The sequence below is a fragment of the Salvelinus namaycush genome, unplaced genomic scaffold (assembly GCF_016432855.1).
Source record: "Salvelinus namaycush isolate Seneca unplaced genomic scaffold, SaNama_1.0 Scaffold103, whole genome shotgun sequence".
Taxonomy (NCBI): domain Eukaryota; kingdom Metazoa; phylum Chordata; class Actinopteri; order Salmoniformes; family Salmonidae; genus Salvelinus; species Salvelinus namaycush.
In genome coordinates, this window is record NW_024057709.1 from 232,463 (window position 1) to 285,434 (window position 52,972).

A 52,972-nucleotide genomic window follows, 5' to 3' on the forward strand; every position below is an offset into this window, starting at 1 on the left:
ATGTGATGTTCTGTAATAGCGGGGTACTTGCGTGCGTGTGTGCCGGACACGTTTTGGTGGCGTGATAGATAAACCAATCACAGTCGCAAAAAAAAAATGATATCAACCAATGACTGCCTGAACAGTCCTCCCTTGGCATGTGAGATTGTCCAATAGGAAACGCTGACTGTGTTTTTTGGATGCGGTCCGCGGATCTGCTACATGATGAACAGAGAGAGGAGCTAGAGGCACAGTTGCGTAATCGGCATCACTGGGAATCTGATTTGGACCGAGCAGGAAGCAACAGCCACTTTACAGAAGGAACACAATCACGTTAAACATGGAAAAAAAAGTGACCATTAACTTCGGTGCTGGACCTGCAAAGCTACCACAGTCTGTAAGTTGACTTTTTACTGCGCGTTGAAAACCGAAAAAGTAATGATTGTAGCCTGTAACACGAAGAGAAACCGAAATGAATTCTATGGATGCTATCTTTTCCGTAATGCAATTTGCAAAAGTGCAAAGTTTCATACAAAATATTTGATACAAAATCAAGCGTTTTATTTGATGAGAGAAGGCTAGCGAGTGCGCGGTTGCATCTCTTCGTCGTTGAAACAGCATGATAGATGTATCTTTTGTAAACTGGCCATTTGACTGTGAACAGAAACAACGTGTTAAAACATGAGGACATATCTTTTATCATGCAAGAAGAGTAGGCTGGCAGGCCTTTGATGAAACTAGATAGTTGAGTTGCATCAGCCGCTTAAACATCCATGCGGAAAATGCTCCGGTGCCAAGCGACGGTATACACCTCTAGACGGCGCTAGAACCACTGTCAAGTCGGGTAGGGCTTATCCAAAAGTTGTTAATTTATCCGGGTGGCACCGGTCTGACCTTGGTTTTTAGAATGACCTGTATTCAAGACATGTAAGGGTTTTGATTGACGTGAATGTGCTGTATTTTCAGGTGCTGTTCCAGGCGCAGAAAGAACTGCTCGACTATAATGGCAGCGGCATCAGTGTCCTGGGTGAGTCTCTCTCTCAGCCAGTGAGGCACACACTGGTTGAATCAACGTTGTTTCCACGTATTTATTATATAAATATATATATATCACACACACACAGTACCAGTCAAAAGTTTGGACACACCTACTCATTCAAAGGGTTTTCTTTATTTTTACTATTTTCTACATTGTAGAATAATAGTGAAGACATCAACACTATGAAATAACACATATGGAATCATGTAGTAACCAAAAAAGTGTTAAACAAATCAAAATATATGTTTGATATTCTTCAAAGTAGCCACCCTTTGCCTTGACAGCTTTGCACACTCTTGGCATTCTCAGGGTGTCTTAATAGCTAGCTATTTTACTGTATTTTATTCTGTCCTTGCAGAGATGAGCCATCGGTCGTCAGACTTCACCAAGATCATGAACACCACAGAAAACCTGTTACGGGAGCTACTGTGAGTATAAACACACACTCACACCATCCGACTGGTCATGAGCTTATCATTCTAGAACACCCCACATCGTTGGCTAGGCAACAGTGTATCATTCTAGAACACCCCACGTCGTTGGCTAGGCAACAGTGTATCATTCTAGAACACCCCACATCGTTGGCTAGGCAACAGTGTATCATTCTAGAACACCCCACATCGTTGGCTAGGCAACAGTGTATCATTCTAGAACACCCCACATCGTTGGCTAGGCAACAGTGTATCATTCAAGAATACCCCACATCGTTGGCTAGGCAACAGTGTATCATTCTAGAACAGTGGTTCCCAAACGTTTTATAGTCCCGTACCCCTTCAAACATTCAACCTCCAGCTGTACCCCCTTCTAGCACCAGGGTCAGCACACTCTCAAATGTTGTTTTTATTTTATTTTATTTTAGATACATTTTTATCCCATTTTCGTGGTATCCAATCGCTAGTAATTACTAAATTGTCTCATCGCTACAACTCCCGTACGGGCTCGGGAGAGACGAAGGTCGAAAGCCATGCGTCCTCCGAAGCACAACCCAACCAAGCCGCACTGCTTCTTTAACACAGCGCGCCTCCAACCCGGAAGCCAGCCGCACCAATGTGTCGGAGGAAACACCGTGCACCTGGCCCCCTCGGTTAGCGCGCACTGCGACCGGCCCGCCACAGGAGTCGCTGGAGCGCGATGAGACAAGGATATCCCTACCGGCCAAACCCTCCCTAACCCGGACGACGCTATGCCAATTGTGCGTCGCCCCACGGACCTCCCGGTCTCGGCCGGCTGCGAAGCCTGGGCGCGAACCCAGAGACTCTGGTGGCGCAGCTAGCACTGCGATGCAGTGCCCTAGACCACTGCGCCACCCGGGAGGCCCCAAAATGTTGTTTTTTAACATCATTGTAAGCCTGCCACACACACTATACATTTATTACATTTATACATTTACATTTATTACATTTATTAAACATAAGAATGAGTGTGAGTTTTTGTCACAACCCGGCTCGTGGGAAGTGACAAAGAGCTCTTATAGGACCAGGGCACAAATAATAATAATCAATAATTTTGCTCTTTATTTTACATATAAAACCTGATTTGTTAATTGAAAATGGTGAATAACTCACCACGGGTTAAAGACAAGGGTGTGCATGAAAGGATGCACATAACTCTGCAATGTTGGGTTGTATTGGAGAGAGTCTCAGTCTTAAATCATTTTTCACACACTGTGCCTGTATTTAGTTTCCATGCTAGTGAGGGCCGAGAATCCACTCCCACATAGGTATGTGGTGGCAAAGGCCATCATTGTCTTAACAGCACGATTTGCCAAGGCAGGATACTCTGATTGCAGCCCAATCCAGAAATCTGGCAGCAGCTTATGATTAAATTACATTATCACAGAACCGCTTGTTGCAATTTCGATGAGGCTCTCTTGTTCAGATATCGGTAAGTGGACTGGAGGCAGGGCATGAAAGGGATAACAAATCCAGTTGTTTGTGTCATCCGTTTTCGGGAAAGTACCTGCGTAATTGCGCACCCAACTCACTCAGGTGCTTCGCTATATCACAGTTGACGTTGTCCGTAAGGTTGAGTTCATTTGCACACAAAAAAACCATACAATGATAGAAAGACCTGTGTGTTGTCCTTGTTAATGCAGACAGAGAAGAGCTCCAACTTCTTAATCATAGCATTAATTTTGTCCCCCACATTGAATATAGTTGCATAGTCCCTGTAATCCTAGGTTCAGATCATTCAAGTGAGAAAAAACATCACCCAGAGAGGCCAGTCGTGTGAGAAACTGGGCACCATGCAAGCGGTCAGACAAGTGACAATGATGGTCAGTAAAGAAAACTTTAAGCTCGTCTCTCAATTCAAAATTCCAAAAAACGTGTCAATACTTTTCCCCTTGATAACCAGCGCACTTCTGTATGCTGTAAAAACGTTACATGGTCGCTGCCCATATCATTGCATAGTGCATAAAATACACGAGAGTTCAGGGGCCTTGCTTTAACAAAGTGAACCATTTTCACTGTAGTGTCCAAAACGTCTTTCAAGCTGTCAGGCATTCCCTGGGCAGCGAGAGCCTCTCGGTGGATACTACAGTGTACCCAAGTGGCGTTGGGAGCAACAGCTTGCGCGCGCATTACCACTCCACTATGTCTCCCTACGTTTGGCTACATACGGACCGTTAGTGGAATTCCCGCGAGAGAGTAACGGTTAATGTGATTGGATGTCAATTATTTGACAAGGCTTCCTGTATTTGACATTGTGTTGTTATTTCGCTGAACACTAGATGGTTTCATTTTATTTTTGGCGGTGAAACGAGGAGACTCAGGCGAGGAAAAAACCTCACCCAAATGTATAGCCCCGTTGGACAATATAAATGGACTGTTTGAAAATGTGAAGAAGAAACAAAATGTGACTCATATTTTGATTTGGCGTACCCATGGGGGTCCCCCAGTTTGAGAATACCCGTTCTAGAACACTCCACATTGTTGCCTAGCCAACAGTGGTGTCATTCTAGGGCCAAAAAGATTGGAGGTTTATCCACACATCTCCGTTTTGGATAGGTACATCTTTGTGTTTGTTTAGTGTGTTCCAATTTTTTTCAAGAGTGGTTACATTCTCTGGATTCTTCAGTTGCATCGAGCTGATTTCTGACGTGCTGTTCCTTCTTATCCCGATTAGTGTATTTCTGTATTGTTTTAGTGATTCACCATAGTGAAGGTGTAGGCTCAGGTTTTCTGGGTCTCTGTGTTTTTGGTTGGACAGATTCCTCAATTCCTTTTTTTTATGGATTTGCATTCTTAGGCTGTCTAGTTCAATTTGTTTTATTAGATTCTCCCTCTCTCTCGCTGTCTCTCTCTCTCTCTCGCTGTCTCTCTCTCTCGCTGTCTCTCGCTGTCTCTCTCTGTCTCTCTCTCTCTCTCTCTCTCTCTCTCTCTCTCTCTCTCTCCAGGAGTATCCCAGACAACTACAAAGTCATGTTCCTCCAGGGGGGCGGGACGGGCCAGTTTAGTGCCGTCCCCCTCAATCTGATTCGTCTAAAGGAGGACAGGTGTGCTGATTACCTAGTGACGGGCACCTGGTCGTCCAATGCTGCCAAGGAAGCTGAGAAATACGGCAAGGTCAATGTGGTTCACCCCAAACTGGACACCTACACCAGTAAGTGTGTGTGTGTGTGTGTGTGTGTGTGTGTGTGTGTGGTCTGTCTGTCTGTCTGTCTGTCTGTCTGTCTGTCTGTCTGTCTGTCTGTCTGTCTGTCTGTCTGGAGCCAGTGGTTGCTACGAGTGATAACAGGAGACACGGTGTTCTGTGTTAACAGTTTAATGTAGCAGAATGACTCCTCATGTCTCCTGTTGACACTATCTATCCGCCTCACACCATTAACCCACACTAACTACACGTGACTGATTCCCACACTAACTACACGTGACTGATTCCACACTAACTACACGTGACCGGTTACCACACTAACTACACGTGACCGATTCCCACACTAACTACACGTGACCGATTCCCACACTAACTACACGTGACCGATTCCCACACTAACTACACGTGACCGGTTACCACACTAACTACACGTGACCGATTCCCACACTAACTACACGTGACCGATTCCCACACTAACTACACGTGACTGATTCCACACTAACTACACGTGACTGAATCCCACACTAACTACACGTGACTGATTCCCACACTAACTACACGTGACTGATTCCCACACTAACTACACGTGACTGATTCCCACACTAACTACACGTGACTGATTCCCACACTAACTACACGTGACCGATTCCCACACTAACTACACGTGACCGGTTACCACACTAACTACACGTGACCGGTTACCACACTAACTACACGTGACCGGTTACCACACTAACTACACGTGACCGGTTACCACACTAACTACACGTGACTGATTCCACACTAACTACACGTGACTGATTCCCACACTAACTACACGTGACTGATTCCACACTAACTACACGTGACTGATTCCACACTAACTACACGTGACTGATTCCACACTAACTACACGTGACTGATTCCCACACTAACTACACGTGACTGGTTACCACACTAACTACACGTGACTGGTTACCACACTAACTACACGTGACTGGTTACCACACTAACTACACGTGACTGATTCCCACACTAACTACACGTGACTGATTCCCACACTAACTACACGTGACTGATTCCCACACTAACTACACGTGACTGATTCCCACACTAACTACACGTGACTGATTCCCACACTAACTACACGTGACTGATTCCCACACTAACTACACGTGACTGATTCCACACTAACTACACGTGACTGATTCCCACACTAACTACACGTGACTGATTCCACACTAAGGCCTGACAAAATTGATTTACTGTTTAACAAATTTTCCCCCCAGAAAAGTGAAGCGGGCGAGATTTTTTTTTGTTTTATAATAAAATAATCATCATAATAATTAATTAAATATGTGTATATATATATATATATACACTAACATTCAAAAGTTTGAGGTACTTAGAAATGTCCTTGTTTTTGAACAAAAAGCACTTTTTTTGTCCATTAAAATAACATCAAATTGATCAGAAATACAGTGTAGACATTGTTAATGTTGTAAATGTCTATTGTAGCTGGAAACGGCTGATTTTAAATGGAATATCTACATAGGTGTACAGAGGCCCATTATCAGCAACCATCACTCCTGTGTTCCAATGGCACGTTGTGTTAGCTAGTCCAAGTTTATCATTTTAAAAGGCTAATTGATCATTAAAAAACCCTTTTGCAATTATGTTAGCACTGCTGAAAACTGTTGTTCTGATTAAAGAAGCAATAAAACTTATTAATTTAGCTTTTCTTGTGTTTTAAGCACTCTAAAACGGCAGTTACACCGCAAACTGCATTAAAGAAAGTTGTGTTATTTTGGATGCAGTATTTGCAGCATACTGCACTTATACTGCGGTTATACTGCACTCTTGACTATAATCTTTTTTCGTCTTAACAAACTACGAAGCTACATAAACTTAACATGAACTGCCAAAAGGGCCAGATAAACAGGGTATGCTACATGCTATTACAACACGGACATGTAAACTCCCGAAGAAGCGTGTGTAAGCACATTTACATGTAGAGGTACTATTGAATATGCTATGCAATACTTTTATGGACATAGTAACAATGCACCTATAGGAAGATTGAATATACAGATGAACCCTAACAAAGTCCACGTACATAGTTAGTCACGCACCAACACCAGTTTGGAAGTCCATAGTGGTGGAGAATAGGGTCCATGGGTGAGAGGTCCAGTTGAATCCTTTTGTTGTCGGTGCAGCCAGGGGGGGTTTGTCAACTTGCTGTGTACTCCTGGGGCTGTAGTGAGAGACTAGTTTAGAACTAGGTCTAGTTCACTTGCTTTGGCAATGTTAACATATGTTTCCCATGCCAATAAATCCCCTTGAATTGAAATGACTGAAGAGTTTTCAGCGCTAGTGTGAGGGTTCTATGAGCCCAGATTAGATCTCTGATTTGCTGACCAGGTTACATGACGCATGTTATGAGAGGGTTGCCCTCAGCAACAGAGTGTTCCAGAAGCAGAGGTGTGACCGTTGAGGGGGCAGAGTGCCCTGTAAACACTAGCTCTTCTCTCTGCAGGTTAATACGTGTTTTATGGCACATTCACATACAGGATTTATCCCAGTGTTTTTTTTTTTTTTTACCAAAAAGGCTTAGACTTTTCTGTTACCGTCTACTCAAGCCCGGGACCAATGTTCCCTCGCGCGGCTCCACAGGGACCAATGTTCCCTCGCGCGGCTCCACAGGGACCAATGTTCCCTCGCGCGGCTCCACAGGGACCAATGTTCCCTCGCGCGGCTCCACAGGGACCAATGTTCCCTCGCGCGGCTCCACAGGGACCAATGTTCCCTCGCGCGGCTCCACAGGGACCAATGTTCCCTCGCGCGGCTCCACAGGGACCAATGTTCCCTCGCGCGGCTCCACAGGGACCAATGTTCCCTCGCGCGGCTCCACAGGGACTGCCGCACACAAGAAATATTAGCGCACGCAGAGAAGCACGAGATTGAACTTTACTCAACTTTCTAGAGTTTTTTTTTGTTTTTTTTGTAGGCTGAATGCATCGGATTCTATTGCATTGACAGGCACGACTCAGGCACGTACTCTACACAGACCGGTGCGCCATAACCAATCAGAGCTGCACTAGGCCTATATGCAAATAGACCATTGCCATATATGGATCTGATTCATTCACTTTGAACTGGACTGTGTTTACAGCATGAGCGGTCGTGAGTAAATGAGCTTGTTTTGAGATCAAAGCGAAAGCTACATGTAGCGATGTGTGTACATTTGTTCATATCCTTTGCTAGTTAGTGAGTTATCAGCCCAGTTATATAGATCATTTGTTGATATCCTTTGCTAGTTAGTGAGTTATTACCCCAGTTATAGATAATGTGTAGTCAGCAATGGGGGAGTGGTTGCTTCCTCGAAGAGCGCAAAACGTCTACATTTCTAGACATCTTTGAAAAGCCAGTCAGGAAAATAACTTTATTTTCTTGTCTTAAAGGGGCAGTGTTGTATTTTGAGAGAGGCTCGAATACGCTAAGTAGCCAATAGGCAGAGGGTAGCATAATTTGTCTGATTCTCTGTAATAATGGAATGGGAATAATGATGCATTTTATTTTGTAAAGGGGTTTCTTGCATCAAACAACACACAGACATTTTCAGTCACCTCCTTGTCTGAAGGACAAGTGGATAAACAGGTTAATGTCAAAAGTCTCATGGGATGTAGGCCTACATTGAACACCACACATTGTCTGCTACTGTAGGCTGAATGATAGAACAGCTATTTCCATGTTAAAATGTTATGGGATGCATTTTCTCCACAGGCCTACATTATGATCAAATAGCCACAGTAGCCTACTTGACCGCTGTTCCTTAAAAGCGGATACGGCCTCAGTGTTCACAGTAACGTCGGGCGTTGCGCTCAGCAGACCTGAAATTTGCTCAGTGATGGAAAAAAATAGTAGAGGTGACATTGGCTTGCAGTCTTGTCTCACTGGGTCATGGTTCTGGTGGACCTACTCTCACTTTGGGCCAAAGACGGGCCACTTTTCAGCCAGCATTTACATAACAATGGCTAACAGTGAACTTTAACACCTCACAAAGCAACTGTTTTGATTATACATACGTTGTTGATTCTGTTCTTCACAAGTCCTCACTGTCAGCCCTAGATTTAACCAGGTAACCTTTATTTAACCAGGTAACCTTTATTTAACCAGCAGTCATTTCAGTTGCTGTAGTAGGTGACGTGTATAGTGTTGAGTCATCCTCATTTTTTACTTCACCTTTATTTAACCAGGTAGGCCAGTTGAGAACAAGTTGTCATTTACAACTGCGACCTGGTCAAGATAAAGCAAAGCAGTGCGACAAAAACACAGAGTTACACATGGAATAAACAAACATACAGTCAATAATACAGTAGAAAAATCTGTATACAGTGTGTGCAGATGTATTAAGGAAGTAAGGCAATAAGTAGGCCAATAGTAGCGAAGTAACTACAATTTAGCAAATTAACACTGGAGTGATAGATGTGCAGATGAGGATGTGCAAGTAGAAATACTGGTGTGCAAAAGAGCAAAAAAGTAAATAAAAACAATATGGGGATGAGGTAGTTGGGTGTGCTATTTACAGATGGGCTGTGTACAGGTACAGTGATCGATTAGCTGTTCTGACAGCTGATGCTTAAAGTTAGAGAGGGAGATATAAGTCTCCAACTTCAGCGATTTTTGCAATTCGTTCCAGTCATTGGCAGCGGAGAACTGGAAGGAAAGGCGGCCAAAGGAGGTGTTGGCTTTGGGGATGACCAGTGAGATGTAGCACGCGCTCCAGCAGGTATGAGTGGGTGTTGTTATGGTGACCAGTGAGCTAAGATAAGGCGGAGCTTTACCTAGCAAAGACTTATAGACATTTTATACTTCTAACATGAGGGTGTATACACTAGTGGAACACGGGTATTAGTCGAAAAGCAGCGTTAGTGTTTGAGAGAAAGTGTTCAAGAGCAACTGAAAGGGTTTTCTACAGTTACAGAATTTTAGAAAGTTCTCTGGTGCAGTGGATAATTACACTAACACAATGCATGGTGTCCAAACCAGCTATAAAACTCAATCTGAGCCAATACTCACCAGTCGCCGTTCTAAAGCGTTACACCAAATACAATAGAGCTCGTCATTCTCTGAGAGACCGTCTGGCATGCAGGCTATGTTTCCATGTGGTTGGGCATCAGTTCAGGGCAGGCTATGTTTCCATGTGGTTGGGCATCAGTTCAGGGCAGGATATGTTTCCATGTGGTTGGGCATCAGTTCAGGGCAGGATATGTTTCCATGTGGTTGGGCATCAGTTCAGGGCAGGATATGTTTCCATGTGGTTGGGCATCAGTTCAGGGCAGGATATGTTTCCACGTGGTTGGGCATCAGTTCAGGGCAGGCTATGTTTCCACGTGGTTGGGCATCAGTTCAGGGCAGGATATGTTTCCATGTGGTTGGGCATCAGTTCAGGGCAGGATATGTTTCCACGTGGTTGGGCATCAGTTCAGGGCAGGATATGTTTCCACGTGGTTGGGCATCAGTTCAGGGCAGGATATGTTTCCATGTGGTTGGGCATCAGTTCAGGGCAGGCTATGTTTCCATGTGGTTGGGCATCAGTTCAGGGCAGGATATGTTTCCATGTGGTTGGGCATCAGTTCAGGGTAGGATATGTTTCCATGTGGTTGGGCATCAGTTCAGGGCAGGATATGTTTCCATGTGGTTGGGCATCAGTTCAGGGCAGGATATGTTTCCATGTGGTTGGGCATCAGTTCAGGGCAGGATATGTTTCCACGTGGTTGGGCATCAGTTCAGGGCAGGCTATGTTTCCACGTGGTTGGGAATCAGTTCAGGGCAGGATATGTTTCCATGTGGTTGGGCATCAGTTCAGGGCAGGATATGTTTCCACGTGGTTGGGCATCAGTTCAGGGCAGGATATGTTTCCACGTGGTTGGGCATCAGTTCAGGGCAGGATATGTTTCCACGTGGTTGGGCATCAGTTCAGGGCAGGATATGTTTCCACGTGGTTGGGAATCAGTTCAGGGCAGGTTATGTTTCCACGTGGTTGGGCATCAGTTCAGGGCAGGATATGTTTCCACGTGGTTGGGCATCAGTTCAGGGCAGGATATGTTTCCACGTGGTTGGGAATCAGTTCAGGGCAGGTTATGTTTCCACGTGGTTGGGCATCAGTTCAGGGCAGGATATGTTTCCACGTGGTTGGGCATCAGTTCAGGGCAGGATATGTTTCCACGTGGTTGGGCATCAGTTCAGGGCAGGATATGTTTTCACGTGGTTGGGCATCAGTTCAGGGCAGGCTATGTTTCCACGTGGTTGGGAATCAGTTCAGGGCAGGTTATGTTTCCACGTGGTTGGGCATCAGTTCAGGGCAGGATATGTTTCCACGTGGTTGGGCATCAGTTCAGGGCAGGATATGTTTCCACGTGGTTGGGCATCAGTTCAGGGCAGGATATGTTTCCACGTGGTTGGGCATCAGTTCAGGGCAGGTTATGTTTCCACGTGGTTGGGCATCAGTTCAGGGCAGGCTATGTTTCCACGTGGTTGGGAATCAGTTCAGGGCAGGTTATGTTTCCACGTGGTTGGGCATCAGTTCAGGGCAGGATATGTTTCCACGTGGTTGGGCATCAGTTCAGGGCAGGATATGTTTCCACGTGGTTGGGCATCAGTTCAGGGCAGGATATGTTTCCACGTGGTTGGGCATCAGTTCAGGGCAGGATATGTTTCCACGTGGTTGGGCATCAGTTCAGGGCAGGCTATGCTTCCACGTGGTTGGGCATCAGTTCAGGGCAGGCTATGTTTCCACGTGGTTGGGCATCAGTTCAGGGCAGGATATGTTTCCACGTGGTTGGGCATCAGTTCAGGGCAGGATATGTTTCCACGTGGTTGGGCATCAGTTCAGGGCAGGATATGTTTCCACGTGGTTGGGCATCAGTCCAGGGCAGGTTGTGTGTTTGGACTGTATAGTTGTCTGCATTGTTATCTTCACACTCATCAGTGTAGAATGAGCAGGTTTTGACAATGTCCTCATCTATAACTGGACGTTATCCTGATCAGTCTCAGACTAGGTAGACCCTGTGTCCTCATCCAAAACTTTATCCTGATCAGTCTCAGACTAGGTAGACCCTGTGTCCTCATCTATAACTGGACTTTATCCTGATCAGTCTCAGACTAGGTAGACCCTGTGTCCTCATCCAAAACTTTATCCTGATCAGTCTCAGACTAGGTAGACCCTGTGTCCTCATCCAAAACGTTATCCTGATCAGTCTCAGACTAGGTAGACCCTGTGTCCTCATCCAAAACTTTATCCTGATCAGTCTCAGACTAGGTAGACCCTGTGTCCTCATCCAAAACTTTATCCTGATCAGTCTCAGACTAGGTAGACCCTGTGTCCTCATCCAAAACGTTATCCTGATCAGTCTCAGACTAGGTAGACCCTGTGTCCTCATCCAAAACTTTATCCTGATCAGTCTCAGACTAGGTAGACCCTGTGTCCTCATCCAAAACTTTATCCTGATCAGTCTCAGACTAGGTAGACCCTGTGTCCTCATCCAAAACTTTATCCTGATCAGTCTCAGACTAGGTAGACCCTGTGTCCTCATCCAAAACGTTATCCTGATCAGTCTCAGACTAGCCCAGTTTGCAATGAGCACTCGGGAGGCCGGCATCCCTCCAGAGTGGTCGAGCGCCTGCCCTTTTCAAATTTTTCCACACCGATCTCGACAAACCATTTCTGTATGGACCTCGCTTTGTGCACGGGGGAATTGTCATGCTGAAACAGGAAAGGTCCTTCTCCAAACTTTTGCCACCAAGTTGGAAGCACAGAATCGTCTAGAATTTAATTGTATGCTGTAGCGTTAAGATTTCCCTTCTCTGGAACTAAGGCGCCTATCCCGAACCATGAAAAACAGCCCCAGACCATTATTCCTCCTCCACCAAACTTTACAGTTGGAACTATGCATTCGGCCAGGTAGCGTTCTCTTGGCATCTGCCAAACCCAGATTTGTCTGTTGGACTGGCAGATGGTGAAGCATGATTCATTACTCCAGAGAACACGTTTCCACTGCTCCAGAGTCCAATGGCGGTGAGCTTTACAGCACTCCAGCCGACGCTTGGCATTGCACATGGTAAGCTTAGGCTTGTGTGCGGGTGTTCGGCCATGGAAACCCAGTTCATGAAGCTCCCAACGAACAGTTATTGTGCTGACGTTGCTTCCAGAGGCAGTTAAGAACTCTGTAGTGAATGTTGCAACCGAGTACAGACAATGTATACGTGCTTCAGCTCTCGGCGCTCCCGTTCTGTGAGCTTGTGTGGCCTACCACTTCGCGGCTGAGCCGTTGTTGCTCCTAGATGTTTCCACTACAAAATAACATCAGTTGACCAGGGCAGAAATTTGATGAACTGACTTGTTGGAAAGGTGGCATCCTATGACAGTGCCATGTTGAAAGTCACTGAGTTCTACTGCCAATGTTTGTCTATGGAGATTGCATGGCTCTGCTCGATTTTATACACCTGTCAGCAACGGGTGTGGCAGAATTAGCCAAATTCACTATTTTGAAGGGATGTCCACATACTTTTGGCCATCAAAGTAACATAGTAAAGAAATCAAATAAGTGACATTGTAAATATACTAAAAATACAACAAAAACCTATAGGCATATAGCAGGGGTCTCCAACCTTTACTAGCATGAAAAAGGTAACATGTCGCAAGCTATATTTATATTTTCCCAAATTGTCAGTTTTGTACTCAATTACAATTGTTCATAGATAAAATTTGATGTTCTGAGTCCATGTCAATGCTTAAATCACATCAGAATATATGTGCCGGCCTAACAATTGTTCTGTACTGCTGCTGCTCATGTCTTGTTAAGCCAGTAGTAACTAACCAGGTGTCACGACTTCCGCCGAAGTCGGTCCCTCTCCTTGTTCGGCGGTCGACGTCACCGGTCTTCTAGCCATCGCCGATCCACCTTTCATTTTCCATTTGTTTTGTCTTGTTTTCCCACACACCTGGTTTACATTCCCTCATTACCTGTCGTGTATTTAACCCTCTGTTCCCCCCATGTCTGTGTGTGTAATTGTTTATTGTTGAGGTTGGCACGCTTCCGTCTGGTTTGCGCCGGGCTTATTTTATACCCGTGCTTTGTGGCAGCCTGTACTTGGTACTTGTGTTTTTGTACTTTGTGCTGCCACACTTGTTCATTGGGCATTTGTTTTGTGACGCGGTTGCCGTAGTAAAGGGCTTTGTCCACTCACCTCTGCTCTCCTGCGCCTGACAGCACCAGCTACACTCACCTCTTGACACCAGGGATAATGTGATTAACTGGGAGCTTTCAGGTGTCTGATGCTTGTAATACAGTTTAGGCCTTTTTTGTGGCACGCTTGTAAGACTCTGATTGTCCAAAAGGGTTCCAACAAGTCTTCTACTGTTGTTTTTCTCTGTAGTTGTCCGGTATCAGGTGACTTGTCGTGTAGTCCTGAACAGAACTACAGAGTTCATTTTCCTTCCATTCGCTCTGGAAGATGCTTCTTTGAAGATAGGATAGTCAGCCGTGTTGATGGTTTCCCAGTGGGGTGATGTTAAAGGAATTTTGATTCCTGTTTATTAACCAATTCAATTAAAACACTCTGCCCATAAATAAGAATTTGTAAGATAATTATCTGCATAAAATGGACAGATACCAGTCTTAAAATCAATCAATCAATAGCGTTTATTCTCGAGAGTACTGAATCATAGTACAATTTACATCAGGTTATATAATAAAGATGATGTCATAGGTTTTAATGTCCATCCTCCTCTCGGATACAATGGCAGTATAGTTAGCGTTCTCATTACTGTCTGCCACCTGTTCAACTATCTACAACCAACCCAAGGTCTTTCCCCTCCCTGGGTAGAGACATCATTCTAGCCTGTCTGGAGATAAACCCATTCTTTCCAAACAAGGAACACATAACATTCAACATTCAAACAAGTCAAATGTATACATATTTTAGTCATTAAACACAAAAATCCCGTAACAGGTGATGAGAGTAGCGTGATACGATGGTTTGAGCAGAGTAACAGGATGGTCCCACTTAAATTCGCATTCTAGATACTTTACTTAGGACAGCTAAGCAGTCGTACCAGTGATTGTCCGGGAGGTGAGTTTATCGTCTCTACCTCGTGTTGAGATTCAAAGTTCAAACCACTTTAAACGTACAGCTTCATGCTTTTCTGGTCTGCTGTGTTCATTTCTTAATTCGTCATTTATACAGTTTGTTTGAAAGGAGCAGTTCCGTCAAGCTGACACGCTCTCTGACCTCACTCGGAGCTCTGACCTCACTCGGAGCTCTGACCTCACTCGGAGCTCTGACCTCACTCGGAGCTCTGACCTCACTCGGAGCTCTGACCTCACTCGGAGGTGTGACTTGTCACTTGTACCTTGTTATGTAAAACAATTATCTCTTATAGTTTCTCAAATCACATCCCTCTCTTAACAAAAACACTTGCATCATTTTTCATATTACATGCACAACGCATAGTATGGAAACTCCAGCTAGTAGTGGGTATACTTTCCAAGTTACAGTATTTCCTTTGTTATATTTTTTAATGACATCACAAAATAACAAACAATATGACATTAGTATTCTATAGATCACCTCTGACCGTTCCCCACGGTCTATGTTAGAAATGTTGTTCCAGTAGTTGCTTTTGAACGTGTTAGAGTTTCGGTGGGAAAAAATATCTTGGAAACAAAGTACATTCCTTAGGTGAATATTGGAGAGGGAGACCTGAACCCCCCCTTGATTTACAGGACGTGAGGACGTTAACCACCACTAGTCCGCCCCCCCCACCCTGCGGGGGGTCTGATTGAAGTTATTCATTGCAAACCTGATCTGACCTATTTAGATTCTCGTGGTCAGTCATTGACAAAAGATTCTGACCGTGTGGTCTAATGATTCTGACCGTGTGGTCTAATGATTCTGACTGTGTGGTCTAATGATTCTGACTGTGTGGTCCTCCAGAGATCCCTGACCCCAGCAGTTGGTCGTTGACCCCTGGATCGTCCTACGTGTATTACTGCTGCAACGAGACAGTGCACGGCGTGGAGTACAACTTCATCCCCGAAACCCACGGAGCCGTCCTGGTCTCTGACATGTCATCGAACTTCCTGTCCCGACCCGTCGACGTTTCCAAGGTAAGGTTGAGCATTTCACTTGGTTCCCAAGACACAACCACGCTGCAAAGTCAAAATCGGCTACATCATTTAAAAAATAAAAAATAAACTTTATTTAACTAGGCAAGTCCGTTAAAAACAAATCTTATTTACAATGACGGCCTAGGAACAGTGGGTTAGCTGCCTTGTTCAGGGGCAGAACGACATATTTACATCATTAAAATGCATGGAAATGAGATTTGAGGTGCTGGTTTGAGGTGCTGATTATGTAGCATAATGTATGCTACGGGAAAGCTTATCAACTACTGCATGTTTTTTTGGTTAGCATTTTATTTTACCCAGAAATGACCTAAAACATTAAAGGGTAATAACCCAGTAATAACTTCCTGTGTTGGTGTTTATTCAATGTGTTATGAATAGTTTGGGCTGATCTTCGCGGGGGCTCAGAAGAACGTGGGCTGTGCTGGTGTTACTGTGGTGATCGTGAGAGAGGATCTCATTGGCCACGCTCTGACGGAGTGTCCCGTTGTCCTTAACTACCAAGTGCAGGCTCAGAACAACTCCCTGTACAATACACCAGCCTGCTTCAGGTAACACACACACCAGCCTGCTTCAGGTAACACACACCAGCCTGCTTCAGGTAACACACACACCAGCCTGCTTCAGGTAACACACACACCAGCCTGCTTCAGGTAACACACACCAGCCTGCTTCACGTAAACACACACCAGCCTGCTTCAGGTAACACACACCAGCCTGCTTCAGGTAACACACACCAGCCTGCTTCAGGTAACACACACCAGCCTGCTTCACGTAACACACACCAGCCTGCTTCAGGTAACACACACCAGCCTGCTTCAGGTAACACATACCAGCCTGCTTCAGGTAACACACACCAGCCTGCTTCAGGTAACACACACCAGCCTGCTTCACGTAACACACGCCAGCCTGCTTCACGTAACACACACCAGCCTGCTTCAGGTAACACACACCAGCCTGCTTCAGGTAACACACACCAGCCTGCTTCAGGTAACACACACCAGCCTGCTTCAGGTAACACACACCAGCCTGCTTCAGGTAACACACACCAGCCTGCTTCAGGTAACACACACCAGCCTGCTTCAGGTAACACACACCAGCCTGCTTCACATAACACACACCAGCCTGCTTCACATAACACACACCAGCCTGCTTCACGTAACACACACCAGCCTGCTTCACGTAACACACACCAGCCTGCTTCACGTAACACACACCAGCCTGCTTCACGTAACACACACCAGCCTGCTTCAGGTAACACACACACCAGCCTGCTTCAGGTAACACACACACACCAGCCTGCTTCAGGTAACACACACACCAGCCTGCTTCAGGTAACACACACACCAGCCTGCTTCAGGTAACACACACACCAGCCTGCTTCAGGTAACACACACACCAGCCTGCTTCAGGTAACACACACACCAGCCTGCTTCAGGTAACACACACACACCAGCCTGCTTCAGGTAACACACACACACCAGCCTGCTTCAGGTAACACACACACACCAGCCTGCTTCAGGTAACACACACACACCAGCCTGCTTCAGGTAACACACACACCAGCCTGCTTCAGGTAACACACACACCAGCCTGCTTCAGGTAACACACACACCAGCCTGCTTCAGGTAAGACACACACCAGCCTGCTTCAGGTAAGACACACACCAGCCTGCTTCAGGTAAGACACACACCAGCCTGCTTCAGGTAAGACACACACCAGCCTGCTTCAGGTAACACACACCAGCCTGCTTCAGGTAACACACACACCAGCCTGCTTCAGGTAACACACACACCAGCCTGCTTCAGGTAACACACACACAGTGCCTGCTTCAGGTAACACACACACCAGCCTGCTTCAGGTAACACACACACCAGCCTGCTTCAGGTAACACACACACAGTGCCTGCTTCAGGTAACACACACACAGTGCCTGCTTCAGGTAACACACAGTGCCTGCTTCACGTAAACACACACCAGCCTGCTTCAGGTAACACACACACCAGCCTGCTTCAGGTAACACACACACCAACCTGCTTCAGGTAACACACACACACCAACCTGCTTCAGGTAACACACACACCAGCCTGCTTCAGGTAACACACACACCAGCCTGCTTCAGGTAACACACACACACCAGCCTGCTTCAGGTAACACACACACCAGCCTGCTTCAGGTAACACACACACCAGCCTGCTTCAGGTAACACACACACAGTGCCTGGCTTCAGGTAACACACACACACCAACCTGCTTCAGGTAACACACACACCAGCCTGCTTCAGGTAACACACACACCAGCCTGCTTCAGGTAACACACACACAGTGCCTGGCTTCAATTACTGCAGGGTTACAGCAGGTATGGGTGTGCAGGCTTTTGTTCCAACCAAGCATTACAACCCCCCCCCCCCTCCCTCTCTCTCTCTCTCTCCCGCCTCTCTCTCTCTCTCTACCCCCCCCTCTCTCTCTCTCCCGCCTCTCTCTCTCTACCCCCCCTCTCTCTCTCTCCCGCCTCTCTATCTCTCTCTCTCCCCCCTCTCTCTCTCCCCGCCTCTCTCTCTCTCTACCCGCCTCTCTCTCTACCCGCCTCTCTCTCTCTACCCCCCCCTCTCTCTCTCTACCCCGCCTCTCTCTCTCTCTCCCCCCCCCTCTCTCTCTCTCCCCGCCTCTCTCTCTCTCCCCAAGCTCTCTCTCTCTCTACCCGCCTCTCTCTCTCTACCCGCCTCTCTCTCTCTCTACCCCCCCTCTCTCTCTACCCGCCTCTCTCTCTCTCTACCCCCCCTCTCTCTCTACCCGCCTCTCTCTCTCTCTACCCCCCCTCTCTCTCTCCCCGCCTCTCTCTCTCTCTACCCCCCCCTCTCTCTCTCTACCCCCCCTCTCTCTCTCTACCCGCCTCTCTCTCTCTACCCCCCCCTCTCTCTCTCTACCCGCCCTCTCTCTCTCCCGCCTCTCTATCTCTCTCTCTCCCACCTCTCTCTCTCTCCGCCTCTCTCTCTCTCTACCCGCCTCTCTCTCTACCCGCCTCTCTCTCTCTCTACCCCCCCCTCTCTCTCTCTACCCGCCTCTCTCTCTCTACCCCCCTCTCTCTCTCTACCCGCCTCTCTCTCTCTCTACCCGCCTCTCTCTCTCTCTACCCGCCTCTCTCTCTCTCTACCCCCCCCTCTCTCTCTCTACCCGCCTCTCTCTCTCTCCCCCCCTCTCTCTCTCTCCCCGCCTCTCTATCTCTCTCTCTCCCCGCCTCTCTCTCTCTCTCTCTCTCTCTCTCTCTCTCTCTCTCTCTCTCTCTCCCCGCCTCTCTCTCTCTCTCTCTCCCCGCCTCTCTCTCTCTCTCTCTCCCCGCCTCTCTCTCTCTCTCTCTCTCTCTCTCTCTCTCTCTCTCTCTCTCTCTCTCTCTCTCTCTCTATCTCTCTCTCTCCCCGTCTCTCTATCTCTCTCTCTCTCTCTCTCTCTCTCTACCCCCCCTCTCTCTCTCTCCCCGCCTCTCTCTCTCTCCCCGCCTCTCTCTCTCTACCCGCCTCTCTCTCTCTACCCGCCTCTCTCTCTCTCTACCCCCCCTCTCTCTCTCTACCCGCCTCTCTCTCTCTCTACCCCCCCTCTCTCTCTCTCTACCCCCCCCTCTCTCTCTCTACCCGCCTCTCTCTCTCTCTACCCCCCCCTCTCTCTCTCTACCCCCCCTCTCTCTCTCTCCCGCCTCTCTATCTCTCTCTCTCCCACCTCTCTCTCCCCGCCTCTCTCTCTCTCTACCCGCCTCTCTCTCTACCCGCCTCTCTCTCTCTCTACCCGCCTCTCGCTCTCTACCCCCCCCTCTCTCTCTCTACCCGCCTCTCTCTCTCCCCAAGCTCTCTCTCTCTCTACCCGCCTCTCTCTCTCTACCCGCCTCTCTCTCTCTCTACCCCCCCTCTCTCTCTCTACCCGCCTCTCTCTCTCTACCCCCCCTCTCTCTCTCTCCCCGCCTCTCTCTCTCTCTACCCCCCCCCTCTCTCTCTCTACCCGCCTCTCTCTCTCTCTACCCCCCCCCTCTCTCTCTCTCCCCGCCTCTCTCTCTCTCTCTCTCTCTCTCTCTCTCTCCCTTTCAATTCGATTTAAGGTCTTTATTGGCATGGGAAACATAAGTTTACATTGCCAAAGCAAGTGAAATAGATAATAAACAAAAATGAACAGTTAACATTACACTCACAAAAGTTCCAAAATAATATACATTTGAAATGTCATATTATGTCTATATACAGTGTTGTAATGATGTGCAAATGGTTAAAGTACGAAAGGGTAAATAAATAACCATAAATATGGGTTGTATTTACATTGGTGTTTGTTCTTCACTGGTTGCCCTTTTCTTGTAGCAACAGGTCACACATCTTGTGGTAAGCATTCAACACCTTGTAGAGTCCACGCCCCGACGAATTGAGGCTGTTCTGAGGGCAAAGGGGGTGGGGGTGCAACTCAATATTAGGAAGGTGTTCCTAATGTTTTGTACACTGTGTCTCTCTCTAGTATCTACATCATGAGTCTAACATGAGATGAACACAGTCCACTAGTCTAACAGGCAGCATGAGATGGTGTTCCTAATGTTTTGTACACTGTGTCTCTCTCTAGTATCTACATCATGAGTCTGGTTCTGGAGTGGATAAAGAACAACGGAGGTGTTGACGCCATGGAAACGCTCAACCAGAAGAAGTCCAGTATGATCTATGATATCATCAACTCCTCCAACCACTTCTACACGTTAGTATCCTTTCAGGGGGAGAGGAAGGGAGGGAGGGAGGGAGGGAGGAAGGGAGGGGGAGGAAGGAAGGAAGGGAGGGAGGGAGGAAGGGAGAGGGAGGAAGGGAGAGAGAGAGAGGGAGGTGGAGGAAGGGAGGGAGAGGGAGGAAGGGAGGGGGAGGAAGGGAGGTGGAGGAAGGGAGGGAGAGGGAGAAAGGGAGGGGGAGGAAGGGGGGGAGAGGTAGAAAGTGAGGGAGGAAGGGAGAGGGAGAGGTAGAAAGTGAGGGAGGAAGGGAGAGGGAGGAAGGAAGGGAGAGAGAGAGAGGGAGGGGGAGGGAGGGAGGGAGGGAGGGAGGGAGGGAGGGAGGGAGGGAGGGAGGGAGGGAGGGAGGGAGGGAGGGAGGAAGGAAGGAAGGAAGGGAGGGAGAGGGAGGAAGGGAGGGGGAGGGAGGAAGGAAGGGAGAGAGAGAGAGAGGGGGGAGGGAGAGGGAGGAAGGGAGGGAGGGAGAGGGAGGGCGGAAGGGAGGGGGAGGGAGGGGGAGGAAGGAAGGAAGGGAGGGAGAGAGAGAGGGGGAGGGAGGGAGGAAGGGAGGGAGGGGGAGGAAGGGAGGGAGGGAGGGAGGAAGGAAGGGAGAGAGGGAGGGGGAGGGAGGAAGGAAGGGAGAGAGAGAGAGAGGGGGGAGGGAGAGGGAGGAAGGGAGGGAGGGCGGAAGGGAGGGAGAGATTCTGAACAGAAAATAACATTCAGTAGGAATAGGCTCAATCCTGTTTCCATGGTAACTGCCGTGTATTGGGAAGTGTTACAAGGTGTTCGGTTTACAAGATGGAGTTTGTAAAATGTATACCTGTGTAACATGTTGTGAGCATGCCTGTCTCCATGGTAACTGGTGTGTGTTACGTGGTCAGGTGTCCGGTGGACGTGGCGTGTCGTAGTCGTATGAACGTTCCGTTCCGCGTGGGGAAGAAACAGGGTGACGAAACTCTGGAGAAGGAGTTCCTGGACGGAGCCTCCAAACTGGGGATGATCTCACTGAAGGGACACAGGTACACACACACACACACACACACACACACACACACACACACACACACACACACACACACACACACACACACACACACACACACAGTGTATATGTGTGACTGGTGGGTAAGAGGGGTCTTCCGTCTGTGTCTCTGCTCAAGGTGTGTTTGTGTAATTTAATAACCATGTAACCAGCGGTGGAAAAAAATACCCAATTGTCATACTTGAGTAAAAGTAAAGATACCTTAATAGAAAATGACTCAAGTAAAAGTGAAAGTCACCCGGTAAAATACTACTTGAGTAAAAGTCTAAAAGTATTTGGTTTTAAATATACTTCAGTATCAAAAGTAAAAGTAATCGCTAACATATACTCTAAAGTAAAAGTGTAAACCATTTCAAATTCCTTATATGAAGCAAACCAGACGGCAACATAAAACAATGACGGCTAGCCAGGGTCACGCTCCAACAACAGTCATGTGCCGCCCTATGGAACTCCCAGTCACGGCTGGTTGTGACAGCCTGAGATCGAACCCGGGTCTGTAGTGACGCCTCAACACTGCGATGCAGTGCCTTAGACCGCTGAACCAGGGTGTCTGTAGTGACGCCTCTAGCACTGAGATGCAGTGCCTTAGACCGCTGAACCAGGGTGTCTGTAGTGACGCCTCTAGCACTGAGATGCAGTGCCTTAGACCGCTGAACCAGGGTCTGTAGTGACTCCTCTAGCACTGAGATGCAGTGCCTTAGACCGCTGAACCAGGGTCTGTAGTGACTCCTCTAGCACTGAGATGCAGTGTCTTAGACCGCTGAACCAGGGTCTGTAGTGACTCCTCCAGCACTGAGATGCAGTGCCTTAGACCGCTGAACCAGGGTCTGTAGTGACTCCTCCAGCACTGAGATGCAGTGCCTTAGACCGCTGAACCAGGGTGTCTGTAGTGACGCCTCTAGCACTGAGATGCAGTGCCTTAGACCGCTGAACCAGGGTCTGTAGTGAATCCTCTAGCACTGAGATGCAGTGTCTTAGACCGCTGAACCAGGGTGTCTGTAGTGAAGCCTCTAGCACTGAGATGCAGTGCCTTAGACCGCTGAACCAGGGTCTGTAGTGACTCCTCCAGCACTGAGATGCAGTGCCTTAGACCGCTGAACCAGGGTGTCTGTAGTGACTCCTCTAGCACTGAGATGCAGTGCCTTAGACCGCTGAACCAGGGTCTGTAGTGACTCCTCCAGCACTGAGATGCAGTGGCTTAGACTGCTGAACCAGGGTCTGTAGTGACTCCTCTAGCACTGAGATGCAGTGCCTTAGACCGCTGAACCAGGGTCTGTAGTGACTCCTCCAGCACTGAGATGCAGTGCCTTAGACCGCTGAACCAGGGTCTGTAGTGACTCCTCTAGCACTGAGATGCAGTGCCTTAGACCACTGAACCAGGGTCTGTAGTGACTCCTCCAGCACTGAGATGCAGTGCCTTAGACCGCTGAACCAGGGTCTGTAGTGACTCCTCTAGCACTGAGATGCAGTGCCTTAGACCGCTGAACCAGGGTCTGTAGTGACTCCTCTAGCACTGAGATGCAGTGCCTTAGACCGCTGAACCAGGGTCTGTAGTGACTCCTCTAGCACTGAGATGCAGTGCCTTAGACCGCTGAACCAGGGTCTGTAGTGACGCCTCGACACTGCAATGCAGTGCCTTAGACCGCTGAACCAGGGTCTGTAGTGACGCCTCGACACTGCAATGCAGTGCCTTAGACCGCTGAACCAGGGTGTCTGTAGTGACTCCTCTAGCACTGAGATGCAGTGCCTTAGACCGCTGAACCAGGGTGTCTGTAGTGACGTCTCTAGCACTGAGATGCAGTGTCTTAGACCGCTGAACCAGGGTCTGTAGTGACTCCTCTAGCACTGAGATGCAGTGCCTTAGACCGCTGAACCAGGGTCTGTAGTGACTCCTCTAGCACTGAGATGCAGTGTCTTAGACCTCTGAACCAGGGTCTGTAGTGACTCCTCTAGCACTGAGATGCAGTGTCTTAGACCGCTGAACCAGGGTCTGTAGTGACTCCTAGAGCACTGAGATGCAGTGCCTTAGACCGCTGAACCAGGGTCTGTAGTGACTCCTCTAGCACTGAGATGCAGTGTCTTAGACCGCTGAACCAGGGTCTGTAGTGACTCCTCAACACTGAGATGCAGTGCCTTAGACCACTGAACCAGGGTCTGTAGTGACGCCTCAACACTGCGATGCAGTGCCTTAGACCGCTGAACCAGGGTCTGTAGTGACTCCTCTAGCACTGAGATGCAGTGTCTTAGACCGCTGAACCAGGGTCTGTAGTGACTCCTCTAGCACTGAGATGCAGTGTCTTAGACCGCTGAACCAGGGTCTGTAGTGACTCCTCTAGCACTGAGATGCAGTGCCTTAGACCGCTGAACCAGGGTCTGTAGTGACTCCTCTAGCACTGAGATGCAGTGCCTTAGACCGCTGAACCAGGGTCTGTAGTGACTCCTCTAGCACTGAGATGCAGTGCCTTAGACCGCTGAACCAGGGTCTATAGTGACTCCTCTAGCACTGAGATGCAGTGCCTTAGACCGCTGAACCAGGGTCTGTAGTGACTCCTCAACACTGAGATGCAGTGTCTTAGACCGCTGAAGCAGGGTCTGTAGTGACTCCTCTAGCACTGAGATGCAGTGCCTTAGACCGCTGAACCAGGGTCTGTAGTGACTCCTCAACACTGAGATGCAGTGCCTTAGACCGCTGAACCAGGGTCTGTAGTGACGCCTCGACACTGCGATGCAGTGCCTTAGACCGCTGAACCAGGGTCTGTAGTGACGCCTCGACACTGCAATGCAGTGCCTTAGACCGCTGCGCCACCCGGGAAGCTGCTGTTGGCTTTGATTGGCGGGTCCTTTTAAAGGGAACTTCTCTGATTTTTCTCTAAATGTCCTTTCACAAAGTTTCCTAAAGTAGACTGTCTGGACTCTCTGTAGTAATAATCCAACGCTCTTGACATGATGTCATCTTGTAAAGGGCCTGTTTTCACTCGCTTCGGCTGCATTACTGATCTCATTACGGCGTCGTCTCTTTAAAGAATGGGGACCTCCCCTTTTTAGACCCTGAACAGGTCTGTCTGTCTCTCTGTCGGTCTCTGTCTGTGAGAGGAATACGTCTGTCTGTCTGTCTGTCTGTCTGTCTGTCTGTCTGTCTGTGAGAGGAATATGTCTGTGAGAGGAATATGTCTGTCTGTCTGTCTGTCTGTCTGTCTGTGAGAGGAATACGTCTGTCTGTATCTGTCTGTCTGTCTGTGAGAGGAATACGTCTGTCTGTATCTGTCTGTCTGTGAGTGTAATACGTCTCTGTATCGATCTGTCTCTATTTGCTCATGGTGTTTGTGTCTCCCCCTACAGGTCAGTGGGAGGAATACGTCTCTGTATCGATCTGTCTCTATTTGCTCATGGTGTTTGTGTCTCCCCCTACAGGTCAGTGGGAGGAATACGTCTCTGTATCGATCTGTCTCTATTTGCTCATGGTGTTTGTGTCTCCCCCTACAGGTCAGTGGGAGGAATACGTGCGTCTCTCTACAACGCTGTGACAGTGGAAGATGCTCAGGTTCTGGCCAATTACATGAAGGAGTTCCTTAAGGAGCACCAATAGGAGAAGGCCATACAGCATGCTGGACCAATCAGAGCAGGCTATGCTGCTGGATCTGTGGGACCAGGGTTCATTCAGTAAGGTGAAACATTCACAACGTAACAGATGGAGATGCACTGAATAGAGCTGACAGCCAATCATATTGTACCTGACAGCCAATCATATTGTACCTGACAGCCAATTTATATTGTACCTGACAGCCAATCATATTGTACCTGACAGCCAATCATATTGTACCTGACAGCCAATCATATTGTACCTGACAGCCAATTTATATTGTACCTGACAGCCAATCATATTGTACCTGACAGCCAATTTATATTGTACCTGACAGCCAATCATATTGTACCTGACAGCCAATTTATATTGTACCTGACAGCCAATTTATATTGTACCTGACAGCCAATCATATTGTACCTGACAGCCAATCATATTGTACCTGACAGCCAATCATATTGTACCTGACAGCCAATCATATTGTACCTGACAGCCAATCATATTGTACCTGACAGCCAATCAAATCAAATTATATTAGTTACGTAGACCTTAACCAACAATGCCGTTTTAAAATATATGGATAAGAATAAGAGATAATGGTAAGTAATTAAAGAGCTGCAGTGTATATGATGTATATGATACATTTCTATCTGACTGTTTTGTAATGTTGAACTTTCCTGAACATGACCCCAGACTGACCCCAGACCACATGCTGACCCCAGACCAGCTCAACGCACTGACCCCAGACCAGCTCACTGACCCCAGACCAGCTCACTGACCCCAGACCAACTCACTGACCCCAGACCAGCTCACTGACCCCAGACCAGCTCACTGACCCCAGACCAACACACTGACCCCAGACCAATCTCTCCAGACTTTTTAACTCTGTGTGTTACTAGTAGTAGAATCCATGGGTCCAGGGTGCTGTTTGGGTCAGACACCATAGAGGATATAGCTGTGGTGAGGTGCACTTTTTACCAGAGTGTTGGAAAGTCAGTGTTACAAATGCCTTAACCACTTTGATATTGTCTCTCTTGTCGCGTGTTAACTCTAGCTGTATCAAGTTCGTGGATTTACTGACGATCAGTGCATTTATTTACACAGATAAATGTTGAATCTGTTTCTGTCTAAAGTGTTATTGACATTCCATTAAAAACGAACTCTTTAACTTGCATGTTATTCCTGCCTTCTTTTATGTTGTACTATATGAGATACTGGCCACTAGGTGGCGCCACTGACACACGGATGAATCCACGTTACTGAACAGGCCACTAGGTGGCGCCACTGACACAGGGATGAATCCATGTTACTGAACAGGCCACTAGGTGGCGCCACTGACACAGGGATGAATCCATGTTACTGAACAGGCCACTAGGTGGCGCCACTGACACACGGATGAATCTACGTTACTGAAGAGGCCACTAGGTGGCGCCACTGACACAGGGATGAATCCATGTTACTGAAGAGGCCACCAGGTGGAGCCACTGACACACGGATGAATCCACGTTACTGAAGAGGCCACTAGGTGGAGCCACTGACACACGGATGAATCCACGTTACTGAACAGGCCACTAGGTGGCGCCACTGACACAGGGATGAATCCATGTTACTGAAGAGGCCACTAGGTGGAGCCACTGACACAGGGATGAATCCATGTTACTGAAGAGGCCACTAGGTGGAGCCACTGACACACGGATGAATCCACGTTACTGAAGAGGCCACTAGGTGGAGCCACTGACACACGGATGAATCCACGTTACTGAACAGGCCACTAGGTGGCGCCACTGACACAGGGATGAATCCATGTTACTGAAGAGGCCACTAGGTGGAGCCACTGACACAGGGATGAATCCATGTTACTGAACAGGCCACTAGGTGGCGCCACTGACACAGGGATGAATCCACGTTACTGAACAGGCCACTAGGTGGCGCCACTGACACAGGGATGAATCCATGTTACTGAACAGGCCACTAGGTGGCGCCACGGACACAGGGATGAATCCACGTTACTGAAGAGGCCACTAGGTGGCGCCACTGACACGGATGAATCCACGTTACTGAAGAGGCCACTAGGTGGAGCCACTGACACAGGGATGAATCCATGTTACTGAACAGGCCACTAGGTGGCGCCACTGACACAGGGATGAATCCACGTTACTGAACAGGCCACTAGGTGGCGCCACTGACACAGGGATGAATCCACGTTACTGAAGAGGCCACTAGGTGGAGCTACGTTAATGTGGTGGTAGGGGTCACATGAAGTCAACTCTGTTCTGAGGACTAACCTAATACAGTATATTTACACAACTCTGTCCTGAGTCTTCACGTGTCCAAAAGAACCGAGATCCGACCCTTGACCCGAGCGGGTCCGGGTCTTAAATTCTGTCTTTTGTCTCGGATCTGGGTCGAGTCTGATATAATTGTGTTTACCAACTGGACCCGAATGGACCCGTCCTCTGTTAATTTAATATGTGTGAGGTGATGAGAAACTGCACAAGCTTATTATTTGTTTCAGCCAATTACAACTCAATAAAAAGTATAGCTTCTGTCCAGCGTAAACTGGTTCCGGCTGTTCCCTTCACGTGCGCCTGCTGCTGAGGAGGGAGGGGCTGCGTTCCAACCTCAAAGTAGACAACCCTCGGCCCTAAACACTCAGTCCTTGAATGACATTTTACATCGTCACATCCGAGTGTACATTAAATGTCCCTTGCCCAAGCGAGGGAGAGTGATGATCGGAGAGGCAACGTCCTTGGTGGAAATCTGGAAGTTGAGCTTAAAAACAACCAACCTAAAGGTAGTAATGTACCTAGTAAGCTAACGTATCTAGCTAGCACTCCTGTCAGGTAGCTAGCTACAGTATTAATTTACCTAGTAAGCTAACGTATCTAGCTAGCACTCCTGTCAGGTAGCTAGCTACAGTATTAATTTACCTAGTAAGCTAACGTACCTAGCTAGCACTCCTGTCAGGTAGCGAGCTACAGTATTAATTTACCTAGTAAGCTAACGTACCTAGCTAGCACTCCTGTCAGGTAGCTAGCTACAGTATTAATTTACCTAGTAAGCTAACATATCTAGCTAGCAGTCCTGTCAGGTAGCTAGCTACAGTATTAATGTACCTAGTAAGCTAACATATCTAGCTAGCAGTCCTGTCAGGGAGCTAGCTACAGAATTAATTTACCTAGTAAGCTAATGTATCTAGCTAGCACTCCTGTCAGGTAGCTAGCTACAGTATGAATGTACCTAGCAAGCTAACATATCTAGCTAGCACTCCTGTCAGGTAGCTAGCTACAGTTATCCATAGCTGGCTAGCTAGTTTTATAGTTTGGTCATTTATAACAATACATTTCAGAATTCCCCAAAATATGTTTATGAATCTAGCTACATTTTACAGGCTCCTCACTATGAGACTTGTTGATTGTTGATTCAATTTGACACTTCGTGGCCACCAGAGTTTGACATGTGACTACAGTTTGCATTGAATTGTGGGTCATATCAACCCCACAACCAAAGTTGTTCACTCGCTCCCTCAAGCTAAATTGAGGGCCAATTGGAACCCTACTTAACTTCTTGCGGATTAGTGGGACGCTAGCGTTTCGACACCTCCCGTTTCGACACCTTCCGGTGAAATTGAAGAGCGCCAAATTCAAATTAAATGACTATAAATATTAAACTTTCATGAAATCACAAGTGCAAATACATCAAAATAAAGCTTAACTTGTTGTTAATCCAGCCGCCGTGTCAGATTTCAAAAAGGCTTTACGGCGAAAGCAAACCATGCGATTATCTGAGGACACCGCCCAGCACACAAATGCATAACAAATCATTTTCAAGCAGGGAGTCGCGACACGAAAGTCAGAAAATAGCGATATAATAAATGCCTTACCTTTGAAGATCTTCTTCTGTCGGCACTCCAAAAGGTCCCAGTTACATTACAAATGATCATTTAGTTCGATAAAGTCCTTCTTTATAAACTCAGTTTAGCTGGCGCTTCAGTCAATAATCCACCAGTTTCCCTCCATCAAAAATGCATATAAAATGAATCCCAAACGTTACCAATAAACTTATCCAAACAAGTCAATCAACGTTTATAATCACACCTTAGGTACCCTAATACGCAAATAAACTATCAAATTTAAGACGGAGAATCGTTATTGTCTTTACCGGAGAAAAATACCAAAGAACGAGCTCTCATTCATGCGCTTGGAAACACTACAGCCAAAATGGGAGCCACCTAGAAAAACTACAATTTCTGGCTCATTTTTCCAAAAACCAGCCTGAAACTCTTTCTTAAGACTGTTGACATCTAGTGGAAGCCCTAGTAACTGCAATCGGGCACGATTTCGCCCTATTATAAAAGTGCCAGCCATTTAAATCAGTGGTAGGATGAATTTTTGGGGGGGATGGTTTGTCCTCTGGGTTTCGCCTGCCATTTCAGTTCTGTTATACTCACAGACATTATTTTAACAGTTTTAGAAACTTTAGAGTGTTTTCTATCCAAATCTACCAATTATATGCATATCCTAGCTTCTGGGCCTGAGTAGTTTACTTTGGGCACGCTTTTCATCCGGACGTCAAAATACCGCCCCCTATCCCAAAGAAGTTAAGATGGCAATCAAACTGCATCTGGTTTCGACAGGGATTCCCCCGAGGAAAAGTGGCTAGCGCAAGGGGCTGAGGGGGTAAAAATAACGTGTTTGGACTGCAGCCTCTCTCTCAGGTTCTCTAGGCCTTCTCTTCCTTGTATATTTTATTTTTTAAATATTCATATCATTCACTGGACTCCTAAGCCTATAGTCCTATACATGCAAATGCCCTGATACACTTAAGTGCTCAACTCTTCAACAGCTGAACCATGAGGTGGACAATTATTGTTTTAGGAAAGTTTTAAAAAAACTATAAAACAAATGGCTATAAAGTTTTGAATATGCTACACATCGAAATACAATTTGTTATATGCATTTAAAGACGTAACTGGATCATTTGGCCAATAGGTCCGGTGTCTTAATGGCGCTGGCAGCTCCCAGTCTCTTTCTCTCTTTTTCTACTGTCAGATCTGAACGGAGTTTTAGATCCAAACGGGTCTGTTTTTCCACAGGCCTTTTCGGGAACAAGTCTGACTGTCCTTGAGTGCATTCGGGACGGGTTTCTGTTTTTAAATATTTTTTTTAATGCATATCAGGTTGGGTGGAAAAGCCACAGATCAATTTTTTGGGACACGTGAAGACCTCTAGTTTTGAGGGCAAACCTAATACAGTACATTTATAACTTAGATTTCTAACATTAGTCATTTGCTGCTTTCAGCCCAGGCTGAAAAGCAAGGCACAATTCTAGATTTCTTACTCTTGTTAGTGGGGCTTGCGAAGCAACAGTTTCCACTTTAAATCTTCAACATACTTATTATTATTATTCTTTAGCACGCTATGATGTTCCCACTGTGATGATTAGAACGTATTCAAACCAGAAACCCTGGGTAGATGGCAACATTCACACAAAACTGAAAGCGTGAACCACCACATTTAACCACGGCAAGGTGACTGGGAACATGGACGTGTACAAACAGACCAGCTACGACCTCTGTAAAGAAATCAGAGAGGCAAAACGACAGTATAGGGGACAAAGTGGAGTCACAATTCAACGGCTCAGACATGAGACTTACTGTATGTGGACTCCAAACATTCCTGTACCCAAGAAAGCGAAGGTAACTGAACTAAATGACTATCGCCCCGTAGCACTCACATCTGTCATCATGAAGTGCTTTGAGAGGGTAGTTAAGGACCATATCACCTCCACCTTACCTGACACCCTAGACCCACTACAATTTGCATACCGCCCCAACAGATCCACAGATGATGCAATCGCCATCGCACTCCACACTGCCCTATCCCATCTGAACAAGAGGAATACCCATGTAGGACTGCTGGTCATTAACTACAGCTCAGCCTTCAACACCATAATACCCTCCAAGCTCATCACTGAGACCCCGCCCTGTGCAACTGGGTTCTGGACTTCCTGACGAACCGCCCCCCAGGTGATGAGGGTAGGAAACAACACCTCCGCCACACTGATCCTCAACACACATTCCCCAACACAGGGGCACAAGGGTGCGTGCTCAACCCCCTCCTGTACTCTCTGTTCACCCAGGGACTGGGGCACCACAACGGTACGTGCTCAACCCCCTCCTGTACTCTCTGTTCACCCATGACTACGTGGCCACGCACGCCTACAACTCAAATCATTAACTTTGCTGACGACACAACAGTGGTAGGTCTGATTACCAACAATGCCGACATAGCCTACAGGGAGGAGGGGAGAGCCCTGGCGGTGGTGCCAGGAAAATAACCTCTCTTCAACGTCAACAAAACGATGGAGCTGATCATAGACTTCAGAATAGCGCAGAGAGAGCATGCCCCCATCCACATCAACAGGGCCACAGTGGAGGGGGTGAAAACCATAATTAAGTTTGCAGATGACACAACAGTGGTAGGCCTGATCAACGACGAGACAGCCTATAGGGAGGTGGTCTGAGACCTGGCAGTGTGGTGCCAGGACAACAACCTCTCCCTCAATGTGATCAAGACAAAAGGAGATGATTGTGGACTACAGGACAAGGAGGACCGAGCACGCCCCCATTCTCATCGACGGGGCTGCAGTGCAGCAGGTTGAGAGCTTCAAGTTCCTTGGTGTCCACAAGACAGTGGTGAAGAGGGCACGACAAAACCTATTCCCCCTCAGGAGACTGAAAAGATTTGTCATGGGTCAGATCCTCAAAAGGTTCTACAGCTGCACCATCGAGAGCATGGTTGGTTGGTTGCATCACTGCCTGATATGGCAACTGCTCGGCCTCCGACCGCAAGGCACTACAGAGGGTAGTGTGTAGAGCCCAGTACATCACTGGGGCCAAGCTTCCTGCTGTCCAGGACCTCTATATCAGGTGTCAGAGGAAGGCCCTAAAAATTGTCAAAGTCTCCAGTCACTCTAGTCGTGGACTGTTCTCTCTGCTACCGCACGGCAAGCGGTACCGGAGCGCCAAGTCGAGGTCCAAGAGGCTTCTTAACAGCTACTACCCTCAAGCCATAAGACTCCTGAACAGCTAATCAAAGGGCTTTCCAGACCTCTCTTTTACGCTGCTGCTACTCTCTGTTTATAATCTATGCATAATCACTTTAACTCTACCTACATATACATATGAACTCAATTACCTCAACTAACCTGTACTAACTCAGCAAAAAAATAAACATCCTCTAACTGTCAACTGCGTTTATTTTCAGCAAACTTAACATGTGTAAATATTTGTATCAACATAACAAGATTCAACAACTGAGACATATAAACTGCACAAGTTCCACAGACATGTGACTAACAGAAATGGAATAATGTGTCCCTGAACAAAGGCGGGGTCAAAATCAAAAGTAACAGTCAGTATCTGGTGTGGCCACCAGCTGCATTAAGTACTGCAGTGCATCTCCTCCTCATGGACTGCACCAGATTTGCCAGTTCTTGCTGTGAGATGTTACCTCACTCTTCCACCAAGGCACCTGCAAGTTCCCGGACATTTCTGGGTGGAATGGCCCAAGCCCTCACCCTCCGATCCAACAGGTCCCAGACGTGCTCAATGGAATTGAGATCCGGGCTCTTCGCTGGCCATGGCAGAACACTGACATTCCTGTCTTGCAGAAAACCACGCACAGAATGAGCAGTATGGCTGGTGGCATTGTCATGCTGGAGGGTCATGTCAGGATGAGCCTGCAGGAAGGGAATGCACAGCATTGAGATGACAACAAGCTCAGTCCGATGATGCTGTGACACACCGCCACAGACCATGACAGACCCTCCACCTCCAAATCGATCCCGCTCCAGAGTACAGGCCTCGGTGTAACGGTCATTCCTTCGACGATAAACGCGAATCCGAGCCACCGTGCCACCGTGCTTCTACACCTGCATTGCTTGCTGTTTGGGGTTTTAGGATGGGTTTCTGTACAGCACTTTGAGATATCAGGTGATGTACGAAGGGCTATATAAATAAATTTGATTTGATAAAGGGAGAGGTTGTAATCTGAATAAAGGGAGAGGTTGTAATCTGAATAAAGGGAGAGGTTGTAATCTGAATAAAGGGAGAGGTTATAATCAGAATAAAGGGAGAGGTTGTGATCTGAATAAAGGGAGAGGTTGTAATCTGAATAAAAGGAGAGGTTGTAATCTGAATAAAGGGAGAGGTTGTAATCTGAATAAAGGGAGAGGTTGTAATCTGAATAAAGTGAGAGATTATAATCTGAATAAAGGGAGAGGTTGTAATCTGAATAAAGGGAGAGGTTGTAATCTGAATAAAGGGAGAGGTTGTAATCTGAATAAAAGGAGAGGTTGTAATCTGAATAAAGTGAGAGGTTGTAATCTGAATACAGGGAAAGGTTGTAATCTGAATAAAGGGAGAGATTGTAATCTGAATAAAGGGAGAGGTTGTAATCTGAATAAAGGGAGAGATTGTAATCTGAATAAAGGGAGAGGTTGTAATCTGAATAAAGGGAGAGGTTGTAATCTGAATAAAGGGAGAGGTTGTAATCTGAATAAAGGGGAAAAGCCTTTCTTGAACATAGGGTGAGACATTCTTACTCATTTGCTAGAGAACCAGTTTGGATTTAAGTAGAACTTTTGTGACTAAGGCCATTCCTCAGGCCGTTGCTGTAAATGAGAATGTGTTCTCAGTCAATTTACCTGGTAAAATAAGGGTTACATTTTTTTAAATTTGTTAAATGTAGTAATGAATACATTTCTTTAAATTGACAATTCTGTAAACTGTCTTGTGTTGGTTTTAATTTGACACATTAACCTTTTTAACTAGGCAAGTCAGTTAAAACCTATTCAGGATTGGTGGGACCCTTGCAGAACGGTTACGCTTACGTAGGCTAATGTGATTAGCATGAGGTTGTAAGTAACAAGAACATTTCCCAGGACATAGACATATCTGATATTGGCAGAAAGCTTACATTTTTGTTAATCTAACTGCACTGTCCAATTTACAGTAGCAATTACAGTGAAAGAATACCATGCTATTGTTTGAGGAGAGTGCACAGTTTTGAACATGAAAAGTTATTAATAAACAAATTAGGCACATTTGGGCAGTCTTGATACAACATTTTAAACAGAAATACAATGGTTCATTGGATCACACTAAAACTTTGCGCATACACTGCTGCCATCTAGTGGCCAATATCTAAATTGCACCTGGGCTGGAATAATACATTATGGCCTTTCTCTTGCATTTCAAAGATGATGGTACAAACAAATACAAAAGAACGGTTGTTTTTTTCTTTGTATTATCTTTTACCAGATTTAATGTGTTATATTCATCTACATTACTTTCACATTTCCACAAACTTCAAAATGTTTCCTTTCAAATAGTACCAAGAAAATGTTTGAGTGTTTGTTGCAGCTCGTTCCAGTCGCTAGCTGCAGCGAACTGAAAAGACGAGCAATCCAGGGATGTGTGTGCTTTGGGGACCTTTAATAACAGAATGTGACTGGCAGAACAGGTGTTGTATGTGGAGGATGAGGGCTGCAGTAGATATCTCAGATAGGGAGGAGTGAGGCCTAAGAGGGTTTTATAAATAAGAAACAACCAGTGGATCTTGTGACGGGTATACAGAGATGACCAGTTTACAGAGGAGTATAGAGTGCAGCGATGTGTCTTATAAGGAGCATTGGTTATTAAAATGTCACGCCAGGGTATGTATACATGAAACACAGACCTTATTTTAAGTGTTTTTAAAATCCTCTATGGGAAAAATTAATGGTGGAAAAACGATTGGAACCGTTTCCCTGTTTGACTGCTAGGTTTTATGGGTATTATGACACCTCCACCGTTGGGCTCTATACCAGTGCATTCTTATCAACCTAGCCATTACGAAAATGATATTCTATCAAATAAGCCTCATCTAGCAAATTAGCAACTCACTCTCTCACACTCTTTCCTTTCTACATTTTGGCAATGGAGTCCTACATCTCTTTCCCTTTGCTTTTGGGCACTATTTTCAAAGATTTTCATAACTAAACCAGGATAGACCACAGCCTGTCATTTCCAATGGGAACAAATTAGTAATAGTGGACAGAAAAAGCAAGGAGCTGGGGCGATCCAAACACGAGCTAGTGAGATCCTACTGGCGCGTTCTAGCAAGCATCTGCATATTATTCCCTTTAGCGAACACCTATATTCGCCTTTGCACTCCTAACAAAGCCATTTTTTAAAAACTTTTGCAAAGGGAAAAGTCAACAAAACTTCCACTCTGTTCATAACATATTGTAGTTTTGGAAACAGAAAACTGTTTTGAGATTTAATCGAAGAATTTCTTCCAAAAGCCAGCTTGTAATATAAAAAATAAACAAAATAACCTTATCCCACCTCCGGCTATTGGGCTTCCTCTCACTAGCATATTTGGTAGTGAGTGGAAACGCCAAGCGGATGCTTCATATTTATACATCCGGTAAAATATCTGTCTCATTGTTCTAACTGTGATAGAATCCCTCTCTATATCTATGGTACTTCCGCAAACTCGCATACAATTCAAAACTTCCGGTTTAGTCAAACGACGAAGTCTATTTTGATATTTTGGCTAGCTAGCGACCTAGTTTATGAAATAAGTTTAATAGCAATTTATTAACACCGCAATCAAAATGGGGAAGCGTCAACATCAGAAGGATAAAATGTAAGTTCTGAGCATAATATTTTCAAGTATGTAACGTCAAAAAGCTTGATAAAGTAGACAGCCAACTAACGTTACTACACTAACAGAGAGCAAAGAAACAGATTAGCTGCTAGCTATATATCTGCGCTAGCAGAGAGGAAGATGCGAAGCGAGACATGTGTCCTTTTTGTATGGAGGTCTATGCGAGTGTTGAATTACGTGAGGGTTATTTGATCGAAGATAAGTGTCGTAGTTAATGTTTAGGCTGTTATAAATGTACTGATGTAGGTGGACGCACGTGGCATTCCGGCAACTGAGAAAAACGACTTAGTTGTGCCTGTTGATCACACGCACATCTCTCCCCTCAAGCCCCGTTTCCATTGATACTTTGAAGTCAACCCGGTTTGGGCTAGCCCTTGGTGGGCTAGCTCGAATTGCGTTTCCACTGCCTCCAAAAATTATGTCATGTTGCTAGGTAGCCAATATGTGACTACAGTTGGCTTCGCGAACTAGTAAGATGTTGAAGAATTGTGTTCACCCTCACCGTGTTGTATCAAACGTTACCCTAGTCGTGCCAGACAGACTCAGCCCCTTGTACTTAGCTTGCTAACGTGGCGGTAGCTAGCTAAACGGTTATCATCGTCGCTAGCGTAATTCCTACCATGACAATGTATTGGCTGTTAATAAATATATAATTGGCTGTTAGCTAGCTAGCTAACCAGACTACAGGTTTGATATGACGTAGTTTTCAATACGACCTGGACAGCTAACAGCAACAAGTCCAGACGAGCTAGCTAGCTAAACACGGTGCCGTCAGCTGCTGGTTGCATAGTAACGGCGTCACCAGACCGAATTCTGGTCGAGCTGGCACCAGGTGTGACGCTGGCCCGGGTTTCAATTCGAGCCAGCTAGAATTTGGCCCTAATTATAAATGCCGATTAAAATAGCGATTAATTGGCTAGAATGGTCCCACCCGATATCGCCTGCCTTCAATCGTTGAGGACATGTCAATATAATAATTGGTGCTAGCTAGTAACTACCTAGCTTTTGCTAAACTACTTATTAAAGTCCGGTTGACAGACTGCCTTCAACTTTTAGGTAGGTGTTAATTTGTGATAGGGAGAACTTCGTCAGCGTTATGTAACTTTAGCCTGTGTATGCTAGCCATGCTGGATCATTTACTTAAAATGTTGTTTTCTGAAAATGTTGCCATCTAACCCACGTTTTCCAATAGAGTTTGATAGTAACATCTTTTTATCCTGCTTCTAAAGTTCAAGGGCTATATCACAGTTTGTTTCTCTTCGTTTTGTCTCCAGGTACATCACATGTGCTGAGTACACCCATTTCTATGGTGGGAAAAAATCAGGTAAGATTCTTTGACATTGTCCCTTAAGAGGAGGAGTAGTTGTTCATTACTTAACATACTGAATCATGTTGATGATTAGGAACAGTTCTTCACTAACAATGTTGATGCATTCTGCTTTTTAAAATTTTATTTTTATTTTTAAATCTCTAAGAAATTCCAAAGTCAAATTTTCGACGTCTTCCATTTGACCATTGCAGGTAAGACATTATTTCACCAGCACAGAGCAAAAGTACAGTTTGTAAGAGGCAAAATACCTTAGCGACCTTAATGTTGACATTTGAATGTAAGGTCTTTGCAGTGATGCTAAATTTTAATTGTGTGTACTCCATAATCTTGCCCCTGTTGCATTTCAGCTTGTCTCTGCAGCCGTTTGAATATCCCATGTGCACTCATGAGGGAATCGTCTTCGACCTGCTGTGAGTAGAGATCTATATGTAGTTCTATGATATATATATATATATATATATATATATATATATATATATATATATATATATATATATATATATATATATATATACATATACACCCTGGCTGGTTTAGTCTGGAAGGTTCTTTACTGATGGTAAAGTGAAGCGGAAATCTCTAATAGTACTGTCATTTTTATGCCTGGTTTATAACCTACGTATGACAGAACTACAAGTAGCTACGCAAAAATGGCGTTGCCTAGTAAAACCACACAGATGTGTACAGCCCCTCAAGTTATCTCGATGCAAGAACGCAGGATCGCAATTTAGCTCAGTATTCGCGCTTTGTATACGTAGAGTAAGTATAAACCAGTCTGTAGTGTTGACCAACCCCTCTGTGTCCTGTGCTTTAGGAGCATCGTTCCTTGGATAAAGAAGTTTGGCACCAATCCCATCTCTGGAGAGGTAAGTAGTCAACCAACCACAACAGGATTGTTCCTGGGCAGGTCTAAGAAATATATTATTTTAAGCATGACAGTACCTCTCCCAGCCACCGGAGGGAGTCAACCTCCACAGCATGTTGAGACGGTCATCTGAGTCAGAGATCTGTGTATATAATGACGAGATGCTCACGACTCCATCCCAACAATCGGAGTCGTTATCCCAAAGGCGGGAAGGCAGGCGACAAGCTTCGGTCCAAAATAAGCCCATAGTAATGCATTGGACTTATTTTAGACAGATTTTGGTTAGAGTGAACCCCTCTGGCTTGGCCTCTTCCTCTCTGGCTGAGTGCATGTCTTCCCCTGTGGACTTTACAGGTAAGCCCCCTAGCACACCAGCCACCATTCTTTCCTCTATTTTAAGTAACTGAATTTCAACTTGGTGGATAAAACACATGTCCAGATCACACCATGACAGGTTTTTTTTACACGTGCACCAACTGATAGATGAGACGTGCGCGTATCAGTGTGCACATGGTGTCAGTGTGTGGGTGAGAGAGAGAGACACTTAATGTGTGTCCGTCCAGCTGGATCCTGCTGTCGGGATTGATTAGTCTGCCTGCAGAGCGATGTTTCTAGACCAGGGTGTAAATAACCCCGGTCCCGGAGTGCTGCAGGCACAAAACTATTTTTGATTGAACCGACCTGGAAGACCAGGTGTATTGAATGAATTAAGACAATCATTGAACTGGTCAATTAGCTCGGTTGGTCAGGTGTGGTGCCTAGTTGGAACCAAATCCTGCAGTACCTGCGATTGTCTATCCCTGTTCGAGACACGTCTGGACTAGTCCTGCTGAGGCGCTTGCTCTCTCTCCACTTGTGAAGGAATAACCCAGGGGTCGTTCCACCTCAAAGCACAAGAGGATTTCAGCTTCCTCCATCTGGGATTGTTCTGAAATCATTTCTGTAGTTAGTAACATATGATTATAATTTCTGAAGCATTATTTTGTTTACATTTTGAATGTGATCTCTGATACATCAAGGTAATTGATTGCACCCAAATTGGCAATTTTTTTTTTTTTAATTACAGTATTTGGATAATATTCAATATAATACCCAACATCCAATTTGGACCAAATGTCTTCCTTCTAATGAGTTAGTTGTATCAAATGGGCCCCTCCCACACCCCAATCCCACCCCAACAACAGTTAAATGACATTTTAAAAACGACCAGTATACAGTATCAGTTCTTTGTTTGACAAGTAGTATGGAGCTGCAGCTTGTAGTATTGCTTCTTCATACTATCTAATGTATTCTAGTGAAGATAGACAGGGCATTCGGAAAGTATTCAGACCCCATGACTTTTCACACATTTTGTTACAGCCATATACTAAAATGTATTAAATAGTTGTTTTCCCACATCAATCTACACACTACCCCATAATGACAAAGCAAAAACAAATTTTTCGAAATGTTTGCAAATTTAAAATAAAAAATACACTGAAATATCACATTTCTGACTTCAACTGCATATTTACATACACCTTAGTCAAATACATTTAAACTATATTTTCACAATTCCTGACATTTAATCCTAGTAAAAATTCCCCGTCTTAAGTCAGTTAGGATCACCACTTTATTTTAAGAATGTGAAATGTCAGAAAAGTAGTAGTGATTTATTTCAGCTTTTATTTCTTTCATCACATTTCCAGTTGGTCAGGAGTTTACATACACTCAATTTGTAATTGGTAGCATTGCCCTTACATTGGGTTAAATGTTTTGGGTAGCCGTCCACAAGCTTCCCACAATAACTTGGGTGATTTTTGACCCATTCCCCCTGACAGAGCTGGTGTAACTGAGTCAGGTTTGTAGGCCTCCTTGCTTGCATACACTTTTTCAGTTCTGCCCACACATTTTCTATAGGATTGAGGTCAGGGCTTTGTGATGGCCACACCAATACCTTGACTTTGTTGTCCTTTAGCCACTTTGCCACAACTTTGGAAGTATGCTTGGGGTCATTGTCCATTTGGAAGACCCATTTGCAACCAAGCTTTAAATGTCGTAAGATGTTGCTTCAATATTTCCACATAATTTTCCTACCTCATGATGCCATCTATTTTGTGAAGTGCACCAGTCCCTCCTGCAGCAAAGCACCCCCACAACATGATGCTGCCACCCCCGTGCTTCACGGTTGGGATGGTGTTCTTCGGCTGGCAAGCCTCCCCTTTTTCCTCCAAACATAACGATGGTCATTATGGCCAAACAATTCTATTTTTGTATCATCAGACCAGAGGACATTTCTCCAAAAAGTACGATCTTTGTCCCCATGTGCAGTTGCAAACCGTAGTCTGGCTTTTTTTATGGCGGTTTTGGAGCAGTGGCTTCTTCCTTGCTGAGCGGCCTTTCAGGTTATGTCGATATAGGACTCGTTTTACTGTGGATATAGATACTTTTGTACTTGTTTCCTCCAGCATCTTCACAAAGGTCCTTTGCTGTTGTTCTGGGATTGATTTGCACTTTTCGCACCAAAGTATGTTCATCTCTAGGAGACAGAATGCGTCTCCTTCCTGAGCGGTATGACGGCTGGAGGAAACAATGGGACAATGGTCCCATGGTGTTTATACTTGCGTACTATTGTTTGTACAGATGAACGTGGTACCTTCAGGCATTTGGAAATTGCTCCCAAGGAAGGACCAGACTTGTGGAGGTCTACAATTTTTTTTTTCTGAGGTCTTGTCTGATTTCTTTTGGTTTTCCCCATGATGTCAAGCAAAGAGTTTGAAGGTAGGCCTTGAAATACATCCACAGGTACACCTCCGATAGGCTAATTGACATCATGTGAGTCAATCAGAAGCTTCTAAAGCCATGACATCATTTTCTGGAATTGTTTAAAGGCACAGTCAACTTAGTGTATGTAAACTTCTGACCCACTGGAATTGTGATACAGTAAAGTATAAGTGAAATAATCTGTCTGTAAACAATTGTTGGAAAAATGACTTGTGTCATGCACAAAGTAGATGTCCTAACCGACTTGCCAAAACTATAGTTTGTTAACAAGAAATTTGTGGAGTGGTTGAAAAATGAGTTTTAATGACTCTAACCTAAGTGTATGTAAACTTCCGACTTCAACTGTATGTATTCAGACCCTTTACTCAGTACTTTGTTGAAGCACCTTTGGCAGCGATTACAGCCTCGAGTCTTCTTGGGTATGACGCTACAAGCTTGGCACACCTGTATTTGGGAAGTTCCTCCCATTCTTCTCTGCTGATCCTCTCTATCTCTGTCAGGTTGGATGGGGAGCGTCGCTGCACAGCTATTTTCAGGTCTCTCCATATATGATCGCTCGGGTTCAAGTCCGGCCTCTGGCTGGGCCACTCAAAGACATTCAGAAACTTGTCCCGAAGCCACTCCTGCGCCTATCTATCTATCAAAAAAAAAAAAAAATCTGCGGAGAGAAAGTAGTCATTGAAGTCGCTTGCATTATTTACCATGAAGTACCAGGATTTGACCGCTAGAGGCCGCTCTTCTTGGTATAGCTCCACACTATCCATTTTGCTGGTCTCTTGTGTGTTTTTAAAATATATTACAACGTTGCATCTTCAACTTTGGGTAGAAAACCAATTGGCTCCTTATAAATCATCAATTCAAGCCGGTCCTGGGAGCCAGTACATTACAATGATGTATTTCAAGCCGGTCCTGGGAGCCAGTACATTACAATGATGTATTTCAAGCCGGTCCTGGGAGCCAGTACATTACAATGATGTATTTCAAGCCGGTCCTGGGAGCCAGTACATTACAATTACCATTATCATTATTATTACATTAATGATGTATTTTACTTAATGGGGATTGAATGCTGAGTCAAGGCTCCCAGGCTTGGACAGACCAGATACATAAGCACTAAGATGTACTATATTTAATGAATATAAATTAATGTCCAATTAAGGTGCAATCAATTAGCTTAATTGAACAAAATAATGGTTCAGGAATAACTGTTTTTAACAACAGAAATCATTCAGAACAATCTGAGATGGTATGTGTCATGGCTTACTGAAATGACCTGAAACCACTCTATCAGCATGTGGTGATGGTATGTGTCATGACTTACTGAAATGACCTGAAACCACTCTCAGCATGTGGAGATGGTATGTGTCATGGCTTACTGAAATGACCTGAAACCACTCTCAGCATGTGGAGATGGTATGTGTCATGGCTTACTGAAATGACCTGAAACCACTCTCAGCATGTGGTGATGGTATGTGTCATGGCTTACTGAAATGACCTGAAACCACTCTCAGCATGTGGTGATGGTATGTGTCATGGCTTACTGAAATGACCTGAAACCACTCTCAGCATGTGGTGATGGTATGTGTCATGGCTTACTGAAATGACCTGAAACCACTCTCAGCATGTGGTGATGGTATGTGTCATGGCTTACTGAAATGACCTGAAACCACTCTCAGCATGTGGAGATGGTATGTGTCATGGCTTACTGAAATGACCTGAAACCACTCTATCAGCATGTGGTGATGGTATGTGTCATGGCTTACTGAAATGACCTGAAACCACTCTCAGCATGTGGTGATGGTATGTGTCATGGCTTACTGAAATGACCTGAAACCACTCTATCAGCATGTGGAGATGGTATGTGTCATGGCTTACTGAAATGACCTGAAACCACTCTATCAGCATGTGGAGATGGTATGTGTCATGGCTTACTGAAATGACCTGAAACCACTCTCAGCATGTGGTGATGGTATGTGTCATGGCTTACTGAAATGACCTGAAACCACTCTCAGCATGTGGTGATGGTATGTGTCATGGCTTACTGAAATGACCTGAAACCACTCTCAGCATGTGGTGATGGTATGTGTCATGGCTTACTGAAATGACCTGAAACCACTCTCAGCATGTGGTGATGGTATGTGTCATGGCTTACTGAAATGACCTGAAACCACTCTCAGCATGTGGTGATGGTATGTGTCATGGCTTACTGAAATGACCTGAAACCACTCTCAGCATGTGGAGATGGTATGTGTCATGGCTTACTGAAATGACCTGAAACCACTCTCAGCATGTGGTGATGGTATGTGTCATGGCTTACTGAAATGACCTGAAACCACTCTCAGCATGTGGAGATGGTATGTGTCATGGCTTACTGAAATGACCTGAAACCACTCTATCAGCATGTGGAGATGGTATGTGTCATGGCTTACTGAAATGACCTGAAACCACTCTCAGCATGTGGTGATGGTATGTGTCATGGCTTACTGAAATGACCTGAAACCACTCTCAGCATGTGGAGATGGTATGTGTCATGGCTTACTGAAATGACCTGAAACCACTCTCAGCATGTGGAGATGGTATGTGTCATGGCTTACTGAAATGACCTGAAACCACTCTATCAGCATGTGGAGATGGTATGTGTCATGGCTTACTGAAATGACCTGAAACCACTCTCAGCATGTGGTGATGGTATGTGTCATGGCTTACTGAAATGACCTGAAACCACTCTCAGCATGTGGTGATGGTATGTGTCATGGCTTACTGAAATGACCTGAAACCACTCTCAGCATGTGAGGATGGTATGTGTCATGGCTTACTGAAATGACCTGAAACCACTCTCAGCATGTGGTGATGGTATGTGTCATGGCTTACTGAAATGACCTGAAACCACTCTATCAGCATGTGGTGATGGTATGTGTCATGGCTTACTGAAATGACCTGAAACCACTCTATCAGCATGTGGTGATGGTATGTGTCATGGCTTACTGAAATGACCTGAAACCACTCTCAGCATGTGGTGATGGTATGTGTCATGGCTTACTGAAATGACCTGAAACCACTCTATCAGCATGTGGAGATGGTATGTGTCATGGCTTACTGAAATGACCTGAAACCACTCTATCAGCATGTGGAGATGGTATGTGTCATGGCTTACTGAAATGACCTGAAACCACTCTCAGCATGTGGTGATGGTATGTGTCATGGCTTACTGAAATGACCTGAAACCACTCTCAGCATGTGGTGATGGTATGTGTCATGGCTTACTGAAATGACCTGAAACCACTCTCAGCATGTGGTGATGGTATGTGTCATGGCTTACTGAAATGACCTGAAACCACTCTCAGCATGTGGTGATGGTATGTGTCATGGCTTACTGAAATGACCTGAAACCACTCTCAGCATGTGGAGATGGTATGTGTCATGGCTTACTGAAATGACCTGAAACCACTCTATCAGCATGTGGTGATGGTATGTGTCATGGCTTACTGAAATGACCTGAAACCACTCTCAGCATGTGGTGATGGTATGTGTCATGGCTTACTGAAATGACCTGAAACCACTCTATCAGCATGTGGAGATGGTATGTGTCATGGCTTACTGAAATGACCTGAAACCACTCTATCAGCATGTGGAGATGGTATGTGTCATGGCTTACTGAAATGACCTGAAACCACTCTCAGCATGTGGTGATGGTATGTGTCATGGCTTACTGAAATGACCTGAAACCACTCTATCAGCATGTGGAGATGGTATGTGTCATGGCTTACTGAAATGACCTGAAACCACTCTATCAGCATGTGGAGATGGTATGTGTCATGGCTTACTGAAATGACCTGAAACCACTCTCAGCATGTGGTGATGGTATGTGTCATGGCTTACTGAAATGACCTGAAACCACTCTCAGCATGTGGTGATGGTATGTGTCATGGCTTACTGAAATGACCTGAAACCACTCTCAGCATGTGGTGATGGTATGTGTCATGGCTTACTGAAATGACCTGAAACCACTCTCAGCATGTGGTGATGGTATGTGTCATGGCTTACTGAAATGACCTGAAACCACTCTCAGCATGTGGTGATGGTATGTGTCATGGCTTACTGAAATGACCTGAAACCACTCTCAGCATGTGGTGATGGTATGTGTCATGGCTTACTGAAATGACCTGAAACCACTCTCAGCATGTGGTGATGGTATGTGTCATGGCTTACTGAAATGACCTGAAACCACTCTCAGCATGTGGTGATGGTATGTGTCATGGCTTACTGAAATGACCTGAAACCACTCTCAGCATGTGGTGATGGTATGTGTCATGGCTTACTGAAATGACCTGAAACCACTCTCAGCATGTGGTGATGGTATGTGTCATGGCTTACTGAAATGACCTGAAACCACTCTCAGCATGTGAGGATGGTATGTGTCATGGCTTACTGAAATGACCTGAAACCACTCTCAGCATGTGAGGATGGTATGTGTCATGGCTTACTGAAATGACCTGAAACCACTCTCAGCATGTGGTGATGGTATGTGTCATGGCTTACTGAAATGACCTGAAACCACTCTCAGCATGTGGAGATGGTATGTGTCATGGCTTACTGAAATGACCTGAAACCACTCTCAGCATGTGGTGATGGTATGTGTCATGGCTTACTGAAATGACCTGAAACCACTCTCAGCATGTGGGGATGGCTTTAGGGCAGGAGAGGGGAGATCATGGTGTCTCTCTGTACCTGCTGTGCTGTCTTACTGTACTGTGTTCATTTTGTATGGTCTCTGATGCACCAAGTCTGTACGTTTTATAGGCCTCTGCTATATTTAGATGTATCATTTATTCTCTACAGTAGTCTAGACCAGTAGTCTGACCAACACTGAGTCTGTACATTATAGACAGCTGTATCATTTATTCTCTACAGGAATCCTAAGCATTGCTCTACTCTGCCTCGTTTAATAGATTAGACTGCCCATCCTCTCAACCTCCTCCTCTCTCCCTCTACTCCTACTCGCTATCTATCTATCGAATCTCACCCCCCAACCAGGCATATTCTCATTCCTTCTCTTCTCCCCCAGAAACTGGAAGCCAAGTCCCTCATCAAGCTAAACTTCGCCAAGAACAATGATGGTAGGTTTTTCAGTGAATTTTGACGTGTTCCGAACGACCTCCCTTTCCGAACTTTTGTCTCTGAAGTCTAACTGACTACAGAACCGTCATGGTAGGACAGACTGACTACAGAACCGTCATGGTAGGACAGACTGACTACAGAACCGTCATGGTAGGACAGACTGACTACAGAACCGTCATGGTAGGACAGACTGACTACAGAACCGTCATGGTAGGACAGACTGCTGACTGACTACGGAACCGTCGTGGTAGGACAGACTGACTACAGAACCGTCGTGGTAGGACAGACTGACTACAGAACCGTCATGGTAGGACAGACTGACTACGGAACGGTCGTGGTAGGACAGACTGACTACGGAACGGTCGTGGTAGGACAGACTGACTACGGAACGGTCGTGGTAGGACAGACTGACTACGGAACGGTCGTGGTAGGACAGACTGACTACGGAACGGTCGTGGTAGGACAGACTGACTGACTACGGAACGGTCGTGGTAGGACGGACTGACTGACTACGGAACCGTCGTGGTAGGACGGACTGACTGACTACGGAACTGTCGTGGTAGGACAGATTGACTACGGAACCGTCGTGGTAGGACAGACTGACTACGGAACCGTCGTGGTAGGACAGACTGACTACGGAACCGTCGTGGTAGGACAGACTGACTACGGAACCGTCGTGGTAGGACAGACTGACTACGGAACCGTCGTGGTAGGACAGACTGACTACGGAACCGTCGTGGTAGGACAGACTGACTACGGAACCGTCGTGGTAGGACAGACTGACTACGGAACCGTCGTGGTAGGACAGACTGACTACGGAACCGTCGTGGTAGGACAGACTGACTACGGAACCGTCGTGGTAGGACAGACTGACTACGGAACCGTCGTGGTAGGACAGACTGACTACGGAACCGTCGTGGTAGGACAGACTGACTACGGAACCGTCGCGTCGTGGTAGGACAGACTGACTACGGAACCGTCGTGGTAGGACAGACTGACTACGGAACCGTCGTGGTAGGACAGACTGACTACGGAACCGTCGTGGTAGGACAGACTGCTGACTGACTACGGAACCGTCGTGGTAGGACTGACTGCTGACTGACTACGGAACCGTCGTGGTAGGACTGACTGCTGACTGACTACGGAACCGTCGTGGTAGAACAGACTGGCTACGGAACCGTCATGGTAGGACTGACTGCTGTCCGACTACAGCACCGTCATGGTAACCACTCTGCGTTTTCATTTGCCCAGGTAAATACCACTGTCCTGTCCTGTACACCGTCTTCACAAACAACTCCCACATCGTCACCAACAAGCTCACTGGCAATGTGTTCTCTCACGAGGTAAGGTCTTCTTTATATATATATATCTATATCTATATATATATATATATCTATATATAGTGGTTAGATCGTTGGACTAGTAACCAGCAGGTAGCCTAGTGGTTAGAGTGTTGGACTAGTAACCAGCAGGTAGCCTAGTGGTTAGAGCGTTGGACTAGTAACCAGCAGGTAGCCTAGTGGTTAGAGCGTTGGACTAGTAACCGGCAGGTAGCCTAGTGGTTAGAGCGTTGGACTAGTAACCGGCAGGTAGCCTAGTGGTTAGAGCGTTGGACTAGTAACCGGCAGGTAGCCTAGTGGTTAGAGCGTTGGACTAGTAACCGGCAGGTAGCCTAGTGGTTAGAGCGTTGGACTAGTAACCGGCAGGTAGCCTAGTGGTTAGAGCGTTGGACTAGTAACCGGCAGGTAGCCTAGTGGTTAGAGCGTTGGACTAGTAACCGGCAGGTAGCCTAGTGGTTAGAGCGTTGGACTAGTAACCGGCAGGTAGCCTAGTGGTTAGAGCGTTGGACTAGTAACCGGCAGGTAGCCTAGTGGTTAGAGCGTTGGACTAGTAACCGGCAGGTAGCCTAGTGGTTAGAGCGTTGGACTAGTAACCGGCAGGTAGCCTAGTGGTTAGAGCGTTGGACTAGTAACCGGCAGGGAGCCTAGTGGTTAGAGCGTTGGACTAGTAACCGGCGGGTAGCCTAGTGTTAGAGCGTTGGACTAGTAACCGGCGGGTAGCCTAGTGGTTAGAGCGTTGGACTAGTAAACCGGCGGGTAGCCTAGTGGTTAGAGCGTTGGACTAGTAACCGGCGGGTAGCCTAGTGGTTAGAGCGTTGGACTAGTAACCGGCGGGTAGCCTAGTGGTTAGAGCGTTGGACTAGTAACCGGCGGGTAGCCTAGTGGTTAGAGCGTTGGACTAGTAACCGGCGGTAGCCTAGTGGTTAGAGCGTTGGACTAGTAACCGGCGGGTAGCCTAGTGGTTAGAGCGTTGGGACTAGTACCGGCGGGTAGCCTAGTGGTTAGAGCGTTGGACTAGTACCGGCGGGTAGCCTAGTGGTTAGAGCGTGGGACTAGTAAACCGGCGGGTAGCCTAGTGGTTAGAGCGTTGGACTAGTAACCGCGGGTAGCCTAGTGGTTAAGCGTTGGACTAGTAACCGGCGGGTAGCCTAGTGGTTAGAGCGTTGGACTAGTAACCGGCGGGTAGCCTAGTGGTTAGAGCGTTGGACTAGTAACCGGCGGGTAGCCTAGTGGTTAGAGCGTTGGACTAGTAACCGGCGGGTAGCCTAGTGGTTAGAGCGTTGGACTAGTAACCGGCGGGTAGCCTAGTGTAGCGTTGACTAGTAACCGCGGTAGCCTAGGGGTAGCCTGACTAGTAACCGGCGGGTAGCCTAGTGGTTAGAGCGTTGGACTAGTAACCGCGGGTAAGCCTAGTGGTTAGAGCGTTGGACTAGTACCGGCGGGTAGCCTAGTGGTTAGAGCGTTGGACTAGTAACCGCGGTAGCCTAGTGGTTAGAGCGTTGGACTAGTAACGCGGTAGCCTAGTGGTTAGAGGCGTTGGACTAGTAACCGGCGGGTAGCCCTAGTGGGTTAGAGCGTTGGACTAGTAACCGGCGTGTAGCCTAGTGGTTAGAGCGTTGGACTAGTAACCGGCGGGTAGCCTAGTGGTTAGAGCGTTGGACTAGTAACCGGCGTGTAGCCTAGTGGTTAGAGCGTTGGACTAGTAACCGCGGGTAGCCTAGTGGTTAGAGCGTTGGACTAGTAACCGGCGGGTAGCCTAGTGGTTAGAGCGTTGGACTAGTAACCGGCGGGTAGCCTAGTGGTTAGAGCGTTGGACTAGTAACCCGGCGGGTAGCCTAGTGGTTAGAGCGTTGGACTAGTAACCGGCGGTAGCCTAGTGGTTAGAGCGTTGGACTAGTAACCGGCGGGTAGCCTAGTGGTTAGAGCGTTGCCTAGTAACCCGGCGGTAGCCTGTGGTTAGAGCGTTGGACTAGTAACGCGGCGGGTAGCCTAGTGGTTAGAGCGTTGGACTAGTAACCGGCGGGTAGCCTAGTGGTTAGAGCGTTGGACCTAGTAACCGGCGGGTAGCCTAGTGTTAGAGCGTTGGACTAGTAACCGGGGTAGCCTAGTGGTTAGAGCGTTGGACTAGTAACCGGCGGGTAGCCTAGTGGTTAGAGCGTTGGACTAGTAACCGGCGGGTAGCCTAGTGGTTAGAGCGTTGGACTAGTAACCGGCGGGTAGCCTAGTGGTTAGAGCGTTGGACTAGTAACCGGCGGGTAGCCTAGTGGTTAGAGCGTTGGACTAGTAACCGGCGGGTAGCCTAGTGGTTAGAGCGTTGGACTAGTAACCGGCGGGTAGCCTAGGTTAGAGCGTTGGACTAGTAACCGGCGGGTAGCCTAGTGGTTAGAGCGTTGGACTAGTAACCGGCGGGTAGCCTAGTGGTTAGAGCGTTGGACTAGTAACCGGCGGGTAGCCTAGTGGTTAGAGCGTTGGACTAGTAACCGGCGGGTAGCCTAGTGGTTAGAGCGTTGGACTAGTAACCGGCGGGTAGCCTAGTGGTTAGAGCGTTGGACTAGTAACCGGCGGGTAGCCTAGTGGTTAGAGCGTTGGACTAGTAACCGGCGGGTAGCCTAGTGGTTAGAGCGTTGGACTAGTAACCGCGGGTAGCCTAGTGGTTAGAGCGTTGGACTAGTAACCGGCGGTAGCCTAGTGTTAGAGCGTTGGACTAGTAACCGGCGGGTAGCCTAGTGGTTAGAGCGTTGGACTAGTAACCGGGGTAGTACCTAGTGGTTAGAGCGTTGGACTAGTAACCGGCGGGTAGCCTAGTGGTTAGAGCGTTGGACTAGTAACCGGCGGGTAGCCTAGTGGTTAGAGCGTTGGACTAGTAACCGGCGGGTAGCCTAGTGGTTAGAGCGTTGGACTAGTAACCGGCGGGTAGCCTAGTGGTTAGAGCGTTGGACTAGTAACCGGCGGGTAGCCTAGTGGTTAGAGCGTTGGACTAGTAACCGGCGGGTAGCCTAGTGGTTAGAGCGTTGGACTAGTAACCGGCGGGTAGCCTAGTGGTTAGAGCGTTGGACTAGTAACCGCGGGTAGCCTAGTGGTTAGAGCGTTGGACTAGTAACCGGCGGGTAGCCTAGTGGTTAGAGCGTTTGGACTATTAACCGGCGGGTTAGCCTAGATGGTTAGAGCGGTGGACTAGTAACGGCGGGTAGCCTAGTGGTTAGAGCGTTGGACTAGTAACCGGCGGGTAGCCTTTTACGACTATTATACTGTCCCCCCATCCTTCCACGCTGTTACTAGACTATTATACTGTCCCCCCATTCCTTCTCCACCTGCTGTTACTAGACTATTATACTGTCCCCCCATCTCTCTCCACCTCCTGCTGTTACTGACTATTATACTGTCCCCCCCATTCCTTCTCCACCTGCTGTTACTAGACTATTATACTGTCCCCCCCATTCCTCTCTCCACCTGCTGTTACTAGACTTATACTGTCCCCCCCATTCCTCTTCTCCACCTGCTGTTACTAGACTATTATACTGTCCCCCCATTCTCTCTCCACCTGCTGTTACTAGACTATATACTGTCCCCCCATCCTCCTCACCTGCTGTACTAGACTATATACGTCCCCCCATTCCTCTCTCCCCTGCTGTTACTAGACTATTATACTGTCCCCCCATTCCTCTCTCCCTGCTGTTACTAGAACTATTATACTGTCCCCCCCATTCCTCTCTCCACCGCTGTTACTAGACTATTATACTGTCCCCCCATTCCTCTCTCCACCTGCTGTACTAGACTATTATACTGTCCCCCCATTCCTCTCTCCACCTGCTGTACTAGACTATTATACTGTCCCCCCATTCCTCTCTCCACCTGCTGTTACTAGACTATTATACTGTCCCCCCCATTCTCTCTCCACCTGCTGTTACTAGATATTATACTGTCCCCCCTTCTCTCTCCACTGCTGTTACTAGACTATTATACTGTCCCCCCATTCCTCTCTCCACCTGCTGTTATAGACTATTATACTGTCCCCCATTCTCTTCCACCTGCTGTTACTAGACTATTATACTGTCCCCCCCCATTCCTCTCTCCACCTGCTGTTACTAGACTATTATACTGTCCCCCTAGTGCGGGGAGCAATTCTCAAAGTGCACTATAGGCCTGGTGCGTGGTACCGGCACTGGTGGTACCGGGCTGAGGGCACGCACCTCAGGGCGAGTGCGGGGAGAAGGAACAGTGCGTACAGGGCTCTGGAGACGCACAGGAGGCTTGATGCGTGCAGGTCGGTAGTCTGCAGGAAGGTAGTCTGCAGGAAGGTAGTCTGCAGGAAAGTAGTCTGCAGGAAAGTAGTCTGCAGGTAGGTAGTCTGCAGCTTGGTAGTCTGCAGGTAGGTATTCTGCAGGAAGGTAGTCTGCAGGTAGGTATTCTGCAGGAAGGTAGTCTGCAGGTAGGTAGTCTGCAGGAAGGTAGTCTGCAGGTAGGTAGTCTGCAGGAAGGTAGCCTGCAGGTAGGTAGTCTGCAGGAAGGTAGTCTGCAGGAAGGTAGTCTGCAGGTAGGTATTCTGCAGGAAGGTAGTCTGCAGGAAGGTAGTCTGCAGGTAGGTAGTCTGCAGGAAGGTAGTCTGCAGGTAGGTATTCTGCAGGAGGTAGTCTTGCAGGAAGGATAGTCTGCAGGAAGGTAGTCTGCAGGTAGGTATTCTGCAGGAAGGTAGTCTGCAGGAAGGTAGTCTGCAGGAAGGTAGTCTGCAGGAAGGTAGTCTGCAGGTAGGTAGTCTGCAGCTTGGTAGTCTGCAGGTAGGTAGTCTGCAGGAAGGTAGTCTGCAGGAAGGTAGTCTGCAGGTAGGTATTCTGCAGGAAGGTATTCTGCAGGAAGGTAGTCTGCAGGAAGGTAGTCTGCAGGAAGGTAGTCTGCAGGTAGGTAGTCTGCAGGAAGGTAGTCTGCAGGAAGGTAGTCTGCAGGTAGGTAGTCTGCAGGAAGGTAGTCTGCAGGAAGGTAGTCTGCAGGAAGGTAGTCTGCAGGAAGGTAGTCTGCAGGAAGGTAGTCTGCAGGAAGGTAGTCTGCAGGTAGTTAGACTGCAGGTCGGTAGTCTGCAGCTTGGTAGCCTGCAGGTACAGTAGTTAGTCTGCAGGAAGGTAGTCTGCAGGAAGGTAGTCTGCAGGAAAGTAGTCTGCAGGTAGTTAGTCTGCAGGAAGGTAGTCTGCAGGAAGGTAGTCTGCAGGTAGGTAGTCTGCAGGAAGGTAGTCTGCAGGTAGGTAGTCTGCAGGAAGGTAGCCTGCAGGTACAGTAGTTAGTCTGCAGGAAGGTAGTCTGCAGGAAGGTAGTCTGCAGGAAAGTAGTCTGCAGCTTGGTAGTCTGCAGGTAGGTATTCTGCAGGAAGGTAGTCTGCAGGTAGGTAGTCTGCAGGAAGGTAGTCTGCAGGAAGGTAGTCTGCAGGAAGGTAGTCTGCAGGAAGGTAGTCTGCAGGAAGGTAGTCTGCAGGTAGGTAGTCTGCAGGAAGGTAGTCTGAAAGGTAGGTAGTCTGCAGGAAGGTAGTCTGCAGGAAGGTAGTCTGCAGGTAGGTGTTAGCTGCAGGAAGGTAGTCTGCAGGAAGGTAGTCTGCAGGAAGGTAGTCTGCAGGAAGGTAGTCTGCAGGTAGGTAGTCTGCAGGAAGGTAGTCTGCAGGAAGGTAGTGCTGCAGGAAGGTAGTCTGAGGTAGGTAGTCTGCAGGTAGGTATTCTGCAAGTTAAGGTA

The 52,972-nt window shown here is 46.8% G+C and overlaps 2 protein-coding genes across 2 annotated transcripts; both read left to right on the forward strand.

The window, feature by feature from the left end:
• The first annotated feature begins 200 nt into the window (after positions 1 to 200).
• On the forward strand, positions 201 to 26,298 carry psat1 (phosphoserine aminotransferase 1). Its single transcript, XM_038982117.1, has 9 exons — positions 201 to 376; positions 946 to 1,006; positions 1,377 to 1,446; positions 4,416 to 4,621; positions 15,590 to 15,762; positions 16,162 to 16,331; positions 20,372 to 20,500; positions 21,386 to 21,523; positions 25,030 to 26,298. Exons 1-9 carry the CDS (start codon positions 320 to 322, stop codon positions 25,130 to 25,132), a joined length of 1,107 nt encoding a protein of 368 aa, XP_038838045.1. The 5' UTR covers positions 201 to 319; the 3' UTR covers positions 25,133 to 26,298.
• A 9,369-nt stretch (positions 26,299 to 35,667) lies between these two features.
• Positions 35,668 to 51,370, forward strand: LOC120035336 (RING-type E3 ubiquitin-protein ligase PPIL2-like). The gene is made up of 8 exons (XM_038982121.1): positions 35,668 to 35,823; positions 37,119 to 37,168; positions 37,320 to 37,365; positions 37,522 to 37,584; positions 37,989 to 38,040; positions 45,868 to 45,919; positions 47,172 to 47,263; positions 51,350 to 51,370. Exons 1-8 carry the CDS (start codon positions 35,792 to 35,794, stop codon positions 51,368 to 51,370), a joined length of 408 nt encoding a protein of 135 aa, XP_038838049.1. The 5' UTR covers positions 35,668 to 35,791.
• Positions 51,371 to 52,972: the final 1,602 nt, after the last annotated feature.

Bases quoted from the DNA above. Each gene is read 5' to 3' on its own strand.
- psat1 (XM_038982117.1), top strand. From the start codon at position 320: ATGGAAAAAAAAGTGACCATTAACTTCGGTGCTGGACCTGCAAAGCTA. The intron at 20,501-21,385 runs GTTAGTATCCTT...TTACGTGGTCAG, and splicing joins TCCTCCAACCACTTCTACAC to GTGTCCGGTGGACGTGGCGT. The intron at 21,524-25,029 runs GTACACACACAC...CTCCCCCTACAG, and splicing joins ATCTCACTGAAGGGACACAG to GTCAGTGGGAGGAATACGTG.
- LOC120035336 (XM_038982121.1), top strand. From the start codon at position 35,792: ATGGGGAAGCGTCAACATCAGAAGGATAAAAT. The intron at 35,824-37,118 runs GTAAGTTCTGAG...TTTTGTCTCCAG, and splicing joins CAACATCAGAAGGATAAAAT to GTACATCACATGTGCTGAGT. The intron at 37,585-37,988 runs GTGAGTAGAGAT...CCTGTGCTTTAG, and splicing joins GGAATCGTCTTCGACCTGCT to GAGCATCGTTCCTTGGATAA.